This window comes from Calidris pugnax, unplaced genomic scaffold (assembly GCF_001431845.1).
Source record: "Calidris pugnax isolate Ruff unplaced genomic scaffold, ASM143184v1 scaffold125, whole genome shotgun sequence".
Classification (NCBI taxonomy): Eukaryota; Metazoa; Chordata; class Aves; order Charadriiformes; family Scolopacidae; genus Calidris; species Calidris pugnax.
The window spans coordinates 4,468,134-4,527,015 of record NW_015090906.1 but is presented as its reverse complement, the minus strand read 5'-3'; the positions used below and the strand labels follow the sequence as shown (position 1 = coordinate 4,527,015).

The 58,882-nt window shown below is 45.4% G+C and overlaps 1 long non-coding RNA gene across 1 annotated transcript; it reads right to left on the bottom strand.

Annotated features, from left to right (window-relative positions):
* Nucleotides 1-12,004: 12,004 nt before the first annotated feature.
* Nucleotides 12,005-19,295, bottom strand: LOC106892129. Its single transcript, XR_001412823.1, has 3 exons — nt 19,178-19,295; nt 18,304-18,350; nt 12,005-12,128 (listed from the first exon to the last, which is right to left on the bottom strand). It is a non-coding gene; the product is annotated as an uncharacterized LOC106892129 (long non-coding RNA).
* Nucleotides 19,296-58,882: the final 39,587 nt, after the last annotated feature.

The window sequence follows — 58,882 nt, the reverse complement described above, 5'->3', positions numbered from 1 at the left end:
ACCTTAATGACCCTAAACTTTCTTCCTTTGGGAATAATAGAAGTCTTGGTAGGTCTACAAAATGCTGAAATTTGAACCTGGCATTTTTTCCAGCCAGGGGGAAAATTGGTCTGTGAGCAGCAGCGAGGTCCTCTCATGCTGGAGGGGTTGGTGGTAGGTGGTGTCAGCCACGTGCCACCACGATGCCCCAGAACCTCGTTGCCCATCGTTTCTGGTTAACGGAGCCAAGGACGGGGTGGTGATGCTGTAGCCAAGGTGGGTGGGGAGAGGGGTCTTGTCTAACCACACCAATGATTTCTTTCCTTGCTTCTTTTTTTTTTTTTCCCCTGTTTATTTTTTTTTTCCCCTTTGTGATACTTGAATTTATTTTTTTATTTTTTTGATAGCAAAGCGCTCTTTATTTATTTAATGTATACTGCAAAGCTTGGAGAGAAGGGTAGTTACTTGGGATTCTTTTTTTTTTTTTTTTTGGATTTGTGGTATGTTAACTGTTCTGTATATACATCTGGAATAATTGCCTGATATAAAGCTGTGCCAGCTTAAAAAGAGGGTATGCCTTTCAGAAATTTGTATATTTTGCAGTTGCTGGACCAATAAAATACCTTGTTGAAATACAGACCTGACCTAGTTCTTCTTTGCGTCAGGATTTATGCTGCCAGGCCTGTCTCACGTGCAGCTTGGTGGCCCCGAGGGGACACCCCGTGCCGTGCAGTCCTGCCTCACGCATATGTTTCTGTGCCTCGTAAATCCCTCCTGACCCTGCAGTGAGTTTTCTGAGGAACATCTCTGAGAGAAACCACCGGGATCCCATGGTGTGATCCCTTTTTTTCTGACCACGCTACAGCGATTTTCTCCCAAGTCATAGGTGACAGGACTAGAGGAAACAGCCTCAAGTTGCATCAGGAGAGGTTCAGGTTGGATATTAGGAAAAAGTTTTACACTGAAAGGGTTATTAAGCATTGGAATGGGCCGCCCGGGGAAGTGGTTGAGGCATCATCCCTGGAGGTGTTCAAAAGATGGGTTGACATGGTGCTGAGGGACATGGTTTAGTGATGTTTTTTTTTGTTAGAGTTGGGTTGGTGGTTGGACTAGATGATCTTGAAGGTCCCTTCCAACTTAGATGATTCTATGATTCTACGATTCTTTTATGGTTTTGAAGAGTTCATCCATGGAGTTGTGGGTGCCACTCCTCCAACCAAGTGTTGACACCTACTTAGGTCAAGCGAATACCCCCCAAGCTCTACCTGCTACATCACTCTTGACTATGAAGGTGATGCTCTGGAGTATTATGCCTAGGTCTTCATCTAGGCTGCAAGTTAGGCGGGACTAGACAGTTAAAACAAAATACCTGCTGAAAATGATGCTAGATGAAGCTGGAAGGCTGGGCAAGAGCTGTCCTCTGAGATCTTGGCTGTCTTTGCCCTGAAGGCAGGAGTACAGCCGATGCCACCTGCAAGGGAAGTTGTAAAATTCCCTGTGAAGTTTCTTTATTCTTTGTGGTGTTTTTTTGTTTTGTTTTGTTTTGTTTTTGTTTGGTGGTTGTTTTTTCATGGCTTTTTTTGGTTGGTTGTTTTTTGTTTTTTTTTTCATGGCTCAAAAGGAAAAGAGGGTGAAGAGGCAGCAAAAGGTATCATTTGGATGTGATGCTCCAGAGCACATCTTGGGTGGATGACCCCCGTGTGGTTGAAGGCTCATCCTCCTTGAGCAGTTGTATCTCTGGAAGCTTGTTAGGAGCAAAAGGGGTGGGGAAAAAGCACGGACTGCTGCTATTTGAGCTCAGCTCTGTGGTTAGCTGTTGCCAGCTGATGTGCAACCTTGCTCATCTTCTCTGGGCTTTCAGAGCAGGTTGAGCCTTGCCTTGGGCTGGGACTTGCTGTGATGCAGCTGGGCTGTGCAGGCACCTGCCTTCTCCTGATTGCTCTGTGCAATGGGACTCCTCAACAGGGAGAGGGGGGGTCTGATTTTTAAACTTGTTTGAGGCATAGAATCACAGAATGACATGGGGTTGGCAAGGACCTCTGGCGATGACCTTCTCTGGGCTTTCAGAGCAGGTTGAGCCTTGCCTTGGGCTGGGACTTGCTGTGATGCAGCTGGGCTGTGCAGGCACCTGCCTTCTCCTGATTGCTCTGTGCAATGGGACTCCTCAACAGGGAGAGGGGGGGTCTGATTTTTAAACTTGTTTGAGGCATAGAATCACAGAATGACATGGGGTTGGCAAGGACCTCTGGCGATGACCTAGTCCAACACCCCTGCTAAAGCAGGTCCTCCTAGAGCACCAGGCATCTGAAATAACTTTGCAGACTTGTGAGTCTCTAGGGTGATGCTCATCCCTGCAAGCACCCAAGTGGTCAGAGAGGGCCCATGTTCTCTCCAGGAAAGCTAAAACCCACAAGACTATTTTTTTTTCCTTTTTTTAATGTCTAGCAACCTGGCCATCTCCTTGACCCAAGCAGAGACGAAACGCTCCTGCCTGATTTTAGGTCAGGGAGCGTGGCCTTGCAGGGTGTCCTGGAAGGATGCTGGGGCTTTGATAACACCACCCGCTGCGGTGGGGCTGAGATTACGTGTAGCCACAACAGTGGTGCTGCTCCCCTGCCTTCCCCGGGTGGGCAGGGGCTGTTTGGTAGCTGTGATAAACTTGTCCTTCCCTGGGGGGGGTGAGCACAAGGGGGAGATTTTGCCTCCCAGAGCGTGGCTGCGGGCAAAGGTTTCAAGGCTGCTCTGCAAGAAAACATTCCCTCTGAAAGCTTTTTCTCCTCCTTCTACTTGCAGGGGGCACGATGGGGCTTGTGTGATGTTGTCCACGCAGGAGAGCCATGCAAGGGAGGGCGTTCAAGGGCTGATACCATCCCAGGCAGCATCCTCTCTCTATTTTTCTTCCAGATGATGCATTTTGTAGCATCATAGAGAGGAGACGTTCCTTGAGGCAGGGCGGCTTTAAAGGTTATACTTGACAGCAGGAACATTTCCCTGCTCCCAGTCAAGTCCCATTTTCATTTAAAAAAAAATAAAAAAACAACAAAAAAACCCCAGCTCACTGCTGGCAAACGAGGCTAAGAGAACTTGTGATTGCTAAAAAAAAATAAAAAAAGGGCAGACCAGTCACGCTGGCTGACTCAGCTCTGATTGATGGCTCAGGAATGTGTCTGATACGTGCGAGGGATTAAATAAACCACGGGCAAACCTTTACAATGCAACATGTTGGATGAAGCGCAGCCGGCACCCGGCTCACCTGCCTCCGGCTGGGGAGTGACTGCCATCACGTCATGGGATTGGAGGGGTTTTTCTTTTTTGGGGGTTTTTTTTTTTTCCACCCGTGAGAAAAAATAAAAAGGAATGGATATTTTTGGGAGGTTGCTTTGCAAGGGGAAACAACTTGCTGCTTGTGGCTATAATGGGAATTATTTGCAACAGCTCCAGGTATCTAAATGCATTTGTGCACTTTTACTACAACAAACGTGTCCTGGAAAGGTATATATTTCTACTGAAAAATGGAAAATTTAATTTGTAGCTGTGTAAATTACAGTCTCGCTGCTCTGTGCCTAAATAAGGACACCTGCTAAGAGCTGGAGTCCCTTCCCCATCCCCTGAGGGTGGGCTCAGAGCCCAGGCTTCGTTCATGGTTAAGGGAGGGTTGGGAGGGTGAAAATATTTGACCCATGTGTCTCTCTCACTCCTGTGTGCATCTGTGTCCTCTCTCCTCTCCAAGACCTAGGGGTGTGATGGAGCATCACCAGGCTTCTCTCCCCAAGCTGCCCCTTCCCCAAGTGTGGAGCCTAAAACCTTGTCCTCCCACCTCACCCCTGCCTATGGAGGGGTCCCCGGCCCTGCACACCTCTGCCAGCCTTCCCAGTCAAGTGGGCAAGTGTCCCACACTGGTCCCATCCTTAAGCTCATCTGCCTTCAAGGGAGCCACCACTAACTGGCTCCCTTTCTTCCCACCTGCTCATCGTGTCACTGAGAGCCTCTTCCACCCCTGGCCATGCATGCCTTGGCTTTTCAGCAGGCAGTGTCACACTAGCAGTAGATGGGAAGACCTACCACGCTGAAGTCCTGCTCTTTCCAAAAACCACAGAGACTTAGAGTGTTTTTTGACAACCTCTCCAAATTTACCAGTTCAAGTAAAAGAGGACTCATCTAGAAGAAAGGTGACGACAGTAGCCATGACACCAGCAACAGCCATCCAGCCTGCAGCTAGACCTGTTCAGACATTCCTAAGCCCTGTGAGTTGGTCCTGCTGGAGAAACGTCCATCTGCAGCCCCTTTCGTTACCCTCCTGACCGCTGCAGAACATCATCCCAGCCCTGCTTCCCACCCGGAGCAGCAATGAGGAGCAGCCATCAGAAACATTTGGGAACACTTTTGCCTTTGAGCTGCTGCTTAGAAATAGCTGGCCAGTGACATATACCTTGTGACAGCCCCATGCAACTTCCTGGATAAGTACACAGAAGGGTTTATTTTCAGACAACAGGTCACTTGAGAAATCAGACTGTGTCATTTCCCCAGCCATGTGCTTTTCCTTTCTAATCTATATCATCTTGGAGTATGACCTGTTCACCATGGACAATCTGGCCTCTGCAGAGTCAGGGGAGACCTTTAAAGGTTCGGTCACTTGGCTTCTGCTGGGAGTGTTTCGGGGAAGAACTGGTCAGAAAAAGTGAACTGAAACCGAATCTAGTTGTCAACAATGCAAGAAGAAACTGGATCATGTGGACAGAGGAATAATGGTAAGTCAGTAGCAAGATGGTTGGTATACCCCAGAATTCATGTACAGTTGGCTTCATGTCTCATGTTCCCCTTGAAAGTGCCCTGCTGCATCCTGCTGATCCTCTGTCCTGCTCCATGGTCCCTGCCTGGACCTGTGCCTAATCTGGAGAGGCAATGGGGGAGAACCAGTCCTTGTTGCTTCTGGGGCCAGGCTGGGTCTGTGCCTGAGGAAACCTCACTGTAAGGTTTGTTTCTGTGCTTTCCTGGTCTGATGCACCAGCCAACATGTGTCAACATGAGACAGTCCACAGAGCAAGAGAATATAAAGAAATTGGTCAAGTCTCCTTTTAGTGTCTTCCCTCGTGAGCCACCACTGTCCCCTGAGGACTCAACTAACGATGGGCTAAATGCCTTGAGAACTCTTCTGGAATGTTATCTCCCACGAAAACTAATTTGCAACCTGATAAGACCATGAAGAGGTTACTGACTCTGGTGAGCTTCATGAGAAGGCAGACAAAACCCAGCTGATGCATCTGTCCACCCAACTTGTTGGCAAAGTGACAAGACAATTTCTTTATAATCTAAGAAGATTTGGAGATGGGATGAGCTGAAGTGTTGATGAGACAACATTCAAGATCACCCAGGCTTTGTGAATTGCCTCTCCCTCTAGTACAAGGTACAGAATCTTGTATCCACTCCTAGTCAGGCACCCAGCAAATGTTCTTTGGTCTTTGCTGCCACAAGAGGTATCGGAATATTCTTTCTGCTGAAATCAACGTTGGCAAAAATTTGTACCAACCGGTGGCCTGGTGCAGAAGTTAGAAAAGTGCATGGTAGCAAAGGTTATGACTAAAAAGCATGGCTGAATTGGAGCTACGAAGAGAAGCGGCAACTAAGACCTAACGAATACTTACCATGGTGGAGAGCAGCTCAAGAATGAGCACAACCCTAAATCCAGATATTTCTAGCTGCAGTTTAAACCCCACAATTAAGCTGTGATTTTGGTCATTATGAGGAGGTATTTCCAGAGCTGGGTCTTGCCTTTCACTGCCTTTATCGACCAAAATAACTGACTCGGCATCAGCAGAAAGAAAAGCCAGCATTTTGATAAATGTCATCCAAACCAGTCTGGAGAGCCTGCCTTAGCCTACATTGGATGACTCCACCACAGCTGGATGCCAACCTGTGGGCAGAGTTGCTTTTTCCTGGTGAAGAGAGGAGAAGGCCTTCTGGCTAGTGGGGGATGTGTTGGATTAGGGGAGGTGGGAGGTACCTAAAAATACTGATGTCCTCCCTTGGCAACAGGAGTCCCACCACATGGTAAATGTCACCATGCATTTCTCTGGTTCTTGATCCATCTCTACCCACACATTACTCCAGGGCACTGATGCACCAGTAAGAAAGGAGGAGGAGGAAGCTGTAGCTCTCATACAGGTACCTCCTTGCCCCATCTACTCCATGCTGCAAGCACGCTGTCCTCGGGGATGTCTCTACAGGCAAACAACACCATCGACCTAGATTTCAGGGTGATGGTACAAGTGTTAATGGCTGGTTTCCTTCCTGGCTTTCTCACTGGTGATGCTGCAAGGACTATGACTTAATCTGGCTCTTCCAGGACTGCTCTTTAACCTTCCAGACAGTATTAATGTCACCCGCTCTGATGGGTGACACCACCCTACCAACCAGGTGCCCTGACTCAGTCGCTCTTCCTTCTGCCCAGCCTTGATTAATCTGTGACAAGTGGCAGACGTGCTCTCCTGCCATGCGTCCACCTTACTCTTTCTGATTGCTCCATCCTTCAGTCTTCACTAGGCATTTACAGTTCCCCACATTCACTTCTTGTTCTGTAATTTCTATGCAATGTGTAGGCATCTTCCAAGCCTGTCCTCCTTGTGCTGTACCCCAAGGCCACCTTTTATCCTTCAAGAGACTACAGATATCCCGCTTATTAGCCCACTCTATAATTGCTCAGTCACCACCGGCAGCTCCCCTTGGCCAGTTTCTGCTCTATGGGCAGAATAGTTAGATATCACTTTTTTTTGTAGTCTGGTGGTTTTAACCTACTGGAGAAAGGTGAAAGAAAAGACTGGGGGGTCATCCCCAGAGCAGGTTCCTAGAGGAGAAGGTTGCCCTTTCTACCTGAGATGTACTCATCTACGGTGTCAGAGTCATTGTCACAAAATCCCAATGCCTTTCCAGCCACTACTTCAATTTATCTTTTTAATATTTTCTCCAAATTTTTCCTAAGAGGATATCATCTGTTTGGGTGTGATCTCAGTGACAGTTTTGCCCCATTACAGGCTCTGTTGGTGTGGATGAGCCCACTTTTTAAAAGCTACTTGGGGCAGGGAACTTATTTTCTTATTTGCCTATAAATTACCCAGCAGGGACTCGGTGCTATGTAAGCAAGGCATAGTAAAATAATAAAGCACTAATATTCATCATAATTAATTTCTAATAATGACTTTCTAATAAATTCTTTCCAGACTTGCTGGCCAGTGTGCAGGCTTATAGTGAGTATTTCCAAGCATGGTCATTGCACAGAGACTAATTTGAAGCCTATTCTTCTGGCACCTTTTTGCTGCAGAGGTGACATAAAATCACTTGCAAGAGTCAGCAAATCCTGGAGAGAGATGGGAGTGGGAGGGAAGTGAATTAAGTCAGAAGAGTTGTAATAAAGGGTTTAGCAAGACTCATGGTTAAAGCTGGCCGAAACCCAAGGCTTTTGGTTCACCAGAGATCTTCTCTTCTAAACGTAAATAAAAATAAAAATATCCTCCTGTCCAAATGGAATGGAAACCGATATTTTTCAAAATTTCCAACGCTCCTTTCAATCCCATGAGCTGACATATCATTTTCCCTGTTTTGCTGAGGATGTTTTAAACAGAAGAGTTAGCCTTTTTTGGGAAACACCGCACTGGATTAACTTGCAGTAACACTGGGGCAAGAAGCACCACTGATGCGAGAATGAGGAATGGTCCTTCATCACTCATGGAAGTTGAAATGGGGGTTTCATTGCCCTCATCTCACACGAGGTTGGATACCCACCTCGTTCACACAACAGGTCACCTCCAAGCGCCTCCTGGAGACCCAGCAGAGAGGAGCTATGGCCTCAGGAATGCCAACTATGGCTCAGTGTGGTGTCTCTGTCATCTCACTCTCATCCTGTGAAACACTCTTGGAAGTTACGTGAGCTGGATGGCCGGCAATGCCCCCGACAGGGAGAAAGGTTGGGAGAGGTAAGCTCAAACAAAAAGCCCACTTGTGTGTCCTGGGTGGTTTTAAATCAGGCATTAATTACCTTCCTATCTGCTAAGCTGATCTGAGCACGTCCCCAGCTGACTGCTTCCTTCTGAAGCTGCTCCTAGAAAAGCTGTTGCTGTCTGTCTACTCGCACGGCTGTTCCGAGGGCCAGGAAGGATGGGATCAGCGCTGATTAAGGGCTGCAGGGATGTCAGCCAAGCCCGGGAAGACTTTTTGCTGTGGCTGTGAAGCTGATTTGCCTGCAGACAGGCTGACTCAGAGGTGCTGTGAGGGTTAAGCCAAACCAGGCAATCGCATGCCTGCCATGGGGTGAGACCATGCACATGTTGGGCAGCTGGGCTTTGGCCAACGGGCTGCCTTTGCTCAGTCGTGTGTCTGACCCATTAATATCAGTTTTGCACCTTCTCTAGGACACTTTTTTTTTTTTTTCTCCACACATGTAACCTGGGAATGTTACATTTCTTTTGGGATTTCCCAATGGAAGTGCAATGCGTTGCACAACATTTCCCTTTCTGGTTGCACTGGTGGGTTTTTGTGCTGGTCTGGGAGGGAGGATTGGGCTTCATGGCTTGTCTTTGGTGGCACCGACAGGGTTTTTGTGAAGCCTGAGGTTTCTTGGAGCAGGGAGGACTCCACACAGTCCTAATGTCCATCCACCGGTTGAGGCATTACAGGAGTTCTCACACCTATGCACCTCTTGCAGATTATGGATCAAAGTCATAGAATTATAGAATCATAGAATATCTCAAATTGGAAGGGACTCATGAGGACCATCGAGTCCAACTCCCTGCTTCTTCAGGGCAAAAAGAAACAAGCAATAAATAATAAATGCATACTGTCCAGGAAGTAGATATTTAAAGTGCTCATGAGCACAAACAAATTGTCCATCTATTTCCAAAAAGGGCTGCATTTACCTCCGTGCAAAGGTCAGATGAAATATTAAGCAGCTGTTACATCCCTCTATTGTTTTGAAGAGGTGATTGGAGATAAACAGCTGTGGGACCCATTGCTGGAAGCGGTCTGGGTCCAGTTTCGTGGGAGGGTGTTTGGAGCCAGCCTGTGTGGGAGATCCACGCTCGCTGGCCATCACATTGCACGCTTCAGTACGCGAATTCCAGAGGTCAAGATATCTCTGGATGAGAAAACATTTGCTGCGAGGGCTTAGGAATAAATCCTAAGGAAGGAAACGGACCTAATAGCTATTGCAGAATCAGGCCTTGTCTCCCCTTTTGAACCGGATACGTTTTAGATAGATCCCATTAGCTGCAGCCGAGCTGCTCTGGGTTATCATCACCTCCACTTGCCACAGATGAGACAAAGCACAGCACCAAAACACTCACTGCAAAACCAGATATATCCCAGGGTGGAAATCCAGTAGCATCTTCTTCCAAGTAATTAATCAAAGGACCAAAGCAAATATGCACAAAGAGCAAATTAAATTATTGTGGATTGGTCATGCCTGCAGAAAATAAAACTGTCGAGAAGGTTGTTTCTTATGCTGGCAGGGATTATTTATAGCCACCCTGTCTGTAGGAGCTCAGCTGAGCAGGCAGGGAGCACAGCAGGGGATGTGGCTGCTGGGAGAAATCAGCTGTGTTTAAGTAAGGCTGGGAGTGCAGGCAAAGCCAGGCTGGGTTCTTCTGGGTGAGCTTTTTTTTCAAGCTGAAGATGTTGGTTTGTCAAAAATTGGAGCTTTCTGCAGCAACATGCCAGGTGATGTTTATATTGGCAAACCAACAGGGTCAGGACAAGGGCTGGAGCAGGGGCTGCGACCTTCCTGGTGTTTCACTGTGTTCCCTGGTGTGGTGTTGACCTGGGCTAACCGGGACCTGGGGTTGATGGGCACAGGGGATGGCATGGCTCAAGGATGGTTCCTGGATGTAGCCACTCTATATCCACCACTCAGCTTGGGCATGTGCATCAGCTGGGGGTTTCTCATGCCCAAAGTGACTCTCCTAAAATAAATCAGAGTTCTCAAATTAGCTCTTTATTTGAGGCACACTGAGCAAGACATAGACTACAGCTGCAGTCTGTGGACCACGGGAGTCTGCAGATTATACGCCACGGATTTTGTGGGTTTGTGAACATGGCTGAAAGCAGCAGCCTGCTGTCAGGAAGCCAATGTCCCCCCACCATGGGTGAACTGGAGAAGGATGGGAGCAGGTGGGTGAGAAGCAAAGAAGGGGCCACATGAGCGTGATGCACACCATAGCCCTGCCATGCACAGCCCTGGGAAAGTCCCAACACTAAGAGTGACACTTCATCTCAATGGTTGTGTCCCCACCACTTGTGTGTGGATGGGGAGAGATGTGAGAAACCACCTGTTTGTCGGGGTTTTGGGGCAGAGGCAGAAAATGGTTTCACCCTCAGCTGCACGCCAGCTCTGGTTAGCTGGTGGGTGGGTGAGTGGTGCTGCTCCCCAGCAGGCATTTTGCATATTTCCATGGGGGGCCTCTCCTTTGGAGGTCATCACTCTGTGAGCAAACCTGACAAACCTCTGTGCTGTCCCTTCTCTGTGGCCCCCTCCATGCTCGAACAGCAGCCCCCAGCTAAAAGGCACAGCCGGGGTTGTTGGACCACTGAAAATAGCCTGTTGTGCTGGTGTCTGAGCCTGTATGTCTGTAAATCACCCCAAGACAGGTCTGTCCCTTGATGGATGGAAAAGTTGTATTATTATCATCATTTTTACTATTACTATAATTCTTCTTGCCATTGTTACTATTACGACTGTTATTATGTCTGAAAGAGGCATATGCTCATCCAAGCATCTCAGGAGCCAGGAGGTCAGAGAGGGGTCCAGGCTGCAGAGTGGATTCAGTATAGCTCTGCTGGAGCCCACAGCTTTTATTTGGTTTCTTTGTCTGGGAAGAGTCTGGGAAAGGAAGTGATAAATCGTCTCTTTTCTCATCCTGAGGGATCCCCAGGCACACTTTGCTGATCCCTGGGGGAATAAATTCCTGTTGTAGCCTCTAGTAAGAGTCACATACTTGCCTGGATCTCTGGTAGTTTGAGCACTGGATGAACCTGTGTGGGGAAGACATCAAAACGCAGGGATGTGAAGTCCATCCCCAGGGCATCTCCCAAAAGACAGCAAAGATAGAAAAGCAACATCCCTGCCTTCCAGACCCAAGGTTCCCTTTCCACCCCTAAGGTCCCAATTATGGATTTTCTGCAATCCTGAAACTTGAAATTAGGCAATCCTGAGCAAACACAGGGCTCATTGACTTGTGCTCTCACCTCATTCTGGTCGCTACCTTCTAGCTTAGGATTTTCCAGGGGTGGTGGATTGCAACAGAAGTCATATCCTCTAATCGGGCGTATGTTGGACCAGTGGAGTCACAAAACATAGGGAAATGAGTAACTGGTGTTCAAACTGGATATTTATCTTGCTTTAAGCTTCTTGACATCTCATTTATTAGTGCCAGTGCTTTGATTTACAACCTGTGCCTTGCCCGGCAGATGCTGCCTCTGGCAAAAGTTTGCCAGAGCTTCTTTTGCAGCTGGTGACCAGGGTTTAATGGTTGCATCTCTTAACTCTCCACCAGACTGGAAAAAATTAGCAGCAGCCAGCCTAAGCAGTAAGGCTGTTTGACTTCAGGTGCATTTTGTCCATCAGTTTCTCAGAAAGCCTGTAGAAAGCATGTGGGGTTGAGAGAGGCTCTGGAGGCAGACAGGGGTTTTGAGTACAGCAGTATTTAAAGCCATGGGTAGTTAGTTTCTGCCAGTAAATGCAGTCCTGTCACATGTGGTGAGTCGAAGAAGTGACTGAGATTTGCATCTCTGCCTGGTGCTAGCTCGGAGGTGAGAAGCTGCGGCTGCAAGCATGGGGGAAGAGGGGAAGCAAGGGGGAGGATGTCACCACATGTCACTGATAGCCATTTCCAGTAATCAGCATAGAGCTGCACGGCTTTGGCAATCTCATGGTTGATTTACCACCAGGCAGATGTTGGGTATCTCTCCCACTGCCTGGTCACAGGGCTTGAGGTCTCTTTTTTCTTCTCTGCTGTTGACCCAACAGAGGCAACCAGCAACACTGATCTTATGATCCCTCTCTGCATGTGATCTCCTGGTGAGAAGGTTTCTTCCAGTTAATTCCTTTCAATTGTTGGTCTGGCAGAACTGCTGTCTTGGCGCTGGATGGCTGACAACAGGCATTGCTGGAATCATAGAACAGAATCATAGAATTGTCCAGGCCAGAAGGGACCTCCAAAGGTCATCTGGTCCGACCTCCCTGCAGTCAGCAGGGACACCCCCAACTAGACCAGGTTGCCCAGGGCCTCGTTGAGCCTCTCCTTGAATATCTCCAGGGAAGGGGCCTCAAGCACCTCCCTGGGCAACCTGTTCCAGTGTTTCACCACCCTCACAGTGAAGAACCCTCTCCTAATCTCCAGTCTTGCTGGACCTGGATTTGGTCCTACCAGTGCCCCAAACCTAAATTGCACGAGATGGGACTCAGGTGCTTTGAGACACCTACAACCTGGCTCCCAGCACAGCTCCTTCTGGCTCTGCTCAGCAAGTGGGTTTCAAAGGTGCCAAACACCCTGATCTCGCTGGCACCTCCAAGGACACCAGTGCCTTGGGAAGCTCAAGTCCTCAAGTCAGTAAATTACAGGTGAGGCCAATTAAATCCTGAGGGCAATGCCTAGAGGCTGGCCAACATACAACCAATATTGCACGGGGCCTTTCATGGATGTGGAGCTGTAGATAGGTCCTTGCCATGCTGAATTAACAATGCAGAAGGTTTTATGCAGAGCCCAGAGGCTGTGCACTGGGAAGGCAGTGTGGGTGGGAGGGGAGGAGATGAGGAACCAAACCATACCCATTGTTTAGGTCTGTAAGTCGAGCAAATTCCTTGCCAGCTAGTGCTTGCCTTATAGAACATGATGGGAATGGTGTTCATTAGTTATGCAAAGGTGCGTGATTATGAAAATAAGTCTCAGATAAACCAAACTGGCCTGTCATGAGGTCCACACAAAACCAAAAAGTGTTTAGAGAGATGCAAAACCCGCCCTCTGCTTGGAGCACTGAAGCTGGGAGAAATGGCATGGTTGCTAGTCTAGGACTGTGCATCAAGTCCTATCTGATCTCCCAGACAATGCACCGGCTCCTTGTCTCCTCCTTCTCTTGCCCAAGGGATGTTTTGACTTCGGCACTGAGCAAAGAGAAAGGCATATGTGACCTAAATCAGGTTTTACTTCTGCGCACATCCCTCCAGCTTGAGTAAACAGCAGGGGATGTGACTGAGAGCACATACTGGTGCCTCATCAACGCCTCTTCTCTTCGCTTCAGGTTTTCTTCTCCCTTCCCCAGAGGTGAGTTTGACTCATTCTGTGTTTAGAGAGATGCTTCCCCTTTCCCCACACCGCTCATTAAGCCTCCCTGATCAGCCTCTCCCCAGCCCACCTCTGCAGCTTTTGTTGTTGCGTGGAGTAGCTTCGCCCAACAGGACCTACTTCCCAAGCCAAACCCCACCGGAGGGCTGGGAAAAGAGGGGAAAAACCCCCCGTGAGACTAACAAAACAAACACAAAGAAGGCTCACTTGATCAGCTTGAGCGCCAGCCCCACCCTGGGGTGTGGAATAAACACTGGCAAGTATTTATTCATCGCCACTCAGCATCCAAATATTTGTTTCTCTTTGTCACACACTCACATTCTCACTGCCTGCCAGATGCTTTCCTTTTCGCAGCCATGGTGGGCACACTTCTCTCTGCCAAGGCAGGGGAGAAAAGAGACCCTGCCTGCAGGATTTGTCATAAACATGTTAGGTTTTCTGGCAATTAGATGTCTGGATGCACAAGGATATTTCTTCTCGGCTATCTGAACTTCCGTTTAAACCCTCCTCCTCACCACACATTTGTCTATCTATTTATATTTATGCACTCACAATTTTTTACATATGTGTGTGTGTATGCATAAGCATATATGTACATCTATCCACCCACGTTCACCTACGTATGAATACACAGTGCTGGAAATGATAATCTGGATGCCATGCCATTAATAATTCATAAATCTGATGTTTGCAGAAGGGTTTACGTGGCACATGATGCTATTTTGATCTTTGCACACACACATATACATCTTTTCTCCATCTGTCTAGTTATGAACATGCCAGTATATAGGTGTGCTTAACAACACTGTGTTCTTATATGGGACCGTGGATGAATTAAGTTGGTGCACAGCACTGGTTATCTCAGCCAGAGTAAATGTCAGCAGAACTATTTAATTAAAAATCATACGCCTGTTGTATTTGGCTGAATCAACACGAATCCGATGTGTGCATTAATGCCCTAATGATCTTGATGTAACTGCCGAGAGAAGAATGAAATGTCCTTATATAACTAAAGAGGAAAAGTTCCTGGTTGACCCCATGACCACCAAAGTGCTTCATCCATTGATAACACTGAAATCAGCTGCAGGTAAAACATGGAGGTGTGGTACCTGGGAGAAAAGCTTTCCGTCATGGTGAGCACACACAACATGTGACAACCACCCTTTGATCTGTCCCAGCCTTATGGATATTAGGGGAAATGTCTTCAGGGCAAGTACGTTGGAAATGTCGAACATGGCGATTAGATAAGGATGCTTAGTGAGAAACTTAATTTCCTGCTTAAAATGGTCATGACGACCTGCGATGTGATGAGTAACGATGGGCTGCTAGAGGTCAGGGAATGGGCCCCAGGGGAAGGTTTTTTTTTCCAATATCTTCAAGGATGTAAAAGTGAGGGAATTTCCCAGCTAATCTGAGTAATTTACAGGAGCTGGGATTTTATCTGGAAATGATCCTTGGGGTTATTCTTCATTGACCTGGTGAGACTGGTGAATTTGAACCCATAACTCAGAGAAGTGTTAAAGGCAACATGGAGATTCTTGTTCTGGCCCAGGTCTGGCTGCCTCTCTATACCCACAGGCAATTAAGGACATGTTTTATCCTTATCAGTGACAATCTACTTTTATAGTCTTTATGACAGCAATTTGCTAAGAAGACACAAGAATTTACAGAGATGTCTCCCTGCAGCACCTGCAATATGTCTCAGTGCCCACATTGCAGTTTAACTTCAAGAGAAAGCTGGGTGATGCCCAGCTCCCAGTGAAAGCAGTGGGTGTGATGCCAGGCTTAGACACAAGTGACATAAATGTCCATGTGCTGTTGACTCCATTGGCTGGATAGGGAGCTGGGATCAGGCAGCCCTGGAGATCTGCTCTACTCTCTGTGGTTTTAAGATGGGTAGAAGGCACAACTCATTTTAGTCACACCAGAAAGTGGTTCAATATGACTCATGCTCTACCTGAAGTCATCGTCCCACTGCTCATTGCTGTGGGCGCCTGTAAATGTGCTGTTCTTCCACAGGCAAACCTACCCACCAGTGGAATAGACACAAATTTGCATTTTCCACCTAAGAAACCTGTGTGGTCCTAGAGCCAAGCCACTGTAGGGTACAGTGCTCCTCCAACCGTAACATGTATACATCCCCTGTTACATCAATGGCCAAGGGAGTACCTTCCTCTACTTTTTTTTTCCTGAAACCATCAGAAGAACAGGCAGGAGAGCCTAGGAGAGCAAGGTCCTTTTTTCAGTCCAATGTGTTAAGTTCCACTTAGGAGGAATGATGGCTCCTGACCTGAAATCCCTTGGCACAGGCTGTGACAAGTTCCCAGCGGTCTCTTGGTAACAGTGACAGAGAGTGGCTTGGAACTGACTTGCAGCACTTCTATAATTGGAGACACACCTCTGCAGCTATAAATGTAATTGCATCTCAAGAGATTATTGAGATCAGAGAAAGAAGGCCATCAGCTGATTTGTGCCCATGCTGAACCCTCAAGTAGACTGGTAGCCCAGTCTATTAAGGCATTAGACACGGCTGCTGTCCAGAAACAGGGCTCTTCTGCAGTCTACACTTTGCTGACATTTTCATACTCCCAGTTAGGTCCTTTAACCACCATCCACAGTGTGGGATCCCACTTTTGGTAACAGTTTCTCTGAACTCAGCCTGTCAACTCCTGCTCTGCACTGAAACTCAAAGTGGCCCACATTTCAGTGACAACATCTCCCTTTGTCCCCCTGTGGTGGTTTCACTGCAGAAGAGGAGCAGGGGGAGAGAAGGTTTTTTGGGAAGCCCTGCAAGGTGGGTATGGGTTGACCAAGGCTCCTTGGTAGGCTCCAAGGTCTTCAGCGCCATCTACTGCCATGCCAAGTCTTGGCTCCCTTGTCATCTCTCCAGGAATGGGTTTAGAGGACACATTCAGGCTCACAGGATGGGGATAAATAGTAACTACATCTATTGCACTACTGTTCCGATGGACTGAGTACAAATTTAAAATAATGCTAGTGTCTGGAGACAAAAACCCAGTGCTATTTCCCTTAAAAATCCATACATTTCAGAGCAGAGGAACACTTACTTCTAATAGCTGAGGTACCGGTCCATACAGGTTGCGGGTAGGACATATCCTCTTAGAATTGCTGGAACTCCTGAGATAGTTTCTCCGCTCCTGGGACAGATAGTTCTGAGACACAGACCCGTAGGGAGGAAGAGAGACTTTCTTTGCATTGCCAGAGTTGAACGTCATACAATTCAAACCATTGGCTATTCTCACCCAAAATCATATCCCCTTGAGGTACACTTCCCCATCCTTCTGCATTATTCACCAAATGCATCCAGGCCCTTAAGCAAAAGCAAACCCATGGATGGGTTTGCCTTTGCCCAACACAGGAATAACCCAGACTGTCTTCGCAGCATATTTTTTATGTGCACTACAGGGACTTCATCCCCCTCTACAAAGGGCAAGAAAAAGCAAATACTTGAGGACTGTTATCTGGCAATGAACAACAACCAGGCAAAGTATAATAGCTGGGAGCTACGGTGCTGTTCTTTCTGATGTGCTTCTGGCTGTAGCTTCTCTGCTGTCAGCATAATATTACAAAGTGAAGGTTGAATAGACCATTCAGTGAAGGTCAGAGGGAAACAGAGATAGAGTGGTTATCACTTTGGGTTCATTGACTCGTCTGCAATCAAATACAAAACATCCCTCACATTAAACAGCAAAGAAATGTTAGATGAACATGTGATAGAACAGGTGTGGCTGAAGCAATGTATCTGTCCGTATGTCATGTTCTAATCTCCATCAGCTTGAAGCAAATCAGATTAAATCAGTGAAGTTACATTGAATTTACAGCACGTGTATTAAGCACAGAACTTGGTTCTCACTGCTCTTACCAAGTAGAAGAACACAGATGTTCAACAGCTCTACCAAGCCGATGAAAGATCTAATTTATGGAGCAAGACAGCAAGTCAGCATCCATATGAGAAAAGCCTTGACAATCAGCTGCAAATCCATCTCTTTGGCCATTAGGGAACTGGTGTAATTTCAAGGCATTTTGTGGGGTGTGTTCCTCCCCTGCAGTCTTAGGTGGTAGCAGTGGTTCAAAATGCACATGCTCCTCTCTACCTGTCCCAAAGCCTGGTTATTAGTTTTATAAAGTGAAGATCCAAAATTGAGTCTGTTCAACTTTGCTTCTTCTGTAGAAGAAGCCAAAGGCCATGCAGAAACTTCAGCATCTTCCAGTCCTCAGCAGCCCATGGTCTAGGCAATGGGGAAGTTGAACCACAACAAGTAAGCATTTCACGTCATCTGTAAAGCTATCATAGAGCATTCTAAGGGTTTCAACATAATGGAAATGAACAGGACTTGGGTATCTTCTGTATGGCCTCTGGTGTCAGCAAAGGTATCTGGGGCTCCAGAAAACCCATCAATCATCTTTTAGAATAATTTGCTCTTATTTCTGGTGTACAAAACCTTCCATGTGCACAAATGACTGACTCAGCTCAGCAACAGTTTTTACTCCTGCATTTGCCAATGGCCAAGAAGATAATGTACACTTGTTTGCATTTAATTCTTCTGGTTAGTGAAATCATTATTATGAACTGGGGTCAGTGTGAGCTAATAAGAGGGGGCTGTGGGATGGCTCCAAGTCACAATTTTGACAAAATGTGCATATTCAACTTTAAATACCTCTCCTGTGATCCTTGAACAAGGCCAGGATTCCTACAGGTGGCCTGGACTTTGTCCAACATCTCAGTTGAGGGATTTAGAACCATAGAATCATAGAACTGACCATTTGGGAACCAGTCTCAGCATGCGCTTACACCAAACACTTTGACTTCCCCAAGATAGATTCATAGTATCATAGAATTGTCTAGGTTGGAAGGGATCCTTAAGATCATCTAGTCCAACACTCAACCTAACTCTGATTAAAAACAAAAACCCCAAAACAAAACCATACAAAAGGACCCCTCATGTTACTAAACTATGTCTCTAAGAACTACACCAACCTGTCATAGTAGATCTGATATCTTCTGACAGTCATATCTTCTGGGACCTGGAAAATAGAAGGAAGCAGCTTTTGAGGAACTTGTAACCCAGAAGCAGGGGAGATTTTGGAAGAGAAACTGAAAATTGGAGATTAACAACAGTGTGTTCAGTCATCTCAGAGTGCTTGTGGTCTGGGAGTTAAATATAACCTCATGACCTCTTGCATGCTCTTCTGGTGAGGATTTGATCAGCCCAGTTCGGCATTGTTATAAGGAAAGCAATAGATATTAGAAACAATTGGGAGGTTCCCATTAACGAAAGTTCAGAACCTGGCCTAGCATAATTGCAACCTAAATGCTTCTGCTAAGCTCCAGCTGGTGTTGATTCATCACCAGCCTTCTGCTGCAGATGGTTGGGTAAATTAGGAGTCCTCTGTATAGCAACCTGCATGCTTTTTCCAAGAAAAACAAACAAAAAAACCTCAGTGTGTTTTCTGCAGGAATGAAATTCCAGTTGAAACACTGGCTTTTTCCGTCTCCACTGAAAAGCAGTCCCATTGACCAGTTCTACAAAGGGCATGAATAATAAGGATGTCTCTCAACCAGAGGTAACCTCCTGAAAAACTATGATTTTCACCAAATTCTTAGCAGCATCTCTTCTTGCTAACATGCTTGCGTTGCTCCTCCTGGCACGCTGAATGGCAGAATAAGGGTATGTTTGTGCAAACACACCCAAATTCCTAGTGGGCATCACCCAGGTCTCCAGCTGGAAAATTTGACATGCAAAATGTGACCTTGATTACCTTGCTGAATGCTCCAGGGATGACGTGTTACAATCAGCCTTCCTGGGACAGCTTGTAGGCATGTGATAAGACTAACACGTGTTCTCACCTACCTTTGATATCCCGGTGTTGCTAAAGGCTACGTCTCCCTTTGGCAGTCCTGCACCCTAGCATGCAGAAAGCTGAGTTTCAGGAGTTCATGGTGACCTTACAAAGTCTCCCTGATCCTGGGTATACCTATGACTGAAAAGAACAGGCCTGGGGTTGAAAGATTTGACTTTCCAGCGCTGCAATTTACACAGATGCAAAATGGTGATAAGGGAGTTCTTGGAGATCTTCTCAAACTGCGTCATGCCTTGCTTATGTAGGAGTTAATTATTCTAATTATTATGCCCTTTTTACTACCGGTGATTTAGCACAAAGGAATCTACCTGAGGTGATGGGACAAGAAACTTCTTATAGTGCTCAGTCAGCAGGATTTGGAGAGGAGACATCTGAGCTCTGTTCCTGACTCTGTGACCGTGACTCCTCCAAGACCTTGGCCAGGACACTTCAACATCTCTGTGGCTCACATTACCCATATGTAAAACAGAGAGAATAATACTGAGCACTCTGCAGAAAGGATGAATTCCTCACTGCCTGTTACAGAAGACTTAAGTGCCAGGGAATGCAAAAATGCTTATCATTTTCTTCCTTGTGGCTTCAATTTGTGGTCTCAGCATCCATGCTGAGCTCTGGAGGGGCCTGTGATAGCAAGTTAGTATTTGACTTAGGACAACCAACATGAACAAAGGGATCTCTGGCAGAAAATGCTCCAAAATCAGGGGGAAAAAAAAGAAAAAGCTTTGACTCTGCCCTCTTCTAAACACACAGTAATGGAGATTTTTAAAACTCCACATATTGATTGGCTGGACAACTGGCTCTTTCTTCATGAGTAATCGTGGCAATCAAGTTCAGCTGTTGTGGTCTCCTGGTCTGAGCTAAGAGTGTCTGTCATGTTGACTCTACCCGTGGGTGGTTTCCACAGGGCATTTTTCTGCTTAAAATTTGCTTCTCTTTTACTCTAACACAGCTTGAATTAGTCAGACTGCATCTTCTGACCACCTTCCCAGAGACATGGCAATTTTCAGACTTACAGAGATAAGTATTTGCAAGCAATGGGTTAAAACCAGCTAAAATATCCCCTGAGAATGGGTTAAAACCAGCTAAAATATCCCCTGTGGGACAAAAGGGACACATTTAATCCACTCTCATGCACCACAGATTCATGTCTTACACCTGCCCTTCATCCTTTGCCTCCAGTAGTGTTTTAGCAATTTTTTTTTTTATTCCCTTGTAATTTTCTTTTTCTTTTCCTCAGGTTCTTGGCCGTTCTGGGTCGATGTGTGGAAGAACTGTAAAAGTAACAAGAGAGCCTGAAGGACATGATTTTGACTCAGTTTGCTGTGTGTCTTTCACCCTGGCTTCAACGATGAGCTGAGACAGAATTGCCTTTTCAGTCCCACTTACAACGGGTCCTACAAAGATGCAGCCATTTGCAGCTCTGTGAGGCATCACACAAAAATCATGGGGAATAAAGTTGAGTCACATGCACCGTACAAAGTCATTCAATACAGAGAGTTTCCATTTTTCTCATCACTTGCTGATGTTTAGAGTATGCTAACGTGATGACACTTGAAAAAACAGTGAATAAAAAGAATCCAGGGGGAGGTGTGATGTTTAACTTGGCCAGATCCTCCCAGGATTTCTGAAACACATTAAGATCCTTGGATGAAAGACAGATTGTAAGGGCAGGAATATTTACTATCAGTTTAAATTCCACTTTCCAGACACATGAAGTAGCAAGATCCCAAGGTGAGGGCAAAAGAGAGCTACACGCCACATAGAGTTGTGGAATTTGATCCTTGCTACAAGGGTGAGCTGTTAATTAGAGGGAGGAGACTTTGTACTGCCTCTGACAGCATTTCCAGTCACAAGTTGCTTGCAATAATTGAAAACGGAGTTTTAAAGCAAGCAGAAGTCAGCCTGGAACAGAAGACCTGAGATTTAATTTCAAGAGGTTCTCAAAGATACAAGGCAGAATAATACCATTCTCTGTTATAAGCAAACGAATCTCGGCATGGGGTTGAGTGACCTGGATTGAGGCAGCTGCTGGAATATTGGAAATTTTTATTCTCACTTTTCAGGCGTTAATAGCAAAATCAAAGGTTATTTTCCGTGTGTGGTTCCTTTTTTTTTTTTTTAAATTATTTTTCCTTGGAAAATTATTTTTCAAATCAAAGGTTATTTTCCGTGTGTGGTCCCTTTTTTTTTTTTTTAAATTATTTTTCCTTCCACACTGGAAATTTAAAGAAATAAAACCAGAAGTAAAACTGCATTTGACATATGAGAAGCCAAACGTACTCAGTCCTGACTCATGGTCATGGAGCAAGGGTTCAGTCTGGGCTGTGAGTGAGAGCTCATTGCTCAGGCTCGAAGACTACTGGAGTTCTGATTTAGGGATACCCTTAGCCATGAAGCGCTCCAATCCCACACTGCATTTTCCTCTGGCTGCAGCATTAACTAATAAAAGAGAAAAAAAGCTACTTTATTTTGGCAAGGAGCACCACAGGGTCCTTCCCAGCAGGAGCAGAAGTGTTGCAAAATTCACCGGTGCAGCATTTCCACGTGGGTATTCACCTGTTAAGTCAGGCCCAGGGCAGCCAGGTGCTGCTCACTGCTCCCAACCAGTTCTGCACAGTGAGCACTGTGGAGAGGACTGGGAGAGGTGGTGTAAGGGGTTATTGCAAAATTCCATGCCTTGTGGTAAAACCATGAGTGTGATGTCCCCAGGAGAAACAGAAAGAGGAAAGGCAGACCCTGCTGACAGTATGTTGTTCTCGAACCCTTGATCTCAGGACTCATCAGGCTCATTGACTAGAAATGCTTAATCTTCAGTGGGAATGGTGATATGAAATGAAATTGCCCTTTACTTCTGGCTCTTCCCCTTGAGACAAGACCCTACAGGTGAAAATCACGCTGGTTGGTCTCACGCACCTCTGTGGTAAATGTGCTGTCAACTTGAGCTGAAAAGTGTCAAGTTCCAAAGTCCAAAGCTCTTTTCTCTTCCACAATGTCCTCCATCAGTGCTCTGGAGTTGGTCCAACTCCTGATGCTTTTTGAAATCTCCTGGGGTGAAAGTTCAAGATGTCAGGAAGAGACAGCTCCTCCCCTGGAGATAACCAACACGTGGAAGGATGATACCTCTACCTGGACCTTGTGCACAAGAAATCCTCTGTGAACCTCTGAGAGATAAAACCCTGGTGTGACTGTACTGGAACAGCAGAATGCTAATCCCACGGGCCTGCTATTCCCTGGGGCACAGCAGAGCACAGGAAGGGGACTTTCCCTTTCCAATAGCTCCCTCCATCTTGGTAAGAACAGCATTGCAAACAGAGCAGATCCTGCCCTTGTGAAACCATTCAATTCCCTCTTCCCTGAGACCTCCACAGGAGCCCCACCAGATATGCCCATTGCTGGATGAAGTCCACGTTCACGGATTCACAGATTTGACAGAGTTGGAAGGGACCTCTAGAGATCATCTAGGCCAACTCCCCTGCTAAGCAGGATTGCCCAGAGCACATCACTCAGGACGGCATCCAGGCGGGTCTTGAATATCTCCAGAGAGGGGGACTCCACACCCTCCCTGGGCAGCCTGTTCCAGGGCTCTGGCACCCTCACCCTAAAGAAGTTCTTCCTCATATTTGAGTGGAACTTCCTGTGTTCCAGCTTGTGCCCATTGCCCCTCATCCTATTGCTGGAAACCACTGAAAAGAGTCCAGCTCCATCATCGTTCAACCCGCCCTTTAGATACTTGTCAGCATTAATAAGGTCTCCCCTCAGCCTTCTCTTCTCCAGGCTAGAGAGACCCAGCTCTCTCAGCCTTTCCCCATAAGGGAGATGCTCCAATTCCTCCATCATCTTTGTTGCCCTATGTTGGACTCTCCCCAGTAGTTCCCTGTCTCTCTTGAGCTGGGGAGCCCAGCACTGGACACAGTATTCCAGTTGTGGCCTCACCAGTGCAGAGCAGAGGGGGAGAATGACCTCCCTTGACCTGCTGACCACACTTTTCCCTGTGCTGCCCAGGATTCCATTGGCCCACTTGACGACAAGGGCACATTGCTGGCTCATGGAGATCCTGCCATCCACCAGGACTCCCAGATCCTTCTCCTCAGTAGTGCTTCCCAGAAGATCCACTCCTAACCTATATTGGTGCCTGGGGTCTTTTCTGAGGAGCAGCAAACCTGTCATCTAGAGCAATTCAGTTTGAGTGGGAAACCTCTTCAAGGATCAATCATGCTGGATCACCAGGACTTCAAGCCTTGCAAGGTAGGAGGAAGACTGGAGAAGGTAAGACATGCATCCAGTGTGGGTTCTGCAGCCTTAAGTTATTTCTACATGGCTGCCTTAGGCTATCCAAAGGCTATAGGTTATTTTGCATAAGAAAAGGAGACAACATACTGTGAATCAGTCCACAAGCCTTCCCTTTGTGGTTAGTATCATCCAAATTGCAAGGCTGGACTCTTTTTGGCTGACATTTAGTCCATTGTGTCATGTAAATTGCCTTGGGACCATGTTGCCACTATGCAGCTGACAAAGCCAACAGGGTGCAAGACAAATGACAAGACTAATTTCTCATGTAATTGTGTGCCGTGTCCATCCAAAAGGAGAGGGAGACAGTAACATTACCTGCTGCAGTTCCAGCCTTAATGAGGCCTGAGAGGAGAAGTCGATAATTAGGTTCGTGATTCATGCGTTGGGTGCAAGTTTCTGTTCGACTACTCTGCCAATTAGTGCACACTTCCTGATCAATAGCAGGGTAATTATGAGATTAGGGTTAATGGGTCAGACTCGTTGAAGGCTTCTGGCTAATGTCAGATTAGCTAAATCCTGCTGTCATTAGTTTTACCTTTCCGGGTTGCTGGCTATAAAGGAACAAGGAGCATATATTGGTTGTAATTACCTCTGTTTGGCGCAAGAAAGCTCCTACAGTGAGATTTTTAGATGTGAGATGGGTGCCTAAGTACCCATCAGCCAAGATCTAACCAATAGAGCCAATGGTGTCTATAGAGAGCTTCATTCTGCCCTGAAGGGAACAGCTGGGGTGGGATTCATTTGCCTAAACACAGCTGCCAAGTTCAAGGGTTGCCTTTGACTTTCCAAATATTCCACAGGGAGAACCATTCCCCCTGGATAGGGGACAGATAAGAGTCCCTGAGACATGTCTACTGTGGACAACAAGGTGTGAACAACTTAAACACCTGGTGTGTCCAACCAAGTGAGCCATGAGGGTTTCAAACCAGCTTAGATCAAGGCAGTCAGCTCCAAAGAGAGAGTTAGGAGTAAAACTGAAGGTAGACACCCACGTGAGACTTTGTATCCCTGTCTCACTCCTGAGCTTCGTCACGTTCTGGAGGTCTGCTCCTTCCCAAGCTGCAGGCTTTACTCCCAACTAGGAGAAAGCCTCTGTGGAAGCCATCTTCTACTGTGATGATGTTATTCAGGGAGCCAAGCAAAGCCAGGTTTTGGGCCTGGATCTGAGATTTGAATGTTTGCATTTAGCAGAAATGGGGAAAATAAAAATATAAGGAGTTTTCATTACAGAGAAAAGGTATGGACTCTTACAACTGGCAAAGTCTCTCTGAGTTGTCAACTGAATAAAACCATGAGAGTAGACCCTGTATGGGAAAGAATGAATGAGTTGAATGGGAACAAAAATCCCTGTGACAGCGGTGGTGAGTCCCAAACAGAAACACCATCTAAATGATGATGCTTATCCCTGGTCCCCTGGGGAGAAACACCTCCCAACCTCAGGAGTAAGATGAGAAGCAGCAGTTTCTCCTTGGTATTTACAAGTTAGTTTTGCTGTCTGCAGAAAGAAGGAAGCACCGATAGTGACACTGATGAGTGTCCAACTCTCCAGGGACCAAGTCACTGCCAAGCCAGTTTTGCTTCCATGACTATGTCTTGGCCCAAACTTAAGGCCTACGAAGATCTTCCAAGTGACGCTTTTCTCATGTCCATTAAATCCTTTGCTTCTCTGCTACATGGCATGCAAAAATGGTTCCTCTGCAGGATTATTCCACTGGTGTGGTGCTATGACAAACTCTGTTCAAGTGGCCGTTTGGCTGAGAACAGGGTAGTTGTTACACAGGTTTGCAGTGTTCATCTCTCCCTTGCAATGGGACCTGAACCAAACCTTGACATTGCCATTCAGACAATGCCTTGACAGTTTCAGACATTTTAAGTAACTTTTCCTGTCATTTTTAAGGTTTAAAGAGGAGTAATTTGATCATGTCGTATTACACATGCTCCTTTTTCACACTTCCTCAAGTTTTTTTTCCACCCTTTAGGTTCCCAAATAATTCAGTTGCCTTCAAAGGCTTTTTTTTTTTTTTTTTCTAAGAGACAACCACGTTGTCTCTTCTGGGACATTTGTAGCCAAACACTAAAAGAGCCAACACTTTTTTTTTTTTTTTTTCTGAGAGACAACCACGTTGTCTCTTCTGGGATATTTGCAGCCAAACACTAAGAGAGCCAACTCACCCAGCAGCAAAATTTAACATCTGCTCATGAGGACATACAATGCAGATGTGACTACTTTTGGGGATACAAAGCATTTCTTCTCCAGCACATCAAACAACTGGATTCGCCCTACACTGCTCTAGTGCAGCAGGACTGGCTTTAACAGAGTTACTCCAGATAGTAAAATCCTATTTATTTGACTGTAGTGGTCTCATTAGTCATTGCTAAAAAACCCAAATCTGACCACAAAAAAGGCATAGTTTTAACATCCAAGGCTTTCCTGTGCTGCTGTCCTGTTTCCCTGGGACCTTCACCCCTACCTCTGCTGGTGCTGCTCTTGGGGCTGCAGAGTCTTTGACTGAATCTCTTTTAAAGCATAGGGGATGAAAAGCAAAGCTGTGTGTATCCGTGGATATTCTCCATTGCCAGGGACATATTTTCCATCACCAAATATGCCACGGGGAGAGTCCTGCTGTTTTCAGGGTTTTGAAAGTTATTTGGACAAATTCACTGGGAGAACATTCAGGAAAAATGTGGCTGTATGTTTATCTTGTCATTTTTTCCCTTAGGTCACCGCTGTCAACCTTAATACTGGGCTAGATGGCCACAGTGTTATGTTGTTTTGGCCACAGTCATTTTTATGTTATTTTGTACAAATAAATACCACACTTATGTTCGCACTCTCTGGTTCCAGCCCACCGTGCACAAGAGGAGCACAAGAATGGGATGAGAGAGGGTCAGCCCAATGCCCTTGCCTGAAATTAAGGGAGAAATACGTGTAAGAACATGATGAGCACAAAAAAAAGATGTACAGGATCAGATTGATGGTCCATATAGACCTCTTCCAGGAATCACTGTCCGGCATATGGGACCCTTCTCTCAGGATACCCTTCCAGTGATCTGTGGCTCTGAGCTTGGGAGCCATGGATGAACAGTGCCAATCACATGCTCAATAGGAGCTTGTCCGGGTCCTGATATTTGCTAGCTCACGCTGAAGTCTGCTGCAGCATCTTTGTTGCATTGTCATGCAAGCCCATTAGGTCCAGAGGTGAGATACATCAGTCCCTGCTGCAGCTTCGTGCCCACTTTGCAATGGAGATAGAGGTGGTGAGACCAAGACACACATAGGAAGGGCTGAGGTTGATGGGAAAATGGGGTATTCAGATTCATAGAATCATAGAAAGTTTAGAGTTGGAAGAGACCTTAAAAGACCATCTAGTTCCAACCCTCCTGTCATCATAGAATCATAGAAAGTTTAGAGTTGGAAGGGAACTTAAAAGACCATCTAGATCCAACCCTCCTGTTATGGACACCTCCCACTAGACCAGGTTGCTCAAATCTCTGGCCTGCATCTTTGACTTGGTCTGAGCTTCTTGGAAAGTGGAGTTGGATGGCTCTGGCTGTCACTGTTGGATGATCTGAATCCTGTTTCTTCTACAGTGGGTCCCAACTGTTCAGTGTAAAGCACTGTAGTTAAAATAACAAAGAGGAAACTCTGCAGAAATTCATGGGAACCTGTGGTATGGTGAGCAATTAGTGTCAAGGTGGTTGTATCTACGTGAGGAGCTAGAGAGGATAAATCAGGAGAGTTGAGAAAGCTCAGGACAGAGGGCAGATTCACGCTGGTATGCACTGGAGAGGTGCTTTCATTGCCTTCAAGCCCAGATCCAGAAATGTGGGGAGCATCCAGGACGGGTGCTCCAGCCTCTATTCATGAACACAACAGCATTGCCTAGGCAGGGACATAGGGACAGTGAGTGCTGTAGGACCCACTACCAGACCTGGCCAATAAACATGCCCAGAGCAGGAGCAGCCCTGGAGGAAATCCAGCAAACTCCCTGCCCTGAAAGTTCAATATTGGCCAAGATCTCCCCTCTGAACACTAGAAAAGATTTCCCCACTCGGACCTGCCTGCTTTGATTCCTCAGCCCCAAATTCTCCTTTATTATATAAAAAAAAAAAGTCAAAAATTATAAAAGTGTCCCTTTGCATTTGCATAAGAACGTTATTTCTACCTTTTATGAGCGGAGTGGCAGTTTTCACAGAGGAATTACTCTGGACAGAGTTATTAAAAGATTAAATAACACACCCAAAAAAAAGAAATCCAGGCTGAAAAAACAAATATCCTTACCAGAACTCAGGGGCGTTTCTCGTAACATCTTGCTTATGTTATGAAGTCTGGTTTTTTTTTTTTTAATATTTGTTTTTCAATTTTCTTTTTTTTTTTTTAGAAAGGATGAGGTGGAAGCAATTACTTTGCTGAAATTCATATGACCTGCTGATAAACCAGTTTAAAAGTCTCCTGCTGTAGCCTCGTACAGTTCTGCAAGAGTCTCTCCAGCTCTGTAATCTCCTGGGTTCCTGTACCAACGGGAGAGGCATTGCCTTGCTTGCATTCCTGATGGGTTCATGCCTTATTCTCGTGACAGCTGGCAACTCACCCTCCGTGTGGGTGTGAGCGTCTCTTACCCGTGGCACGGCAGGTCCCCGGGGCTCGTGACTCCTGCTGGTGGTGTGTCATTGCCCCAGGTACCACTTGGAACGGGCAGGTGATCACCTTGTCCTGGAAAGAGAAGGAGATGAGGTGACAAGTGGCTCCCCCTGAAATCTGGCCAAAAAATTGAGATTTCAGAGTAGTGAACCTGAAAACCATGGGGAGAAAATAAAAATAAACAGAAAAAAATATCTTTAAAACTATAGAAAATCTGTGATTTCAAGTAAATCTCAGTGGAAACTGAGAATCTGTAAAAGGATGAAGGGTTTTAGATGACTAGTGTTTGGGCTGGTGCAAAATTTGCTGTGCTGAGACCCTCTGTAAACGGTATCGACACCAAAGTGCTACATCACTGCTGGCTTCACTTTGCTTCTGTAAGTTGAGACAAATGCTCCTTTTTAAAGGAAAAAGCGAATGTACAACATCAAGCGGGGAAAGCATATGTATTTATACAGTTACTAATGTTTGCTAGAGCCAGCAGATGCTAGGCATGTCTCAAATACCTTAACTGTTTCTTTTTTTCCTTTTTTTTTTTTTTTTCCAGAGGTCGCCGAGTCTCGTGGAGATGAATTCACTCTCAGAGGTGACTTCAGGACACGCAAATCACCTCGAAGCTGTATACTGGACTTTTGCCTTATGTCTATACCAGGTGTTTCTCAGCACAGTTTGCTTTATATGTACTTCTTGTCTCTTGAGGTACCTGGGACCACAATAAAGCAGGGTGTTTCACTTTCTCTCCTTTGGTCATTAAAACTGTACAGAGTCCTTATAGCAGGCGTGCTGCAGCTCAGGTCCAAATATGGATTTAGAGGAAACTCAACGTCCTCACTCTAAAAAAAGCAAAACAATCCTCTCTGCCTCCCCCGTAATTACAGTTTGACATAATAAGTGAGTGGTATTTATTAATTTCAGCTCTCGGAGCTGATGTCACCGCAGAGTCGGTGTCCGGGAAATCTCTGAGTCACGTGGAAACGCGGAGCCAGGAAATATTAGCAGAAGATAAAAAGGTAAATATTAAGGCAAAAGACATTGAGAACTGGTGGCAGCTTCCTGAAAGAAGCCGTGAGAAGCTGGTCGGTGCGAAGAGCAAACCGTGGCCCTGGGTTAAATGCCAATATTCCACTCGGTTGACAAATGAAGGCAGAACGCCTCCCTGTTGCCATTGCCTAACGATGTAGAGGAGGAGGGAGGCGACAGGCTCCAATATGACCCACAGTCCTGGAATGTAAACTGTCCTCTTTCTTCTGCCAATTGAAAAAGCCATCAGTGCCTCCGTTGGGGGGATGGGAGGGAGTGTGACCCATTTCCATCCCTGTTAATTTTCCTACCAGATCCAATCTCAAAATATATGGATTAGAGTTGGGTGATGCTGGGGGCTTGGGACTTCAGAGGCTCAGGACTTGGGCTGAGAGGGTGCTCTCAGTATGAAGTGCAGCTTTGGATGGGCAGAAGCTCCCTGTGGATCCTGCCTGAATGCAGAGATTTCAGATGAAAAACAATTTGGTAACATAATTTTTTTTTTAAGCTAGGGTTCAGCCATATTTAAGCAGTCACTCCATGCTAAAATTCGTGCAGTATTTTCTTTTTCTTCCTCATTTTTACCCACTTTATCAGTGGGAGGTTTCTCATCACTAGATAATTAGTAGAAAGGGGAAAATATTGGAGGGAGGGGAGAAACCAAGGACCCATGAGGACCTGCTGCTCTGCACTGGGTGTAAATTCATGCTGAGCTGCCTGTGCTCCAGATGGCTTGCTGGGGTCTCTGAAACCACAGCAGGCCATGACTTCTGAGAAAGTAGAAAAAACCACCCAAAACCAAACCAACAACAAAACCTCAAGGTTGGTTTTTGGTTTTCTTTTCTCTTTTAAACTTTTCTCCCATTTTAAATTCCAGGTTTTCCTGATGAGATCATCTTAGTTACAGTGATGCAGGGCTTTGTATAGACAAGCAGAGGAATGGGTAAACAGAGAAGATTTCTCCTCTCCTGCGTCAGTGAAGAGAAAAACGTCTGTCTGATGATTTGAGGTGAAGCTGGTGTGTTTTTGCCCGATCTGCTGAAGACATTCAAGTTTCACTTCACTGTGGGAACTTCGCCTGTGGTCCAAGATTGCCATCACTTGTAACATCATGTATTTTTGATGCAAAACTTTTGCTCACACATGTTGAAGCATAGCATAATTTAATTTGATTTTTCTTCTGCAACTGCAGCCCTGGCTGGAGAAATGGAGGGTGTGAGGTCTGGGGGAGTTCAGGACATTGGTTTTGACATTGGATGTGCCTGGCTGTGGAGCAGAAAGGAGACATTCTCACTTTCCTGTCTCAGCGCCTTGTATAAGGCAGCACATTGAAGCCTGCAGAGAAGAGGAAGCTGCTGGTTTAGGCTTCCTTTCAGGTGCATCCTTTTGCACCATGAGTCATTTTGTGTTCATCTTTTCCACGTGAAATTTTTTTTACCTCTCTTTGGTCTGAAATGAAAAACTCTTTAGTTTTGGAGAATGTCTTTTGCCCCTGAGGGATGTATGTGTGAAACATAAAGAGAGATGGTGGGAAGGCGTGTGAACAAATTTAAAAGGAATGTCCCAATGAGATGGTTCTGTGCCAGAAATTGTGAACCTTTTCTCCAGTTTCCCAAAGTCATTGAGAGAAGCTTTGCATAATCTTCAATGTCTCAGAAATCCCCACCTTGATGATAGCAGCCTCTTAAGTGGTGTAGTGAAAATCTTGATTGCATTTCTTCTAAACTAAACTTTAAGGAGATGCTTAGTGATGGCTTCTTTCCTACTGTGGTTATTTGTGTTATTTTACAGAGCCCAAACGTAAGAAGTTACTTCTAAAGGCAGGAAGGGCCTTTAGAGAGACTCAATGTCCATACCAAAGACCCTGAGACCCTGAGACCACATCCACGGGGGCATCTAGGTCCTAGTGATGCTGTGAGCATGTGCTCCTCACTGCAAGGGGAGGAAGGCCAGGAAAGAGGTCATGCTGAGGAGAACTGTGCTCTGTCGTCTTTTGCTCTTGGCTTCAGACCAAGTTCAGCAGTTCCTGAAATTAGATGCTTTTGTTCTCCCTTGGGTGAAGTCACCAAACACTCTTTGCCTTTCAGAAACAAAGGTGTCCTGCTTTTTGTTTTAGCAGTGCGGGGCTTTGGGAGATGGGAGATCTTCAGCTGAAGAATAGCCACGAGCAGGCTGAAAGCCTGGGTAAGCATTAGGAGACTGAGCCAACAAAGGGAACCTTGTGGCTGGTATTTACTACAGGTCACCCCATCAATGGGAGCCTATTGACAAAACCTTCTTACTCCAGCTACAGGAGGCATCGTGCTTGTAGGCTCCCATCCAGCTGGGAACATTCAACATTCAAGGTCAGGTTGGACAGAGCAAACTGATCTAGTTGAAGATGTCCCTGCTCATTGCAGGAGGGTTGAACTAGATGACCTTAAAAGATTCCTTCCAATCCAACCGTACCTATCCTATCCTATCCTATCCTATCCTATCCTATCCTATTCTATTCTATTCTATTCTATTCTATTCTATTCTATTCTATTCTATTCTATTCTATTCTATTCAGCTTGAGAGCTGCAGACTTACTTCTGTCCTCTCTTCCCCCTTCCCCTTTCTGAGAAAGTAGATCCCAAAGAGCTTGGGCTGCAGAACTCACTCTGACACTCCTAGTGAAGCTGTGGGACCTGATGCCAATTGCAAAACCTGCCCAAGAAGCTGGGAAAATATTTAGTTAATGTGCTGCGAGCTCCACGGAGCCACAACTACCCTGAGCCTTAGCTATGCATTAAGTCTTTATTTCCAGTTAATGTGGTTATGCCTAAGCTCCATGTCAGCTAGAGTGAAGGCCCGACTGATACTCCAAATACCAGTCAGAGCCACAGAAAGATTTGGTAATGAATTGCAGGATTACAAAAGGTAGATATTGGGATTTTGGTGCATCCATGGCATGATATCTTCTGTGTCTGCTGGTAGTCGCAGGACTAGAGGCCTTGTGGCACAGGGACCACTTCACTGTTTGACATCCCACTGGACAGCTGGAACAAACCCTCATTGCTGAGGAGCCATAGTCCCAAGGGCAAGAGGAAAAAATGTGCCCAGAGATGTAAAGGGACCCAGAAGCCTGGATGTAAATGGATTTAGGCAGCCAGAACTGCAGTCACTGTTATCAGATCATGTTGTCCCTTCTTCTCCTGCTGCCATTCCTCCTATAAATTGTGGCTTCTTCTTCCATGGACTCCTACAGCTGCATGATCTAGACTACCTACCCTTCCAGAAGGTCCAAGGTGAACAGATACAGCTGCATCTCGTGTATGTTACATCTCACATGCCTTTCTGTTCAGTCTCATGTGTTTGTGGTTTTGTATCATAAGTCCTTCTTGTCTTTTGTCCTCATTTTGCTTTTTTGAACTCCTTCTGACCTCTTATGAGGCTTATCTCTGCCAACTTCTGGTACACCCAGGGAAGTTCGTTTCTGTAATGGCTGACACTAGATAAGGCAGTGAAGGCTGGCATAATATCTTATAAACACATGTGGAAATAAAAAAATAATGAATAAAATAAGAATTCAGGTGTTTGCAATTTCCTTTTTTGGCTGACTCTAAAGAAATCTTTGGCCTATTTCGAAGCATTGTAAAAACAAGGGGAAGAGCTAGTTCTCTTAAATTCATCATACTTGACATTATGAAAGTGATTTTAAAATCACTTCCAAAGGGCCTTTTTCCCCAAAAAGCTGGGATCAAAGCCTTTTGCAGAGTAATTCCTTTGAGACTCAAATTAATGCTATTTACAAGATGGTTAATGATTAAAGGACAAGTTTAGCACTAAGCTCTCTAGTTCATTAATGCCACGTGACTTCAGATCGCTCCAATAGGTTGGTGTCCCAGTTTGAAAAAAAAAGTGGCATGGGAGGTACTAACAGCATTTCTGGTTTATCTTTCTAGGAGAAAGCCAAAACACGTGTCACACCGTGTATGGCCACATGGTGGAAAGGTGAAACCGGGACTTGACTGATCACAGCCGGTCATCTGCCCTTCTAAAAGAATCAGTCACCCACAAGGGGCTTTGCAGTGTTTTTATTTAGCCCAGAAGACATGTATATCTCTCACCATGTGATTTTTAAAGTAAAATCAGCACCCATAAAATTTGTTCTGTGCAGAAGTAGAGAAAGAAGTACTGAAGGTTGGGCTCTCCTCCAGCCCCACCAGGCCTTCAAGTAGTGGTGCATCATGCATTGATCTTCTGCACTGACCTAAATTTAAATTCTGTTGAACTTTTCCCCTTTGTATCAACTATGGGATGTGTCATCCACTCCAGCTTCTACTTTAAGGAGGTGTTTGAGTGAGGACGTGCCAGGCAGGAACAGAGTGTCCTGAGGGAAGAGTTAAGATGAGGATAGAGTATGCATTAGCTTTATTCTTGAAGCAAAGGCTGCGTGGCTAGGAAAGGGTAATAAATGGGAGCAGGTGCGTAATCCTGCCATGATTCCATAATTCCATGATTGGAAGGGAAGGATGAGAAATGTGAACTGGATGCAGAATGTAAATGGGAGCCAAAAGTGTCAAGACGAAACTGGATACTATCTACTGTGTTTTGGATGGAGAAGTATGGGGAACAGGCAGGAAGAGTGGTCTCACATTATTTTTGTTCTCATATCTAGGACTTATGTGTCTGCTGTAAAACCATTTATATATATTTTAGGGTATGATTCTGAACTTTTATAGGTACTTGCTCGAGAGTGGGATGAATTGTGTCCCAGAAGGGCCTATTTTCTCCACTGTTTTCCAAAGGGGTGTAGACAGCATCTCAGAAATATCTGTCTACACTCTATGGTGGGATTCAACTCCAGGGTCGTCCCTTTTCATACTTACAGTGTTGGCGTCCTCATGTGAGTCTGATGTCTGAGCTCCTAAATATGCACTGGAGATCTAGGACAGCTTTCAGCTGCCTCGGTATAGATGCCTGCTTCCACCTTAGACACTAGGAAATATCCTGTCTAGTCTTCAGCTGTTGCTGTAGAAGAGCAGATGTCCTCTGCAGTCTTGTGTCATATCTGTCAGAATTGGTCAAATGCCTTGGATACCCTCAGGCACTGCAAATGTTTCTACTCCCAGATGTTTAAGCAACTCTACCCTGCCCTTACTCAGGGCATACATAAGTATCCAGGGCCACTTTAGCTATATCATATGTGGCTTCAAGGTGCCTCTTCAACTGCGTCTGACCTCCCACAGGTGCTGTGTCACATCTGCCAGTCCTTTGCAGATGTTTCAGGCACCCAAGGGTGTCTGAAACGGCACTAGGTACCTCTATGCTATTGAAACTACCAGCCGAGTCGAGCTCCTGAATTTGATCCCAGCCAGCTCCACCAGGCAGGGAGGACCAGAAGTGGGATTTTTGTGCCTGCTTGGAAGACCTGATTAATAGGATCTGGATGAGTCACGACTCAAGGCAGTAAAGGACAGTAAATATTAGTGAGAGCAGAAAGGAAGGGCAGGAAGGAAGTGGTTTGGCAGGAAAACAAGGAGGTCTCTACACTTGTCCTGTGGTTCCTTCTTCATTTGACTTGTTTCCTGTTGCAAGTGCTGGTAGCACTGTGGGCCATGCAGAAAACAGGACAGTTTGGGCATACATTTTGCATTGCAATTACAAGCTTCCTTCCTGCTAGTCTAAGAAAAAGTCAAAGAAGGACATGGTGCAGAAAACACCATCAATGCATGGACACCTTCCCCACCTACCCGGGAGTCGCCCTCACTGTTTAATGGTTCTGTAGAACTCTGGAGAGCTGTGCTAAAGTGTAAGTTATAGATGTGATACTTAGAGACAGATATGTTATGCAATGGCTATAGTTCAAAGGCTGTGAAACAGGGCCTGCTGGGCAGAAAAGGTGAAATCTCAAGGGCGGAGGACACAGAAATGTGAAGCAGAGATGAGTTTGGGTAAGTTTATAGCTTGCAATACATCCTGCCCTGGCTGGGAAAGGGGCTTGGCCATCTCTGATAGCTGTTATGCAGAGTCAAAATTAAATGAATAGCATATCTCTTTGAGAACATGCAGGGGAAGATGCCAGCACAGCTTGTAGAACCTGCTGCTGGCAAGGCTTTCTGCCTTAACTTTTGCACCTACCAACTCCAGGTGCATTGCCCAAAGCCTTTCAGGGTTGGAGGTAGCAATTGTCTCACCCTCCTTTAGGACCTTGATTCACGTGCTCAAACTTGCCCCTGGTACGAGACATCCACGTGGAGCTAGCAGGTATGACCCAGGATCTACAAGACAACAACGCTGCCTTTGGTATTGGCAGGTGGAGCCCAAATAGATCATGTCAACCAGCAACAGATACCCAGCTCTTCAAGGGATTTCCATACCATAAGGGTAGTAGAGTGGGAATCCAAGGGCCGGATCCACAGAGATAATGAGGTGTAGGACCTCCATTCAAACTCAGCCACCCACAGGTATTTATGGAGCCTTTATCTGACTCACCTTCAGAAAGAAGTGGTTGCTTCAGCTAAAACTGAGAGACTCTGTCGGAAAATTATTACAAACTGCCCTGAAAGCCCCAGGGATGCTGAGCAGATTAGAAACGCAGTGTGAAAAGGCAACCTCTGCTCTGAATGGCTGGGCATGGGGCTTGAACATCAGCTTTGAAGAATGAGGATCCTGACCTCTCTGTCAGGCATCCCATTAATTTTTTTAAAAAGAAAGAAAGCTACAGCTGGAATTTAATAAAATAAAGCTCCTTTTTTTTTTCTCTTTTTTTTCCTCTTTGTTTTTCCCTTTTCCATCCTAGCTACATTTCTTTCCTTATTCATCTCAGTTTTCCCAGACTTTTCAATGCAGCAGCTGAAAGTCATTTTTATATTGACCTGCTTCCACCGACAGTACCTTGCTTCCAGTAAAATCACAGCACATTCCCTTTGTTTTCAGACTCGTAGACAATCACATTTATCTGTTCACTGCCCTTCAATAGCAGGCAGCTTCTAATGGATTTCTGCATGAGGACTGCACCCCCTACCCACTAATTGAAATTCAGTGCACAGAGTCACATCAGTGCAGTGTGATGGTGGGGAATATCAATGCCTGAAGTGAGGAGGGAGAATGGGCAGAGAGAAGTTTCAAATTTTCAGAGCCTTACAACAAATGCAAGTGGGACTTCCTTGTGCATCAAAGCAGTGTAATATGGTCACGAGGTCCAAATCTTCCTCTTGAGTGTCTCAGAATATTCTGGAGATGGACATCTGCCCTCGAGTAGATTCAAGAGTGAGGCTGGGCTTAGATTAATTGAATGTTGGAAACTTCACTACTTTTCAACCCTTGGTTACAGGAGAAAGGGCAGCCTTCAGCCAGCAGCTGGACTCCACCAGCTCCTGGATCTGAGGATCAGAGGCTGGGATGCACAGCTTCACCTCGTGGTTAAAGGGATGGATTAATGGTCAAGATAACTGGGCTTTGTTCCCAGCTATGCCTTCTGGATGACCACAGGCATCTCAGGTCACCTTTCAGTACCATGCTTTCCTCATCCATGAAGTAGCTCATTTTCATTTGAAAAGTCATTTGGGATGCTGCTGAAAAACAGTCACAAGAACAGATGAACGTATTTATATATATATTTTTTTTAATAGCAAGACTCAATACAAGAAAGAACACAAAATATTTTAAAGACCCAACAGGGAAGGGTACTCTGGAAGGCTGGGATTTACCTTAGAGTTTAGGAACATGATTCAGTTTCCCAACAGAGAAGCCCAGTGCCACACATGAGGACCTATTGTATCTCCCAACCTCTAGCTGCCACTCCGAAAGGGAACAGGTTTCCTGAAAGTCTTATGTCTTATGATGCTGATGTTTCAGGTAAGCCAGAGCATCTCAACCACCTCTAGGCACCTCCAAGTGGGCACCTTGGTAGAGCCCCAGGCCTCCATTGACTGTAACAGGAGGTCAGGTGTCCACCTCACATGGAAACACCTGCACATAGAGAAGGATCTGTTGCTTAAACAGAGGTGTCTGTTACCACTTGAGAAGTTTCCACATGGTGCAGGCAGATATGACACAGGACTGTGAGAGACTCATACCTTTGAGGAGCAGCAGCTGGAGATGTGCTGGAAATTGTGGAGTGAAAACAATGACAGAAAATGCTTATATTTAGTCAATGAAGTCCTGTCCCTGTGTCATTTTAGGCAGTCAGGATCTCCCATACACCCAACTACTCTGGTGCCCTAGAAAACATGCCTATTTCAAAATCATCTCTAAAAGCACAAGTTGGTCTGTGGTTTAGGGGATGTGATTGGCATGGGTTCAAGACCCTACTCTGCTGAGGAGACCAGGCCAGCCAAGTGACCTTAGTGGGTCTTGCCTTGAAAGCTTGATTTTAAGAGTTGGGCTCTCCTGGGTCAGTTAATCCAGGCACTGGCTTCTGTAATCAATCCTTCTTGCCACCAAACTCCACTTTAGAAGAAACCAGGTTTCTGCTCCTTTGAACTAGGAAGGCTGAGCTTAGGGAGATCGTGTTGTAGGTTTTGGGGTAAGTTGCTTCATCTCACTGTGCCTCAGAAGGGGATGGCAATGCTTCACTCTTTCCACCCCTTGTCTACTAGGAGGTAAAACTCCTTGATAAGATGAGATCTCTCTCAGATAGACAATTTTGGCTGCACTTAACATAACTTTCTTATATACTCTGAAGTCAACTCTGCTTGTACACACAGAGCAACCAGAAGCATATATTTTTAACAGCTTTGTTTATTTTTGTCCTGGGAGAAAGGACTGTCTCTTGCAATATTTGCAGGCAGCCCTTGCTAAAAGGAGATTGGATCTCAGACACGGTCTCCAACCAGGACTATAATTCCAGCGGTGATAACAATAACAAGCATGGCAATAACCATGCCCAAATATAGCATTTGGCACCATTTTTCCTGTTCAAATATCAGTTCCTGTGACTGTCATTCTTTGCACGCTTCCAAAAGCTGGCATTTGGAAATGTCAGTCGCTTCCAACAACGCCTTTTGTCCAGAAGAGATTATTTACAGTAGACTGCACTGCAAACTGCCATGCTGCACTTCGTCCCTCCAAGGTACAGATGGGGACAGCGTGTGACTCATGTCTCTCATATGATCCTGAAAAGAGAATGCTTCATTGGTGCAGGCTTCAGCTGTGCACACTAATTTTACCTTATACTTTCTCCTTTTGTACAAAAAAGAAATCTCATGGTTTCCTCTGTTGACTTTAGAAGCTCTGCTCTCCAGAGGTCTTCTTTCTCCAGTTTTCTTGGAGTCCTTTCCTCAAACTGCTTGCCTGCTCCATCTCTTGCACCCACCAGGACAGGAGCCAGCCTCTGAAAAGCCTGGACATGGGGAAATGCATTTCTTGTGAAAGATGTGGCTTCCTCAGCTCTCAGAAGGTGTGGGACTGCTGGATGTGGGGCTGCGTTACAGCTAGGCGAAACAAGAACCGTGGGCCCGGAGGAATGCCGTTGTTTTCTTCCCAAATAAGTCAAAACCAGACTGAAATGTTAGTGTTTTCCAAAATAGCTATCACTCCCCTAAAACATGCCTCTGTAAAGACCTCATTTTGGTATTTGTAGTCCAAAGGAAATATTTTTGAATTCCTGAATTTAATAATTTTTGGTGGGGGTTTTAGATGACTAGTGTTTGGGCTGGTGCAAAATTTGCTGTGCTGAGACCCTCTGTAAACGGTATCGACACCAAAGTGCTACATCACTGCTGGCTTCACTTTGCTTCTGTAAGTTGAGACAAATGCTCCTTTTTAAAGGAAAAAGCGAATGTACAACATCAAGCGGGGAAAGCATATGTATTTATACAGTTACTAATGTTTGCTAGAGCCAGCAGATGCTAGGCATGTCTCAAATACCTTAACTGTTTCTTTTTTTCCTTTTTTTTTTTTTTTTCCAGAGGTCGCCGAGTCTCGTGGAGATGAATTCACTCTCAGAGGTGACTTCAGGACACGCAAATCACCTCGAAGCTGTATACTGGACTTTTGCCTTATGTCTATACCAGGTGTTTCTCAGCACAGTTTGCTTTATATGTACTTCTTGTCTCTTGAGGTACCTGGGACCACAATAAAGCAGGGTGTTTCACTTTCTCTCCTTTGGTCATTAAAACTGTACAGAGTCCTTATAGCAGGCGTGCTGCAGCTCAGGTCCAAATATGGATTTAGAGGAAACGCAACGTCCTCACTCTAAAAAAAGCAAAACAATCCTCTCTGCCTCCCCCGTAATTACAGTTTGACATAATAAGTGAGTGGTATTTATTAATTTCAGCTCTCGGAGCTGATGTCACCGCAGAGTCGGTGTCCGGGAAATCTCTGAGTCACGTGGAAACGCGGAGCCAGGAAATATTAGCAGAAGATAAAAAGGTAAATATTAAGGCAAAAGACATTGAGAACTGGTGGCAGCTTCCTGAAAGAAGCCGTGAGAAGCTGGTCGGTGCGAAGAGCAAACCGTGGCCCTGGGTTAAATGCCAATATTCCACTCGGTTGACAAATGAAGGCAGAACGCCTCCCTGTTGCCATTGCCTAACGATGTAGAGGAGGAGGGAGGCGACAGGCTCCAATATGACCCACAGTCCTGGAATGTAAACTGTCCTCTTTCTTCTGCTAATTGAAAAAGCCATCAGTGCCTCCGTGGGGGGATGGGAGGGACTGTGACCCATTTCCATCCCCGTTAATTTTCCTACCAGACCCAATCTCGAAATATATGGATTAGGGCTGGGTGATGCTGGGGGCTTGGGACTTCAGAGGCTCAGGACTTGGGCTGAGAGGGTGCTCTCAGTATGAAGTGCAACTTTGGATGGGCAGAAGCTCCCTGTGGATCCTGTCTGAATTGAGAGATTTCAGATGAAAAACAATTTGGAAAGATAAATTTTTTTTAAGCTTGGGTTCAGCCATATTTAAGCAGTCACTCCATGCTAAAATTCGTGCAGTATTTTCTTTTTCTTCCTCATTTTTACCCACTTTATCAGTGGGAGGTTTCTCATCACTAGATAATTAGTAGAAAGGGGAAAATATTGGAGGGAGGGGAGAAACCAAGGACCCATGAGGACCTGCTGCTCTGCACTGGGTGTAAATTCATACTGAGCTGCCTGTGCTCCAGGTGGCTTGCTGGGGTCTCTGAAACCACATGGGGTTACAGCAGGCCATGACTTCTGAGAAAGTAGAAAAAACCACCCAAAACCAAACCAACAACAAAACCTCAAGGTTGGTTTTTGGTTTTCTTTTCTCTTTTAAACTTTTCTCCCATTTTAAATTCCAGGTTTTCCTGATGAGATCATCTTAGTTACAGTGATGCAGGGCTTTGTATAGACAAGCAGAGGAATGGGTAAACAGAGAAGATTTCTCCTCTCCTGCGTCAGTGAAGAGAAAAACGTCTGTCTGATGATTTGAGGTGAAGCTGGTGTGTTTTTGCCCGATCTGCTGAAGACATTCAAGTTTCACTTCACTGTGGGAACTTCGCCTGTGGTCCAAGATTGCCATCACTTGTAACATCATGTATTTTTGATGCAAAACTTTTGCTCACACATGTTGAAGCATAGCATAATTTAATTTGATTTTTCTTCTGCAACTGCAGCCCTGGCTGGAGAAATGGAGGGTGTGAGGTCTGGGGGAGTTCAGGACATTGGTTTTGACATTGGATGTGCCTGGCTGTGGAGCAGAAAGGAGACATTCTCACTTTCCTGTCTCAGCGCCTTGTATAAGGCAGCACATTGAAGCCTGCAGAGAAGAGGAAGCTGCTGGTTTAGGCTTCCTTTCAGGTGCATCCTTTTGCACCATGAGTCATTTTGTGTTCATCTTTTCCACGTGAAATTTTTTTTACCTCTCTTTGGTCTGAAATGAAAAACTCTTTAGTTTTGGAGAATGTCTTTTGCCCCTGAGGGATGTATGTGTGAAACATAAAGAGAGATGGTGGGAAGGCGTGTGAACAAATTTAAAAGGAATGTCCCAATGAGATGGTTCTGTGCCAGAAATTGTGAACCTTTTCTCCAGTTTCCCAAAGTCATTGAGAGAAGCTTTGCATAATCTTCAATGTCTCAGAAATCCCCACCTTGATGATAGCAGCCTCTTAAGTGGTGTAGTGAAAATCTTGATTGCATTTCTTCTAAACTAAACTTTAAGGAGATGCTTAGTGATGGCTTCTTTCCTACTGTGGTTATTTGTGTTATTTTACAGAGCCCAAACGTAAGAAGTTACTTCTAAAGGCAGGAAGGGCCTTTAGAGAGACTCAATGTCCATACCAAAGACCCTGAGACCCTGAGACCACATCCACGGGGGCATCTAGGTCCTAGTGATGCTGTGAGCATGTGCTCCTCACTGCAAGGGGAGGAAGGCCAGGAAAGAGGTCATGCTGAGGAGAACTGTGCTCTGTCGTCTTTTGCTCTTGGCTTCAGACCAAGTTCAGCAGTTCCTGAAATTAGATGCTTTTGTTCTCCCTTGGGTGAAGTCACCAAACACTCTTTGCCTTTCAGAAACAAAGGTGTCCTGCTTTTTGTTTTAGCAGTGCGGGGCTTTGGGAGATGGGAGATCTTCAGCTGAAGAATAGCCACGAGCAGGCTGAAAGCCTGGGTAAGCATTAGGAGACTGAGCCAACAAAGGGAACCTTGTGGCTGGTATTTACTACAGGTCACCCCATCAATGGGAGCCTATTGACAAAACCTTCTTACTCCAGCTACAGGAGGCATCGTGCTTGTAGGCTCCCATCCAGCTGGGAACATTCAACATTCAAGGTCAGGTTGGACAGAGCAAACTGATCTAGTTGAAGATGTCCCTGCTCATTGCAGGAGGGTTGAACTAGATGACCTTAAAAGATTCCTTCCAATCCAACCTATCCTATCCTATCCTATCCTATCCTATCCTATCCTATCCTATCCTATCCTATCCTATCCTATCCTATTCTATTCAGCTTGAGAGCTGCAGACTTACTTCTGTCCTCTCTTCCCCCTTCCCCTTTCTGAGAAAGTAGATCCCAAAGAGCTTGGGCTGCAGAACTCACTCTGACACTCCTAGTGAAGCTGTGGGACCTGATGCCAATTGCAAAACCTGCCCAAGAAGCTGGGAAAATATTTAGTTAATGTGCTGCGAGCTCCACGGAGCCACAACTACCCTGAGCCTTAGCTATGCATTAAGTCTTTATTTCCAGTTAATGTGGTTATGCCTAAGCTCCATGTCAGCTAGAGTGAAGGCCCGACTGATACTCCAAATACCAGTCAGAGCCACAGAAAGATTTGGTAATGAATTGCAGGATTACAAAAGGTAGATATTGGGATTTTGGTGCATCCATGGCATGATATCTTCTGTGTCTGCTGGTAGTCGCAGGACTAGAGGCCTTGTGGCACAGGGACCACTTCACTGTTTGACATCCCACTGGACAGCTGGAACAAACCCTCATTGCTGAGGAGCCATAGTCCCAAGGGCAAGAGGAAAAAATGTGCCCAGAGATGTAAAGGGACCCAGAAGCCTGGATGTAAATGGATTTAGGCAGCCAGAACTGCAGTCACTGTTATCAGATCATGTTGTCCCTTCTTCTCCTGCTGCCATTCCTCCTATAAATTGTGGCTTCTTCTTCCATGGACTCCTACAGCTGCATGATCTAGACTACCTACCCTTCCAGAAGGTCCAAGGTGAACAGATACAGCTGCATCTCGTGTATGTTACATCTCACATGCCTTTCTGTTCAGTCTCATGTGTTTGTGGTTTTGTATCATAAGTCCTTCTTGTCTTTTGTCCTCATTTTGCTTTTTTGAACTCCTTCTGACCTCTTATGAGGCTTATCTCTGCCAACTTCTGGTACACCCAGGGAAGTTCGTTTCTGTAATGGCTGACACTAGATAAGGCAGTGAAGGCTGGCATAATATCTTATAAACACATGTGGAAATAAAAAAATAATGAATAAAATAAGAATTCAGGTGTTTGCAATTTCCTTTTTTGGCTGACTCTAAAGAAATCTTTGGCCTATTTCGAAGCATTGTAAAAACAAGGGGAAGAGCTAGTTCTCTTAAATTCATCATACTTGATATTATGAAAGTGATTTTAAAATCACTTCCAAAGGGCCTTTTTCCCCAAAAAGCTGGGATCAAAGCCTTTTGCAGAGTAATTCCTTTGAGACTCAAATTAATGCTATTTACAAGATGGTTAATGATTAAAGGACAAGTTTAGCACTAAGCTCTCTAGTTCATTAATGTCACGTGACTTCAGATCGCTCCAATAGGTTGGTGTCCCAGTTTGAAAAAAAAAGTGGCATGGGAGGTACTAACAGCATTTCTGGTTTATCTTTCTAGGAGAAAGCCAAAACACGTGTCACACCGTGTATGGCCACATGGTGGAAAGGTGAAACCGGGACTTGACTGATCACAGCCGGTCATCTGCCCTTCTAAAAGAATCAGTCACCCACAAGGGGCTTTGCAGTGTTTTTATTTAGCCCAGAAGACATGTATATCTCTCACCATGTGATTTTTAAAGTAAAATCAGCACCCATAAAATTTGTTCTGTGCAGAAGTAGAGAAAGAAGTACTGAAGGTTGGGCTCTCCTCCAGCCCCACCAGGCCTTCAAGTAGTGGTGCATCATGCATTGATCTTCTGCACTGACCTAAATTTAAATTCTGTTGAACTTTTCCCCTTTGTATCAACTATGGGATGTGTCATCCACTCCAGCTTCTACTTTAAGGAGGTGTTTGAGTGAGGACGTGCCAGGCAGGAACAGAGTGTCCTGAGGGAAGAGTTAAGATGAGGATAGAGTATGCATTAGCTTTATTCTTGAAGCAAAGGCTGCGTGGCTAGGAAAGGGTAATAAATGGGAGCAGGTGCGTAATCCTGCCATGATTCCATAATTCCATGATTGGAAGGGAAGGATGAGAAATGTGAACTGGATGCAGAATGTAAATGGGAGCCAAAAGTGTCAAGACGAAACTGGATACTATCTACTGTTTTTTGGATGGAGAAGTATGGGGAACAGGCAGGAAGAGTGGTCTCACATTATTTTTGTTCTCATATCTAGGACTTATGTGTCTGCTGTAAAACCATTTATATATATTTTAGGGTATGATTCTGAACTTTTATAGATATTTGCTCAAGAGTGGGATGAATTGTGTCCCAGAAGGGCCTATTTTCTCCACTGTTTTCCAAAGGGGTGTAGACAGCATCTCAGAAATATCTGTCTACACTCTATGGTGGGATTCAACTCCAGGGTCGTCCCTTTTCATACTTACAGTGTTGGCGTCCTCATGTGAGTCTGATGTCTGAGCTCCTAAATATGCACTGGAGATCTAGGACAGCTTTCAGCTGCCTCGGTATAGATGCCTGCTTCCACCTTAGACACTAGGAAATATCCTGTCTAGTCTTCAGCTGTTGCTGTAGAAGAGCAGATGTCCTCTGCAGTCTTGTGTCATATCTGTCAGAATTGGTCAAATGCCTTGGATACCCTCAGGCACTGCAAATGTTTCTACTCCCAGATGTTTAAGCAACTCTACCCTGCCCTTACTCAGGGCATACATAAGTATCCAGGGCCACTTTAGCTATATCATATGTGGCTTCAAGGTGCCTCTTCAACTGCGTCTGACCTCCCACAGGTGCTGTGTCACATCTGCCAGTCCTTTGCAGATGTTTCAGGCACCCAAGGGTGTCTGAAACGGCACTAGGTACCTCTATGCTATTGAAACTACCAGCCGAGTCGAGCTCCTGAATTTGATCCCAGCCAGCTCCACCAGGCAGGGAGGACCAGAAGTGGGATTTTTGTGCCTGCTTGGAAGAGCTGATTAATAGGATCTGGATGAGTCACGACTCAAGGCAGTAAAGGACAGTAAATATTAGTGAGAGCAGAAAGGAAGGGCAGGAAGGAAGTGGTTTGGCAGGAAAACAAGGAGGTCTCTACACTTGTCCTGTGGTTCCTTCTTCATTTGACTTGTTTCCTGTTGCAAGTGCTGGTAGCACTGTGGGCCATGCAGAAAACAGGACAGTTTGGGCATACATTTTGCATTGCAATTACAAGCTTCCTTCCTGCTAGTCTAAGAAAAAGTCAAAGAAGGACATGGTGCAGAAAACACCATCAATGCATGGACACCTTCCCCACCTACCCGGGAGTCGCCCTCACTGTTTAATGGTTCTGTAGAACTCTGGAGAGCTGTGCTAAAGTGTAAGTTATAGATGTGATACTTAGAGACAGATATGTTACGCAATGGCTATAGTTCAAAGGCTGTGAAACAGGGCCTGCTGGGCAGAAAAGGTGAAATCTCAAGGGCGGAGGACACAGAAATGTGAAGCAGAGATGAGTTTGGGTAAGTTTATAGCTTGCAATACATCCTGCCCTGGCTGGGAAAGGGGCTTGGCCATCTCTGATAGCTGTTATGCAGAGTCAAAATTAAATGAATAGCATATCTCTTTGAGAACATGCAGGGGAAGATGCCAGCACAGCTTGTAGAACCTGCTGCTGGCAAGGCTTTCTGCCTTAACTTTTGCACCTACCAACTCCAGGTGCATTGCCCAAAGCCTTTCAGGGTTGGAGGTAGCAATTGTCTCACCCTCCTTTAGGACCTTGATTCACGTGCTCAAACTTGCCCCTGGTACGAGACATCCACGTGGAGCTAGCAGGTATGACCCAGGATCTACAAGACAACAACGCTGCCTTTGGTATTGGCAGGTGGAGCCCAAATAGATCATGTCAACCAGCAACAGATACCCAGCTCTTCAAGGGATTTCCATACCATAAGGGTAGTAGAGTGGGAATCCAAGGGCCGGATCCACAGAGATAATGAGGTGTAGGACCTCCATTCAAACTCAGCCACCCACAGGTATTTATGGAGCCTTTATCTGACTCACCTTCAGAAAGAAGTGGTTGCTTCAGCTAAAACTGAGAGACTCTGTCGGAAAATTATTACAAACTGCCCTGAAAGCCCCAGGGATGCTGAGCAGATTAGAAACGCAGTGTGAAAAGGCAACCTCTGCTCTGAATGGCTGGGCATGGGGCTTGAACATCAGCTTTGAAGAATGAGGATCCTGACCTCTCTGTCAGGCATCCCATGAATTTTTAAAAGAAGAAAGAAAGCTACAGCTGGAATTTAATAAAATAAAGCTCCTTTTTTTTTTCTCTTTTTTTTCCTCTTTGTTTTTCCCTTTTCCATCCTAGCTACATTTCTTTCCTTATTCATCTCAGTTTTCCCAGACTTTTCAATGCAGCAGCTGAAAGTCATTTTTATATTGACCTGCTTCCACCGACAGTACCTTGCTTCCAGTAAAATCACAGCACATTCCCTTTGTTTTCAGACTCGTAGACAATCACATTTATCTGTTCACTGCCCTTCAATAGCAGGCAGCTTCTAATGGATTTCTGCATGAGGACTGCACCCCCTACCCACTAATTGAAATTCAGTGCACAGAGTCACATCAGTGCAGTGTGATGGTGGGGAATATCAATGCCTGAAGTGAGGAGGGAGAATGGGCAGAGAGAAGTTTCAAATTTTCAGAGCCTTACAACAAATGCAAGAGGGACTTCCTTGTGCATCAAAGCAGTGTAATATGGTCACGAGGTCCAAATCTTCCTCTTGAGTGTCTCAGAATATTCTGGAGATGGACATCTGCCCTCGAGTAGATTCAAAAGTGAGGCTGAGCTTAGATTAATTGAATGTTGGAAACTTCACTACTTTTCAACCCTTGGTTACAGGAGAAAGGGCAGCCTTCAGCCAGCAGCTGGACTCCACCAGCTCCTGGATCTGAGGATCAGAGGCTGGGATGCACAGCTTCACCTCGTGGTTAAAGGGATGGATTAATGGTCAAGATAACTGGGCTTTGTTCCCAGCTATGCCTTCTGGATGACCACAGGCATCTCAGGTCACCTTTCAGTACCATGCTTTCCTCATCCATGAAGTAGCTCATTTTCATTTGAAAAGTCATTTGGGATGCTGCTGAAAAACAGTCACAAGAACAGATGAACGTATTTATATATATATTTGATTAATGGTCAAGATAACTGGGCTTTGTTCTCAACTATGCCTTCTGGACAACCACAGGCATCTCAGGTCACCTCTCAGTGCCATGCTTTCCTCATCCATGAAATAGCTCATTTTCATTTGAAAAGTCATTGGGGATGCTGCTGAAAAAGTCACAAGAACAGATGAGCTTATTTATATATATATATTTTTAATAGCAAGACTCAATACAAGAAAGAACACAAAATATTTTAAAGACCCAACAGGGAAGGGTACCCTGGAAGGCTGGGATTTTGCTTAGAGTTTAGGAACACGATTCAGTTTCCCAACAGAGGTGCCTGATCACAAGAACAGATGAGCTTATTTATATATATATATTTTTAATAGCAAGACTCAATACAAGAAAGAACACAAAATATTTTAAAGACCCAACAGGGAAGGGTACCCTGGAAGGCTGGGATTTTGCTTAGAGTTTAGGAACACGATTCAGTTTCCCAACAGAGGTGCCTGATGCCACACATGAGGACCTATTGTATCTCCCAACCTCCAGCTGCCACTCTGAAAGGAAACAGGTTTCCTGAAAGTCTTATGTCTTACCTATTTATGATGCTTAGATGTTTCAGGTAAGCCAGAGCATCTCAACCAGCTCTAGGCACCTCCAAGTGGGCACCTTGGTAGAGCCTCAGGCCTCCATTGACTGTAACAGGAGGTCAGGTGTCCACCTCACATGGAAACACCTGCACATAGAGAAGGATCTGTTGCTTAAACAGAGGTGTCTGTTATCACTTGAGAAGTTTCCACATGGTGCAGGCAGATATGACACAGGACTGTGAGAGACTCATACCTTTGAGGAACAGCAGCTGGAGACGTGCTGGAAATTGTGGAGTGAAAACAATGACAGAAAATGCTTATATTTAGTCAATGAAGTCCTGTCCCTGTGTCATTTTAGGCAGTCAGGATCTCCCATACACCCAACTACTCTGGTGCCCTAGAAAACATGCCTATTTCAAAATAATCTCTAAAAGCACAAGTTGGTCTGTGGTTTAGGGGATGTGATTGGCATGGGTTCAAGACCCTACTCTGCTGAGGAGACCAGGCCAGCCAAGTGACCTTAGTGGGTCTTGCCTTGAAAGCTTGATTTTAAGAGTTGGGCTCTCCTGGGTCAGTTAATCCAGGCACTGGCTTCTGTAATCAATCCTTCTTGCCACCAAACTCCACTTTAGAAGAAACCAGGTTTCTGCTCCTTTGAACTAGGAAGGCTGAGCTTAGGGAGATCGTGTTGTAGGTTTTGGGGTAAGTTGCTTCATCTCACTGTGCCTCAGAAGGGGATGGCAATGCTTCACTCTTTCCACCCCTTGTCTACTAGGAGGTAAAACTCCTTGATAAGATGAGATCTCTCTCAGATAGACAATTTTGGCTGCACTTAACATAACTTTCTTATATACTCTGAAGTCAACTCTGCTTGTACACACAGAGCAACCAGAAGCATATATTTTTAACAGCTTTGTTTATTTTTGTCCTGGGAGAAAGGACTGTCTCTTGCAATATTTGCAGGCAGCCCTTGCTAAAAGGAGATTGGATCTCAGACACGGTCTCCAACCAGGACTATAATTCCAGCGGTGATAACAATAACAAACATGGCAATAACCATGCCCAAATATAGCATTTGGCACCATTTTTCCTGTTCAAATATCAGTTCCTGTGACTGTCATTCTTTGCACGCTTCCAAAAGCTGGCATTTGGAAATGTCAGTCGCTTCCAACAACGCCTTTTGTACAGAAGAGATTATTTACAGTAGACTGCACTGCAAACTGCCATGCTGCACTTCGTCCCTCCAAGGTACAGATGGGGACAGCGTGTGACTCATGTCTCTCATATGATCCTGAAAAGAGAATGCTTCATTGGTGCAGGCTTCAGCTGTGCACACTAATTTTACCTTATACTTTCTCCTTTTGTACAAAAAAGAAATCTCATGGTTTCCTCTGTTGACTTTAGAAGCTCTGCTCTCCAGAGGTCTTCTTTCTCCAGTTTTCTTGGAGTCCTTTCCTCAAACTGCTTGCCTGCTCCATCTCTTGCACCCACCAGGACAGGAGCCAGCCTCTGAAAAGCCTGGACATGGGGAAATGCATTTCTTGTGAAAGATGTGGCTTCCTCAGCTCTCAGAAGGTGTGGGACTGCTGGATGTGGGGCTGCGTTACAGCTAGGCGAAACAAGAACCGTGGGCCCGGAGGAATGCCGTTATTTTCTTCCCAAATAAGTCAAAACCAGACTGAAATGTTAGTGTTTTCCAAAATAGCTATCACTCCCCTAAAACATGCCTCTGTAAAGACCTCATTTTGGTATTTGTAGTCCAAAGGAAATATTTTTGAATTCCTGAATTTAATAATTTTGGGGGGTGGGGAGGGAGTTGGGGTTTCTTTCTTTCTTTTTTTTTTTTGTTTTTTTTGTGCGGAGGGGTAGAATATGTTTCTCCATAAGATTAACTTGAATCTTTGTGAGCTGTCACTGTCAAAGACCACCTGTGTTTGGGTTTAACTCTATCATCAGACGCCTGAATCTCCCTGGTGAGGCACTGCCCTCACTTCTCTCTCGCTGGATGAACATGGGCATGATAGGAACCAAGGTCCAGGATGTACAATGGAAAATTTTATTTATACTGGGAAGTTGCCTTACAGCTGAAGAAAAAGGTCTAAGATGCTGGAAAGCACTTTTAGGAAGTCCCTGTGTAATGAAAATAAGTGGAGCATGAGGTCAGCATGACCCAAGCAAAATGCTTCCTTTCTGCTTAACAAAACAAAACAAAATGGATTCAAGTCAATTTAAGCAGAAATGAAGTTGTTTGTTTTCATTTTTCCCAAGGGAAAAAAGTAAAACTGTGTGTGTGTGTGGGCATGCAAAATTCATAGGCAAATTAAAGAAACCCTCAGTTACACAGAAACTGCATTTTCCATGAAAATAATGCAGAGGAATGGGTAGACAATCCCCAGGCCAATGGAGTGATGGGATTGCTCGGACATGCTTGATTTCATGAGCATTCAAGAGAAATTAATGAAAATTACAGAGAAATTTCAGGAAAGCCTCTTTATCCAGAAAGAAGAGCAAATTCTCAGCTTTACTTGCAACCTGGAAGGCAATAAGGAGAAATAAAATGACAACATAACAACCTCCTAGATAGAAAGGAAGGTGGGGGACTGAGAACAGCAGTGAAGAGGGAGAAGGGAGTGTAAGAGAAGAGGCTGAAGGAAGAAATGGGAGGGGATGAGCCCAAAGGCAACACTTCTCTCCCTGAATTCCTTGAGATAGAATTTACTGGAGAGATAAGGAGGGGTAGACAACTCAGCTCTTCTCCCTCTCCAGGCTACGACTATCTCATGGTGACAGTGTGGTGTGATCACACAAACCCTGGAGATACACTTGCACAGTCCTCTGATAAATCTGAAAGGTCTTCCTGAAAAGTGCAGCAACCACCCTCTTCAGCCGTGGGGCAGCCATCCACCAGCACCATCCAGTCCTGGTGCCTGAAGTTTCTCACCTGCCCAGGTGTTCTCAGCAGCTGGTTGCTGGGAAGCATCCTGTCAGGATTTAGATCTGGCCATGCTGCTGTTGAGGGAAGCCCACACTAAACCTATCACCTCATACCCAAGACAGGATCTGCCTTGGCCAGGCTTGAAGAAGTACCTAGAAAAATTTGTGCTTGGAAAAGCCCTGCCAAGCCTGGAGTCACCTGCTCTGGGCTGGATGGAGGCGACCCATGTCCTGCCAGGAGTCAGAGCCACAAATTCCACTTGGTGTTACGATACGGGATTGCCTTGACCTTGCTGCCAGGCAAAAGGAGAGATCAATCCTTTATCAGTCACATCCAATACACTTGAGACTGCCAGGATTTATAGCTTCCCTTATCAATTGGAGCATTTCCCAGTGCCTGAAACCAATGGGCAGGTTCTGGGCACGATGTTGTGATATCACCCCCCTCTTGCACTTAGTTCAAGGAAAAGCAATGGTTTCTTTTTCCTTGTTATAACTGATATCATGGGTGACAGGTGGAATGGGTCAAGCTCGGACATTCACTGAGAGACATACCCCCTCAATTAACAAGTAACAGTGGAAGGTGTGGGTTTGCTGGTCCACTTTGGAGCATTGTGATTTAACTAATCACAGACAGCTTTACAGGCCAGAGAGGAGCATCGTGATAATCTAATCTGGCCTTCACGCCTATCAGAAGCCAAACGATTTCACCCTGTATTTTTGCTGTTGCAGCAAGGTCTTTGGGTCAGCTCCCCCTGGGGTTGCAGTTGAACCTATGCCCTAGAAAAGGAAAGCTTTTCCTCTTTTTTCCCAGGCATGGAGGGATCAGGGAAGAGATTTGAAGTTATTCCCTGGCCCCTAACCGGGTATGTCTCACCAGGAGGTGAGAAGGCATTCCGGGCTACAAAAAATGCTTTGAAAAAGGAAGTAAAGGGACAGAGCTTTGCTTTTCCTTCTCTAGTAACCCTGCTGCATTGAAGGGGTTCATGTCCTTACACAAGACAAGGGATCTCCACTGAAAAGCCAATGCTGACCACACTTGCCCTGTGGGCTGCACTCACACTGGAAGGCTGTTTCCCTCCATGCTGTCCTTGGTGAGGGACATCAAGGGATGGTGGGGACATGGCTGAAGGCAAGGGCAGACTGTATCTGCCTTCTGAAATCTGTGAGATGTGGGAATCCAACAAAGCAGTGTTTGAAACCCAGCCATCCAGCTCCCAGCCTGTGCTTCCTTCCAGTGCTCTCAGCAAACACTTGACCCTCCTGCAATCCTCAGGAAACCACATGCTTCTGGGAAATGCTGTGTGAAACTGGAGGGGACAGCATTTAGGGGACTTCTCTTCCTTAGACAACAGTGTTTAGGAGGCTAATTGTGCTCTTGATGTTTCCTCTCCAGACGTCACCTCCGAGCTGACCACTGGCAGTTCCCCTCTTAATCCCTGGAAAATATCAGGCACTTGAAAGTGTGATTCATTTGCTCTATTTAGATCAAAAAATCCACAATCTGGACACAGCTCTTTCTCTGTGTTGACAATGGAAACAAGCAGCTCGGATGTTGATAGAGCTGTCAGTGTTTGATCCACCGTGTCCCATCCCTACACCTGAAATCAAGCCAGATGTTTTCCTACAGAGTGGTCCAGCTCAACCAGGAAAGCAGGACTGAGTCATTAGCAGGCTGATGAGATGGTCGTGATGACCCACCCCCCTCCTCGGGCTCCAACCTTTCTGCCTGTGAATAATCTCTGCTGAGTGGCAAAACCACGCTCCTAATGAGATCCAGAGCGGTTTGCTTGTCTCGGGTCTCAAAGGCCAACTGTTGTCGCACATTACATCCACCCTGAGTTGAAGCTAGACTTCACAGCTGTTGAGCTGAGCGATGCACACCAACAGTGGCCAGATGTCCTCCTCATTTATACCTGCCGTGTCAGACAGTAACTGTACATATTTATATATGGAGGGGGGTGGAAACCTTGAATTCTAAGATTCTTTCCCTTGCTTTTTTTTGCATGTGTATATAAGGTTATTTTATTCCTGCATTGGGAAATTATTTTAAAAAGCCTCTTCTTCTTGTCTTAGGTGTGTTGTGGGGTGTTTGATGCTGCTGCCTGTGCCCATAACCATGATCAGTGCAGGCTCCAGCAAAGGCTACTGGATTTATCTGCCCCTTGCATGATATCCTGGATCTGGCAGTTTCTGATGATATATACTTCAGCATACAATCAAATGAAAAACTGTCATCTCCTTTTTCCACTTATCCCTTTCTGTCCCCTTTCCCCGACCACTCCAGATGTGACTCTGTGTAAGCAGATCAACTGTGTTGCCTTTCATTCCCCCAGTAAAATACAACAATTTAAATTGTCCCAACTGAAAACTTGTTTAGCACCACTGCAGGCATGTTTCCAGTTACCCCAGGTTATGATTTCCACTAATTTAATTGTATTTTTGGATTGGTTTTCCTTTTTTTTTTTTTGACAGCAACCTTAAGGTGGGAATGGTTATTCCTCTGCATAAGAAACAAGTGTCAGGAAGAATAAAATCTGAACACTCAAGAGGTATTCAGGTGAATTGCTTCCCTGGATTTTAGCGAGGAAACCTGGAAGCTCTTCCAGGTAGCTGGAAGTGCTGGATGACTAATTTGCTGAGATTCAAAAAAATCTCTGTTAGAGGAAGATGGGGAGCTGTTACAAGGACAGGAGAGAAGATGATGATAGAAAAAATGATATTTGAAAATGCAGAAAAGAGAAACAAGTTTATTTCCCACTAATTTTATTTTCCAGGCACTAAATCTCTGCTCTAAATTAATTTTAACCTTTACTTTCAGAGGCAGCTGAGGAAATACATTTTCAGTTGAAAAACAGGCGGTTGCTCTCTGAGACAGACTTCCCCTTTGGGGCTGCCAAATCTCAACGCAGCTCTCAGCACTGTCCTCACTTAACCTCTCCAGGAGCCAAAAAATATCCAAATAACTGGCCGCTTCATGCACTGGCCAGTAACTTGGCTAACACTGACTGGGCAAATTAATTCCACTGGATTCAAACGAAACTCTCCTGAGGCTGCCAGACAGCCAGTTAAGTCTACCAGTTTACTGGAAAGAAAGTGGGAAAGGTAAATAAATCAAATCAAAAGTCCTCTCCCAGCATGTGTGTGCAACTGTCCAGGTAGTCCTCCATAGTGTGGAGGTCTCACAAGCAGGGGAGACCTTGATGTTTGTGAGGAACATACCCCATTGGTATGTTGCCACCATGCTGACCTTGTCAGTGCCAAGATGTCCCAGGGAACAGTTGAGTTTCTGTGCTATACCTGGGAGCTCTCTCCTGAGTGCCTTAGCCAAACACCAATGAATTAGCATAATGAAGAAGGTCTTTTCTCTTCATCATGATGATGATGAATGAAGGAGCAGTATGTGTACTCCTGGTGTAAGGCAGTTCCTGGAGAAGAGTAGGCCAGGCTCTTCCATGGCATTTCAACAGAAATCCTAAATATCTCTTGGGGTAAAGGACCTTATGGAAGAAAAATATGTTATGTGCTTCATGATAGTTAGTGGGGCAAGGGTTTGTCTTACAGCAGGAGACTCGGTGTCTGGTGGTTCCTTGCCTTTGAAGGTGCAGTATGAAAGGCAGGCAGCTTGTCCCCACACTTCGGCCCCAGTATCAGGCAGAAACAGGTTGGCTCCCTGATTTCAAGTACACTGATTGCAGATGTGCTTCTCCACATCCCCTCACCTTAACGGAAAAGAGGACGACCTTCCTCGGAAGCACTTTGCAACCTGCTGACGAAAAGGGCTGTGCATAAGCTAAGCTAAGTCTTCTTATCGTTGCAGTTATCAATGTTAATACATGTGTATCATGACGTGAGCTTTTCAGAAAACTGCTTATCAGCACGTGGCACCTCTTTGGTAGATACAAGAGCTAAAAGCCATTTTGGTTGTACCTACATGTTACACAGGGAGTGGCAAGATAAATAAATGCAGGAATCCCCTGAATCTCTTGCTTATAGGCAAGTGCAAGGGCAAATCCCAGTTAGCCCTCATCTGCTTGATATAAATAAATAAAATCTCCTGAAAAACACATACAGGTAAATGGACACATCCATATATATGTATATACACACACATCCCCCATATATATGTATGTATATATATATAAGACACTGTGTGGGTAAATTTTTAATTTTTTAATTTTTAAACTCTCTATAAATTCAGATTCATCTTTTAAGCCCTGATGCAGTAGATTTAGCTTCAGGGCACAGGCTTCCTAATGACTCACTTAACCTCTCCAGGAGCCAAAAAATATCCAAATAACTGGCCGCTTCATGCACTGGCCAGTAACTTGGCTAACACTGACTGGGCAAATTAATTCCACTGGATTCAAACGAAACTCTCCTGAGGCTGCCAGACAGCCAGTTAAGTCTACCAGGTTACTGGAAAGAAAGTGGGAAAGGTAAATAAATCAAATCAAAAGTCCTCTCCCAGCATGTGTGTGCAACTGTCCAGGTAGTCCTCCATAGTGTGGAGGTCTCACAAGCAGGGGAGACCTTGATGTTTGTGAGGAACATACCCCATTGGTATGTTGCCACCATGCTGACCTTGTCAGTGCCAAGATGTCCCAGGGAACAGTTGAGTTTCTGTGCTATACCTGGGAGCTCTCTCCTGAGTGCCTTAGCCAAACACCAATGAATTAGCATAATGAAGAAGGTCTTTTCTCTTCATCATGATGATGACGAATGAAGGAGCAGTATGTGTACTCCTGGTGTAAGGCAGTTCCTGGAGAAGAGTAGGCCAGGCTCTTCCATGGCATTTCAACAGAAATCCTAAATATCTCTTGGGGTAAAGGACCTTATGGAAGAAAAATATGTTATGTGCTTCATGATAGTTAGTGGGGCAAGGGTTTGTCTTACAGCAGGAGACTCGGTGTCTGGTGGTTCCTTGCCTTTGAAGGTGCAGTATGAAAGGCAGGCAGCTTGTCCCCACACTTCGGCCCCAGTATCAGGCAGAAACAGGTTGGCTCCCTGATTTCAAGTACACTGATTGCAGATGTGCTTCTCCACATCCCCTCACCTTAACGGAAAAGAGGACGACCTTCCTCGGAAGCACTTTGCAACCTGCTGACGAAAAGGGCTGTGCATAAGCTAAGCTAAGTCTTCTTATCGTTGCAGTTATCAATGTTAATACATGTGTATCATGACGTGAGCTTTTCAGAAAACTGCTTATCAGCACGTGGCACCTCTTTGGTAGATACAAGAGCTAAAAGCCATTTTGGTTGTACCTACATGTTACACAGGGAGTGGCAAGATAAATAAATGCAGGAATCCCCTGAATCTCTTGCTTATAGGCAAGTGCAAGGGCAAATCCCAGTTAGCCCTCATCTGCTTGATATAAATAAATAAAATCTCCTGAAAAACACATACAGGTAAATGGACACATCCATATATATGTATATACACACACATCCCCCATATATATGTATGTATATATATATAAGACACTGTGTGGGTAAATTTTTAATTTTTTAATTTTTAAACTCTCTATAAATTCAGATTCATCTTTTAAGCCCTGATGCAGTAGATTTAGCTTCAGGGCACAGGCTTCCTAATGAAACTCTCATTTTGTGTAAGTGCCTCCTGCAGACTGATGTCTGGAGTGACTCCAAGCAGCATTCAGCACACACCTCTCCTCTGGTGCCTTCTTAAGGAAGAGGAGGCACTACACTGAGACTTAAAATGAGGACCGAAACTCTCATTTTGTGTAAGTGCCTCCTGCGGACTGATGTCTGGAGTGACTCCAGACAGCATCCAGCACACACCTCTCCTCGGGTGCCTTTTTAAGGAAGAGGAGATACTACATTGAGACTTAAAATGAGGATTGCTTCAGAGAAACATTGATTCTGCATTTTCCAGAAGAGGCTGCAACATCAACAGCTTCTCAGGAGATGGTGGACAGTGAGTATGGGATGGCATGTGTATGCTTTTCGTGGTCCTGTGGCAGAAAGAGCTACTTTAGACATAACAAAATGGGAGAGATAAGCTATAAGCAACACAGATATGGTGGGAGGACATTCCCAGGCCTTTGGTACTGCTCCAAAGAAAACCCACGTGCAATTTGCGTTTGGGATCCTTGACAAGGACGGAGATTATCACTATGGCTGAGTAAAACATGCACTGTTGTCACCAAGGAGCATGGATACGTTGTTGGTAGTGGTCCAGCTCCTCCAATACCTCACCTCGAGCTATGATTGTAGTGGCCAACTTCAGCACACTTCATCCTTGGTTTTGCTTGGTTTTCTGTCTGCTCAGAGGTCACCACCTGCCCCTGGGGCAGAAGCCCCAGCTGAGCCGGGCAAGTTGCTGACCCAATCCAACACCCCTTAGTGAAATGAAGGTGTGAAAAGGCACAGTGCTATCTACAACAGATGGGCACAAACAGGTTATTGCTCCTAGCGCAGGCCCTGCTCCCTCCCAGGGATGCTCTATGGGAGTGTCAGGTTTTGTTTGGGATGTCCCCTTCTGTCCATCCATCTGCTGGTCTAGCATTGACCGAGTTACTCCAGAATAAACTGTGTTGTTCTTTCGCCTCTTGAGAGCCAACATTTGCACCCATAGCACTGTGGTAGAAGTCAAAGCTCCAAACAGATGGCCTTCAAGGCTAAAGGTAGCTCTGCCTCTGCCCTCAGTTCTGTTCTGATTTATTCTTCTCCTGTCTTCTCCAGTCCTTCTGACTCACTGATGCCATCACCTACACCTGGAGCTACCTTGGTTCTGTTTCTGGAGCTACCATGGCTTGGAGAATAGAAGCAACACTGGATCTTATTCCCCATGTTCCCCAAAGTTGCTGTGTGCCCTGGGTAAGCCGTAAGACCTTAGGGCCAAGGACATGTCCTAATCACCAGGGCAAGGAGTTTTGAGACTATGGGGGGTTGGACTAGAGGATCTCCAGAGGTCCCATCCAACCCCATATCATTCTGTGATTCTTTGACAGCTTCTCGGCAAACTCAGAGAGTGGGGAAATTTCCCCCTGCACTCACCAGCTTTTAAAAGGATGTTGTAAAATCTTAGGGTGGGGATCAGATTATGGGATGACTGGAACGGACCCTGGAAGTAATTTCTACCCCCGTGTTTCTGGAGACATTGCATTTAGGGGCCTAATTGAGCACAAGGCAGGAGCTGAGTGGATGTAATTTGGGAAAACAGGTTGTCTGAGGACTGCTGGGGCCAGACAGCAGCCTGAATGGGTTAAATTTGTCCAACAGGAACTGGCGCTTACTGGATGTCTTTGCTTCCCAGCTGCTTTCATAAAGGGTTTGTTGCTGTCTGAGTCTGCCCCAGCCCGACTGTCTCCAGCAAAGTCAACAGCCCCGGCCGGAGTGTCTCGGTGTAGAGGAGTGACAGGCTCTGTGATACCTGCCCTGGGCAACGTGGGATGAAATCCTCTTCTGCCTTCACACTCCGGCTCTGGACTCTGGCAAGTCACCCAGAGCGGCTGTCACATAGCTGTGCTAAAGTCCCCTGACGGAGTCAGGCTGCAATGATGCATTTCTTAATGAATGAGGGTGCTTTGAATGATCTCACAGCGTCTGGTTCATTTTACTCCCCTTTCTTACTGGCTGATAACACAAAAAAAAAAAAAAAAAAAAAAAAAAAAAAAAAAAAATCACACAGACAAGCAGATCTGCAGAGTTATTTGATCCAAACTAGCATTCAGTTCTCGCTGAACACAAATGCTAAGTAATTATCCACCGTCAAATATTTATCTAATGGACCTTATAGAGGGAGCAGGATCTGGAAAAAAAAATAATTACTTCGATGTCTGAGATTCAAAAATAATATATTCAGATGGCTGGAACTGAAACACTTCAAATATAATATTAAATAGAAAAAAAGAAATTGAAACTCTGACAGGCCATGTGCAGATTAAATAACTGAAGGCATGCCCAGTTACTGAGGACTGGGGGAGGAATGCTGGCAAGGAGGAAGAGGAGACAAATTACTTCATTAAAGTGACTCAGATCACAGCAAAACACACCTGTGAAGATCTCCAGAGCAGCAATGGAAGAAGTGACTGTGCTTTCCTCCCTCTCTGCCCCTCACATGCCAGGCAACCTTTTGCAGACCCCAGCAGATCTTGCCCCTTAAATGTTCTCAAGAGGGAAAGGCTGGGAGGTGAAGATTTCTAGGTCCAGACAGTCCATGACATTAACGAGAACAGAACATCTGGGGATATTCCCTCTTGAGGAAAAAGATCAAGCACTCTTTTTGGTTGCCACTGGGCATTAGGTTGATACTTTTATCAAGGAGATGTCATCTTGTGGGCCCAATTAAAAGACAAAAAT